Here is a 70,306-nt window from a genome sequence, read left to right as displayed (position 1 = left end):
CCTAAACTCAGTCTTGGACTTCTGATTTGGGTGTTCACCGAAATCCAGGGTTCTGCTGTTCTCTCTCCATTCTAAGCAGAAAGAATATAGAAACAAGCTGGAAAGAAAACTCAAGTGAGCATTTGACTCGGTGGATTGAGGCGGAAGGCTGGCATGAGTTTCAGGGGTTGGACACTGAGGTTTGGAGCTGATCTGAGAGGGCCCAGTTCCCTAACGACAGCTCGAGGCCCCTCTGAACACCCGGATCTGCCTGCTTGGGGACTCGGGGACCCGGCGTGTTCCATGCATTCCCTGTCCTCACAGGCATGAAGTCCCCTCCGCGCACCAGACTCCCTGTGCAAGCCACTGCAGGGAGAGGTGTCCGTTCTGCACTTACTCCTTTGCCGCTGCCCCTCTGGCTCTCTGTCCTGTCGCAGAGATGAGGAGCCAGCAGCTGGGAGCTGAAGGGCCCGGATGCTAAGCAGCCCTGGCGCCCAGCCTCGTGCTCCTCAGGGAAGTCAGAGCTGCTTGTAGGTTGGGTGTGGCAGCCTCACACCTCCAGTAAGGGTGGAGCTGGCTCCAGAGCCCAGCCCTGACTGCTGGCTGGGCAGATACTTTGTCCTGGGTGACCCCACTGATAACCCTGGAGACTGCTCAGGACTGTTCCAGGTGCTGAGATCTGGGGGTGAGCAAAATGAAGGTCTGACACCCCAGTGGCAGGCCAGGCAAGAAATAAAAGGACACCTGAAGACAAAATGCAATGTTGAAGAGCAGTGAGTGGCAACGCGAGAGCTGGGGTGATGGGCTCTTGCCTGGTCCTTCTACCTGGAGTGAGGGGGTGACAAAGACTTGAAGTTGGGTCTGTGCCCTGGCCTGGAAGTGGTGTGGAATATTCTAGAGTGAGTGAGAAGGCCTGCCTGACTGAGCACTGTGAGCAGGGTGAGTGTGGGGAGTTGGGTCATGAGGTCACAGGGCCAGACATGCAGGGCTGGGTCGGCCACCGTGTGACCCACCTGCGTCAGGAGGCCCTGCGGCCCTCTAAGACACGTGTCGTGTGGGTCGAAGCGCACCCCTGGCCACGGTATGGATGATGCCCAGGGGGAAAGGAGTGGTAGAGGTCTTCAGGGCTGTGCCCTCATCAAGCCTGGGCAGCTGAGGCCTAGTCCAGGTGCAGTGGGAACAGGTGATGAGTGGTCAGCTCGCAGGTCTGTTCGGAGAGTCAGACTGAGTGTGACACTGTCACTTTGATCCCTTCCCCCATCACACGGTGGCTGCTGTGCGCGTGAGTCGGCCCCCTGCCTTCCTGGTCTGCCGAAGAAGGTAGCAGTCCTGCCTGCCTCCTGGGTCACGTGAGCAGGCAAACCAGGTCGGGGAGCTGGATGTCAGACACCAGCTAGACATCATAGAATGCAGGTTTGCCTCTGGACTTGGGGCGGCGGTGCTCCAGCCCATCCAAGACCCTTGAGGATGGGGGGAAGCTGGACCAGCTAACCTGCTTGCTGACTCCCGTTAGGCGCCCAGACTTCCCCTGACTTACTTCAGCCTTCGCGGTACCTGGAGCCTTGGGACACCCTGCTTCCACTTGCCAGAGTCTGAGAGGTGAGACGGTTCACCCCTGGTCTGTGGTAAGTGGTGGAGCTCGGACCACTGGGCCCTGGCCAGGGAGCCAGTGGAGTGAGTGACCAAAGAGATGGTGTGAAGTGAAGGGAAATCTGAGTTTGAGCCCTGGCTCTGCTACTGCCAGCTGCGCGACCCTGGGCGTGTCCCTTCCCTCTCAGTTCTGTTGGCTATAAAGTAGGGTAACACAGGGCTCCTCGCCAGGTTGGGATGAGGAGGCAGAGGGGTGAGGGGTATGAGTGAGGGCAGGCCCTCGGTGCGCAGCAGTTGAGCCCAGCTGTGTCTCTGTGGTGCAGCTTTGCAGCTCTTCCAGCATTTTGAAGTAGCTGCCTCCTTGCCAGATGCTGTCATGGAAACCAAGAGCCGGGGGAAATGGGAGAGGCCCCGAGGTGGTGGGGGAAGGACACCCCACTGCCTAGCCCACCTGGGCCCCTCAGCCCGCTCACTGGAAGTGCTACTCAGAGTAGGGGCTGAAGGGCACACGAGGGGATATCGCTGCCAGCCCCCTGCCTGACCCCTGCCGCACCCTCAGGCCAGAGCTGGACTTGGCTCCTGCCGCTCAGCCTGCATTCTCTCTGAACAACTCTTGGGAAACCACCTAACAGCCCATCTTGGTACCCGCAAAGCCTAGAACATTCTGGCTGGTTCTTTGATGCTGTCAGGGAGTGGCTAGTGGCCTTGCTGGCAAGAACAGCTCTCCTTAAGGACCTGCTCCGCCACGCAGATGTCCTTGAGCTCCCTTTTTGACAGTCTCCCCTTCCCCAGAAAAGGTCTCCCCTGCTTTGTCACACCCTAGTGGGGCCCTGACCCACCCTCTCGTCGTCTCCTCGCCAGGGAGTGACAGCCTGCCCCTTCGGGGATGCAGACTGGAGCTTTGGAGTTCCCCCAGGTTAGCAGGGCCCCACTGGCTGTGTTGCTGAGACAGGTCAGCAGCCCCAAGTCTCAGCTTTCTTAGCTATTCTGGGGGTTGAGTGCAGGACCAGCCTCGCAGGAGTCAGGAAGTCGATAAGGTCATATATTTAGATCTGAACAGTTTATGAGCTGCCAGCTGGACTCCCAGGCTCCCTTGGGAGTCCCTTCCTAATTCTCATGCCCCTGAGGTGAACAGGAACATGATTCCTGAAGGAATCAGGAACCCCAGTGCAGCTAAGGATTGGGGTGAAGAAGGAAAAGCAGAGCCTCGGGGTCCTTTTTCGTTGCTTTCGGTGAATCCACTGGGAACAATTGAGAGCCATGTTTCTCAAAGGTGTTCATTTTGTGGAACCCCAGAGGAGAGGTGGCCCAATGGGTGAATCAGTCTGGAAAGGGTGTGACTCTTGTCTCCTTAGGGATGTTCAACAACCAGCTCAGGAGATACACTGACAACCTTGGCAGTGCAGGTGACATGCCACAGCTGTTTCAAGGATGCACAAGATAATGCAGCACCTGTCTGCACGCTAGGAGACACTTCATAAGGTTAGCGGTTAAATTATTGTTAAGTGAGTGAAGCATATTTTAAAATACAGATTATTTTATCTTTAAAAACTCTGAAACGGCAGTAAAGCTGCTTGGCTTGACTTAACCTAGTGTTTCTGAAATGGAGTCTCCTTTTTCACATAACATACAGAAATTTACTAAGAAATTCATGCTGTGAGACCCTGGGAAATACTGATTTTTGTGTTGGGGGACTAGTGTGGGGAGTTGGTATCTGAATCAGGATCCAGTCTCAGTGTGGCTCCTCCTAGTATAAAAATAGTGTCAGCCTCGTTTCTTCTCACAAAACTCACTCACGGGCCAAAGTGCCAGCTTGGTAGTGGCAGAAGCAGGGAGAGGCTTGAGAGTCTAGCCCAGGCCTTAAAAAAAAAAGGCCTGACTGCTTTTCATTCCCCTGCCAGTGCGAACTTTTCTCAAAAGCCTTCCCATCTGGCCCAGGCCAAAGCCTTAGCACCCCAAACGGGCTCTTTGTCCCTGTTCAGACGCAGGTCTCTGAGCTATGCCTGACTCTACATCCCCAGCAGCCCCCCCCCCCCCAAGAGATGCCGGTGCTGCTGGTCTTAAACCCACCCTGAACAAGTTTCTACAGCACACAACAGTCAAAGCCTTCCCCAGCACGGTCTCTTGGAGACCCTGAGACTACCCATTTTGATGACAAGATCTTAGGTTAGACCCAGGAGGGAGGGTGGCAATCCCCGATGACCCTGATTATTTCTCATTACCAGGTGGAATGAGTCACCTTCCCGCACCTCAAGAGCCCCTGACCTCAGTGCAGCCCTCCTGATTTCATGGATCACGTTGTTCGTCAGCTTTCTGTTGCAGGGCCATCTGTGCCCACAGACTGAACTTGAGAGTAGACCTCCTGGGCATGTCACCTCGGGCCTCTCAGACAGCATTTGATCAAGACCAGATTTCACTCATCGCCTTCTAGGGATTCCCCGTGATTCAGTCGGAGAGGAGGAGTGAAGGGGGAGCTGGAACTGAGGCTGGGTAGGACATCTCAGCTCCATCTCTGCTGTTCCCTTCACCCAGGGCAAAGAACCAGTTGCCTCTGATTTGCCAGGCTCAGGGCCCTTCTGGGGTCCCTGAGTGCTGAGGCCCAGGATGCAGGCTGCTGTGCCAGGGCAGAGATGGCACAAAGGGCCTGAGAGGCGAAAAGCCAGCCCCTGGTGCCCTCCGGAGCTCACGTACCATGTGCTGTAAAGTTATGGCTGGTTGAGAGTGAGGTGAGGGAGTGGAGTAGACTCCAGGGAGTGGACTCCAGGCTGTGGAATCCGAGCCTGGGAAGGAGCTGGCCGTCTCCAGTGCTCTGATGATGGGTGGTGGCCCAGTGCAGGTTCTGGCTGGTTCTTACAGCCCAGTGGCCAGAGCTGGCACCCGGGAGGTGATGGCCTAGTGATGTAGAACAGGCACGCCAAGGCCCGCAGATGGGAGAAGTGGGGGCGGGGAGCTTGATGCCAGCATGGAGGCTGTGAGCTGGCCACACCTCCCCCACCACACAGACCACATTCAAAGAAGAATGAGACCTGACTGGGGCCTGGATCCAGCAGGGCCCGGTGGGGGCATCTCTGACTTCATGGTTCATGGGGATCAGAGCTGCTCTCCTCCTGGGGTCTGGAGAGCTCCAGTGTGGAGCCACACTGGACATGGCAGGTGGGATTGGGACACCCAGGGCCGGTCATGTCTCAGGGCCCCGGCTGGGGAGGATTGGTGATCCAATAGCATCAACAACAGCAGTGTCTGTTACTCCAGAGCAATTAGTTGTGCCTTTCTACAGTTGACCTCACTTAGCCCTCGTTACTGCCCTTTCGAGGGGCATTTTCTCCCCATCTGTAGACCGGAGCTAAAGGTCAGCAAGCCTGACACAGCGCCCCAGGTTGCATGCTTCGTACGCCAGAGAGCGCCTCTCAGATCAGGACACGGGCTTCCAAGCTCTGGCTCTGGCACCCCAAGGGAAAGGCGTAGGTTCCTGCTGGCTGCACTGGTGGCGGTTCTGAATTCCCCAGGCTCTGTGCCCTCTTCCACAGCAGGTTGTGATGTCTCTTTAACATCCTGAAATACACTTCATGCCTAGATCATGTTACCTGCCAACAAACACTAAAAGTAGTAACATACACAAATCATGTCACGGGAAGAAATAAGAGGGAAATCATGTACAGTAAAATAATAACATAGCCAAGGCTTAGAAACAGTTGAGCCTGCAGCCTCACCTGGAGCCAGATAAATGAGCACATGGTCACACGTGCAGTTGGCACCAGCGTGCCAAATTGGCAGCTCGAACCCCACACATGCCTAAACCCGAGGTTAGGCATCGAACAGAACAGTGGCCCTTCACTTATACAAGATCAGTGCGGTCCTCGAATATTCAGAGCAGATTAACACTATGTACGAGTTTGTGGTTTTATATGCAAATGGAATTAAAGGTCCTGAGTTTAGATCATACCTATAGATAGTCCAGGGAACATTTGACAGGTGGGTGGGACAATGGACAATGTCCCTTAGGAGGAAGTTTACTGCCCACTGCATGAACTTCGAACAGTGTCCTCCAACTCACTGCTAACAACTCACTGTCCCCTCCATTTCCAGATGCCTTCTAGGAAGTGGCTTTGCCACCTCTGCTGAAAGCTACTCCCTTGAGGGCGCGTTGGGACAGGTGTAGAGAGGCGACCCGATTCCCACCCTCCTGTAGTGAATTCTAGTCTGACCATAGCTTCATGTGCCAGGTGCCACCTGCTGGTGAACTTGAGGTGCCCAAAGCCTCAGGTTAACTCGGGGACTGGAAAGGCTGAGCCTGGAGCTGGGGAGGGGAGCAAGAAATGATAGCATTTGAGTGTTTGCCCCCAGCTGGGCCCATGGTCGTGTGGCTAATAAATACAGTGATGCCTGCCAGGTCAGTCTCCCCTACTTGATAATGAGCAACTAGAGAGCAGAGATCTCTGGTTTCTTTGAAGACCCTTCCAGCCCCTTCCATCGACCCTTCGTGTCTGACAGTGCCAGCCTGATGCATCCCATCAACACAGATGAAGACAGGAGTCCTCCATCTCAGCAGCAGTCCAGCCCCCACTCTGAAGAGGCTTGCTTAAGAGAGTTCCCTCTGTGTAGTTTCTTTGAGACTCACCCACATCCTGCAGCCCTTCGTCTGCTCGTTCTATTGTCAGTGGCTACTACCAAACATGAGCTCAGCAGCCAAGGACAGTGGCTGGAAGGCTTTTGGACCCAGCCCAGAGGACTGGGCACTGGTCCTCTGACCCAGGCTCTGTCCTTAAGCACCCAGCCTTTCTCCCCTCACATCTCACTCGTCTGTCTTCCTTCTGTCCAAGTTCTTACCCATCTACTTGGCTCCTTGTCTCCCAATTCCAGCTTGTCATCCTCTCCCCTGGGGCCCTTCCCCAGGATCTCCATTCTCAGGACCTCCACCCTCAGTCCAGCCTAAGGGGACATCCCTCTCGAAGGAGTGACTAAGTTGAGCTGTGGTCAGGCTGGCTTCAAACCTGAGCTCCCTTATTTCCTGATTAAGTGCCTGAAATAGACAACGCCAGGGTTCTTCCCAGATCCCCTTGGCCCATTTATGGTCTCCGTGACCCTCCATCCTCTCTGTGCTCTTGCCTCCAAGGCATGAGCTTGCCACCCTTCTCTGCATGCTGCTCCTGGCTGTAAGCTGTTTTGTCCCCAAGTACGGAAATCCAGAAATGCCCAAGAATTCATACCTCCCACTTCATCCCCGTGGCCCTAGACCAAAAACAGTGAGGTCTCTGGTGATGGCTGCCACCTGTCACTCAGAAAATTTCCAGCATCCATGTTACAACAGGTGTCACTGCTTCATTCCTTTTCATGACTGAATAATATTCCCTTGTTTGGCTAGAGCCTGTTATGTCAATATGTTCATCAGTGGATAGACATATGGGTAGTTTCCACTTTGTAGCTATTTTGAATGATGTTGCGATGCCCATGTATTTGTGTAGACATTTTTTTGTTTCTCAGGTGTATATCTACTTAGAATTGAAGTCTCTGTGTCATGTGATAACTGAAGGCTTACCATCTTGCGGAATAACCTGTTTCCAAAGAGCCTGCTCCATGTTATATCTCATCCACATGGCTAAAGATTCCAATTTTGCCATGTCCTTAGTGACACCTATCATTGTCTTTTTTATTTTAATCTTGCTGGGGGTGCAGAGTGGCAGCTCATTGTGATTTCAATTTGCATTTCCCTGGTGGCTGTGGATGGTGAGCGTCTTTCATGAGTGCATTGGACACTTACAGATCTTCTTTGGAGAAATGCCCTGGCTCCTCCTTTAATTGCGTGATTTGTCTTTTTATTGTGATTAAATCAGAGACTTTCTAATAACCACAGAGAGAATCTGAAGAAAAAAGCAAATGTATTGCCTCCCGGGTCACCTCTGATTCTTGATCACCTCTGAGAGCTATGGATGTGATACTTGGAAATGCAATCCTGGCTCAGCCGCCGCTGTCAAGGGGCGCGGGGAGTGTGGCCAGGCTAAGCATCCGAGGCCCCACCTCAGCCTGGACCATGCTCATGGGGCAGAGATCCCTTGGCTGTCTCACACATTGGGTGAATCTGCTTCACTGGTGGGCAGGAAGCTCAGTTCTAACACGGGACTCCCAGGCCAGGAGACATTGGGCAACGTCTGGAGGCAGTTCTGGTGTCGCTTCTTGGGGGTGGGTGCTACTCACCTCTAGTGGTAGAGACCAGGGACACTGCACGGGGCAGCCGCAAACAAAGCATGGGCCTGCCCCAGTGTGTCAGGGTGCGAAGGCTGGGAGCCTGCTCGAGGCAGGCTGCGGCCCAGTGGGTTCTGCTCTCTGTCGGCTACGTGGAACAGGACTGAGTGTGTGCTTGGGGTGCCTCCCATTGCCAAGGAACATGCCTAGCCTGTTCCCTGGGATCCTTTCTTCTCCTGCCCCCTTTCTGTGATGTGGGCTAGAAACTGCAAGTGTGTTCGTGATGCGCCAGGCAGTGGGAGAGAGAACTGTATTGTCTTAAAGCACCTGCCTGGCAGTTCCCGCTGCTCAGAGAGGTGGGTGATGGGACTTTGCTCCATTTCTCAGGCCGGGGCCTCCTGAGGGCAGGGGCATCTCCTTCACACCTGCACCTCCAGTGCCGGCATTGCTGAATGGTAAGTCGCTCGGCAGAAATGCCTTCTGCTGGACTGAGTCTATTTAAAAAATATATATATTGTAGTAACAAGGTTTACAACATGGTGTAAGTTTTAAGTGTAGAACATTTCACTTGGCCTGTGTGTACACTGCATTATGATCGCCTTCAAGTCTGGTTTCCGCCCATCACCATACCCTGCACCCCCGTACCTGTTTTTCCTGACCCCCTTCCACCCTCCAGTCTATTTGCTGAATCTGAGTTTTTTGTTTATTTTTATGTAGTCATTATTTTCCCTCTGTAGTCTACATATGAGTATTTCTCTTTCTCCTCTGACATTTCTTTTAGCATAGTACCTTCAAGAGCCATTCAAGTTGTCATAAGCGGATGTCCTCTTCCATGCCTGAGCAGTATTCCATCATCTGTGTATGCCACATCTTCACCAGTCACTCCTCAGTGGGTGATGGCACTAGACAGTTGGAACTTTGTTATTGTAAATAGTGCAGCTGTATGATAAGTCTTAGCAATAGTCAGTCCCTGACTCTGCCTCCTGCTTGAATGTTGATATAATGAAAGCAAATGGTTACGTATCGTTTACTTTATCTGGCAGGAACTCATCCTTTACGTGCTTTTTTTTTTTTAAAGACTTTTTTATTTATGCATACAGAACTGGGGTACAGGCCAGAGGTGCAGGGGGTGAGAGGATCCACCAGAGACAGAGTGGGGAGCAGGACAGGCAGATCTACTGAAATACACTGCTGAGGGGAGCAGCAGATGGGCCGGGGTGGTCTGCCCGCCATGTGGGTCACCTCCCCGGCCGGGGTTCAAACTCATGCTGCAGTGGCTGCGGTAGCTTCATTGCGTTGCATTTTGCCTAGTTGCGCCAACAGGGAGGCCTTCACATGTTTTTTGTTTTTTTTTTTTTTTTAAAGATTTTTTTATTTATTCATACAGAACTGGGGTACAGGCCAGAGGCTCAGGGGCGGTGAGAGGCTTCACCAGAGACAGAGTGGGGAGCAGAACAGGCAGATCGACGAAGTACACTGCTGAGGGGGGGCGGCGGGCGGTCAGGAGAGGTCTGGCTCGCCATGTGGTCTCCTCCGGGGCAGGAGGCAGGCGGGAATCGAACTCATGCGCAAGTGGCTTCAGATTCTCAGTGCTGTGCTTTAACCCGCTGCGCCACCAGGGAGGGCCGGCCTTCACATGTTTTAACTCAGCTAATAAACCTATGAAATAGACGTCATGTTATTCTCATTTTAAAGATCTGGGACACAGAGAGGTTAAGTAACTTGTCAAAAGATCACCCAGCTCAGAAGTAGCAGACACAGAATCTGTACAGGCGGTCCAGCTCCAAGCTCTTCACCAGGAAAGCTTTGTTTCCTCTCTGAGCATTGCCTGCTCCCCATCCCTTGAGTCTCCAGGCATTCCCAGCACCGAGCCCTTCTCGCCATGTCAGGCATTATCAATGGGAGCAGAGGAAGCACTCCCCTAACAGGCCCAGATAATGTTTTCCAAGCACAAGAGAGAATCAGACCCATTATGATGGGCTAAATGGGCGTGGGGTTTATCCCTGGGGCTTCTGGCTTTGTTCTTCCATTGCATTTAGAATTTTCCTTAAGCTGAACAATGCATCTCAAAAAACAAACTACTTAAAAAAAAAAAAACTGCCAGTAGCTGTCCACTGGACCCCGACCTCTAAGTGCACATCCGCAGGGATCATGAACAAAACTCAAGTGTCTGGGTGCTAATGCTGTGAATGCAGGTTCAGAGGACAGTGCAGGTCCTGGTGTCCTCCCAGGCAGGATGGGGCTCTCCTGTGAAGCGTCTTTCAAGTGTGGGCTCATCCGTGGCCTCCTCTGAGATGCCCCCAACCCCATTCTGACCGCTTGTCACTCTTGCCCTGACCTCCCACATTACCTCATGAGTCCATTATGCTGACCGCACTGAATACTGTTTGTTTATTTGGTCCTTTTGAGCCAGAATTTTTCTTACCCACTTTTGTAGACCACACCCACTCCAGCACTGAGTGCAAAGTCCATGCTTAGTGGATGTTTATTGAACAAACGAGTAAACGGACAGTCTTCCTCGCGGTCGGGCCTTCAGAGTAGAGAGCTGTGTCCTAATTTGGCCACTTTTTGTCATCTCCAAGCTGCTCAGGTGCCTGGTCTGAGTCTTCGTTTGTTCATCAAGGAAAAGGTTGTAACATTGTTGTTCCCTCTGGGGGAGCTCAGACACTGCAGGCGAATGGTGGGGTGGTGTTTTGGAGATCTGGGGACCATGCTGGTGTGGGGATAGGGAGTGAGAGGAGGTTGTTCCCGTTGTGGAATGTCAGAGCCCCAAGAGTCGTATTTTTGGTGACTTCTGGCTTGGTGCCTGACTACCTGGGCTGGTAGCACTGGATGGGGACAGATGGAGATTCCAGATAGGAACGCCTCAGGGAAGCACCGAAGGGGTCATTTGGAGCTGAGTGGGCACCTCAGCCTCCCTACACCTCTCTACCTCCCCAGATTCTATCCTGCCCAGGCTCCCCTGCTTTCCCTGCCCACTGGGGCGGGCGTAGCCCCTCCAGTGTTCCCAGCCCCTCCCCAGCAGCATGTCCGCTGCCCCAGCCCAGTCAGGTGCTGTGGTTCTGAGATCAGCTTAGCACTACCACGACTGGCCCTTTGCTCTTCCAAGGAAATGGCCCCTGGGAAATTCCATGCCTTCTCATCCACCAGCAGCCAGAACTTTAGCTTCCTGAACTTCTGTCAGAAGTTACCAGAACAGAGGCGGGAGCAAGAGCTCCCCCTGAGCAAGGGAGGGAGCAGCACTCTGCCTGGGGCCCTCGGTCCCTGCAACTGTAGCCTCCACTCAATGTTGGATATCAGTGAGCCCTGGGGAGGCGACACGGGCTCTCGCGCCACTATGACAGCAGATGGGAACGCTGGGACTCCAGGAGGTGAGCTGCTCCTTCGGGCAAGCTGGCGTCCAGGCTGTGTTCTGTGCCTGGCCTTTCCCCACTCCTTGGAGGGTTAGCCCCTGGGCTCTCTGACTCCCCCACCCTGGGGTAAGCCCTGGGGTTGAGCACATCACTCCTGGCTAAGGGGAGGTGAAGCGGCAGAGGCCGGAGGTTCTCACCTCGTGGGCAGAGCTGAGTTTCGGTGGTTAACGTGACCCTGTATGGAAGTGCCTGACTCCAGAGTAAATAAGCAGACAGACACGTGGAACAGAAGAATCCAGAAATAGAACCAGATGCCCATGGGAAATCAGTGTCTGTTAAAGATGACATTGCAGATCACTGTAGAAAAGACAAATTAGTCAATCAGTGGTGTTGGAACAATTGAAAAACTTACTGGAAAGCATTAAGTTGAATCACACTCACTCCTTTTACCAGAACTAATTCCAGGTGGGTTAGAATGCAAATGAAAATAAGAAGATAAAATACAACTACTTGAAAAGGACAAAAGATTTGAAAAGTTCATCTCAGTATTAAAAATAGCATTTCTATATAATATGTATCATCAAAAATGCACCAAAATATTCAATAAATTCTGATAACTAAAATTTTAAGCATCTGAAGTATTATAAGCAAAGTCAAAAGACAAACATATCATCTGGAAAAAATACCTACAGACATACACCCAGGCTCAAACTAGTTTTCTTATTTATGAGCCCTGCTAGTCACTAAGAAAAAGATGGGCACCGCGTATGAGCACACTGGAAGGGCATATTACCTGTGAAGTGATGTTCGGCATCCCTCACCACGGGGAGTGGAAACTTAAACTATAAGGAGATCATTTTAACCTGCACTGCTAGCAAAGTTTCGAGGTAGACCAGATGTTACAAGGCTGTACCGAGACAAGACCGCCCCAGAAACTGCCAAAGCGTGCTACGGTAGCATCCTCTACAGCTAGCGCGCTGGGTCCTACAAAAGGCTAAATGCTCAAATCTTTTGATCCAGCAGTTTGACTTCTGCCTGTCCACCTCTCAGACTCTGAGGCATGTGAAGTGATGACAGAGGAGGGTCTACAGCTGGAAACCACCGTCACATCCACCTGCAGGCACTGCTGAAGTAAGTGACCTACATCCACATGTGGTGCATGATGCAGCTGTGGAGAGGAATGAGCCAGCCACGGGGCCTGATAAAGAATGCTTTTTAAGTACCATTTGTTTAAAAGGTGGGAGGGAGAAAAGGAAGTAGAAAGGGAAGATAAGGAAAAGGAGTGAAGAGTTTACCTGGACACACATGCACCTGTGCCAGAGGCTGGCTCTGAGGGGTACATGGGTAAGAGAAAATTCTGGGAAGAAGATCTTGAAGGACTGGGCCTGGGGAGTGGCTTTTCAGTCTGCTCTCCTAACTATTACCTCGTTGTCATCCTGTGCAGAAGCTTATATATCATATATCCAAACAAATCAGAGGAAAAAAGAACCCAAAACATCTGGCACACAGAGAGGCTTCATACATCAGTTTCCTTCCCCTCACTGAACCTCAGTTTCCCTTCTGCTGCACTGGGAGTTCACTTCCAGCACTGCCACTCTCTCTGGGCCTTTGTAAGTTCAAGTGCCATAGACAGAAGAGAACATACTTTGAGAGGTGTCTGGTCTGCTACTGGGAGCAGCGGTAGTAATAACAAGGCCATTATCTAAGGTTTGTGCAGGCATGGAGAGGCCCTGCCTGCTTGGCTTGGTGCCCAAAATTCTCCCTCTGTGGATCTCATCTTTGTCTGTAACATGGGCCCATCTGGGTCAAATGTGACCCCATGGAGCTGGAAGGTTCCTGCTTGTTCTAACAAGAGCTACCTGCTTCCTCTCTCCCTCCCCCTACCTCCACTCTCTCAGATTTTGTAATTTCAGACTTTTCCTCTTCTCAAAGTACTTCAAAGTAGAGTGGGGGTTCGGGGGACCCCTCAAAGCCTGAAATAACCTGACCACAAAATCATTTCTGTCACTCGTGCTGGCCACTGATGAGAAAGTTATCTTTTTCTCTACTGATTAAGAATTAGAGAATTAATCCAAAAAGTATAATGTCCTGTGACACAAACACAGATGTTTTCAAAAGGATATATAGTACCTAAGAAACTTAGATGGTCCATTTGGAAAGTGTTCTGAAAATGTGTCTTTAAAGTACTTATTATAATGACAAAGGTTATGTAACAGAATTACAGCCTATTTCGAAAAACATAAGGGAAAAAATATCTTAAGAATTCCCAGCATTCAACTTCTGGGAATGGTGTTTTCACGTGGCTCTAAACTCATAAACACACTGCACACCTCACCCTGTATCTGCTGGCTGGCCTGTGTTTTGCGCATCCAGCTGGTAGTGAGGTGCAATACCCCAGCCACAACGTGTGCCTCAGTTGCCAGGGTGTTTCCCTGCTACTGGACAAGGTCTCGTTTAGTTTTCCCCACTACAAAAATACATGATGCAAAGCTTTCCTGTGTTGTAAAGGGGTGTTGTTACTTAAGTCATGTAAGAACAAAAATGATACAAATGACCAGAAAACATTTTGGGGAAAAAAATACCCAGCTTCGCTAGTAACCAAAAATTAGGATAACTGAAATAACACTTAATGAACCTTATCAAATTAATATTTGGTGTTTTTCAATGACAGTGTCTACTGTTGATAGATGTGGTAGAACATGAAGTTGTGGGCTTTTATAAACAGCAGTGACTTGTGGAGACCTACAGCCTTCAAACACTCACGCCTTTGCCCTGTGGTTCTCATTGTGGAATTTATGCTAAAGAAGTAATCAGATGTGTGCAAAGATTTCTGTATAAAGATGATCATTGCAATCTTTCATAGATTTAAATAAATTAGAAACATTCTCAAATGTCTAAGAGTAAAAGGTTAAATAAATTTTGATAAATCTATATCATGGCATTTTATGCAGCTATTAAAAATCATGTTTTTGAAGATTATATGAAGACAGGGAAAAAAACTTAGGACATCAGGTTATATGAAAAGTAGAGTCAAAGGCAACACAGTCAATAGGGGCTCCTAATTTGAGAGGAAATTGTGTTAACGCATGTTGTATTACCTTGCATAAATAACATATGAATAAACATACACACACTTGCATGTATAATGTTATCTGTGTAACTTATACATAAAGACTAGAAGGAAACAGGCCAGAATATAGCAGTAGTGAATTGCTAACTTTGGGAATTGGAATTAAGAATACGAATATTTTAATTTTCTTGTTTTTTTCCATTTCCTACAGTGAGACTTTTCTATTGGAGTAAGTAATGCACGTCCTTTAAAAGCCTTATATGAGAAGTAATCAGGTTATCAGATCAAATAGGAGATACAGTCTTACAGTCTCATCAAGTCTTAGCAACATCCGCTGGGAGCTGCAAGTGGGTGGGCCATGGGCTCAAGCCAGACAGAGATGATCTGACTGGCCCACTCAAGTTTCACATCAAGTTTTGTGTTTCTTGCTTCTCTTGAAGAATTTGCCAGCACTGGGCTCACATCCTCCTCGGCAGACTTGGCTGGCCCGTAGGTCGTGGCACATATCACAACCCCCAAGTCCATTTTTCCGCCATCCCTGCACCTGCACCATGACTGGCCTGCACAGGTAGGTCTCAGGGCTCTGCCCTGCCTGTTCCTCTGCTCACACTCGGTCATCCCCACGTACCTAGCCCTTCCCTGGGGCTGCACCCAGTGCTTACAGGGTGACCTCACAGCTGAATCATGGGATCCCAGAGAAGAGCCACGTGTTGTCCACAGTCACCCAGTGACAAGGTGGCAAAGCCAGCACCAGAGCGCATCTTGAGTCTAAAAGGGACCGTATGACAGCAACAGGAAAGGGTCTTTTTGGAGTCTTCTTTTCTCCGCTGAGCGTAAAGGAGAACCCTCAGCTGCTCTCAGGAATTCTCTTGGATAGATGTGTTGACATGTCACAACCCACAGTTGTTTCTATGCATATTGAGCAAGAACTTTGCAGAGTGCCGAGCTTTGGGAGGAAGGGAAAGTATGGAAGGAACTTCCGTCTATCCTTGACTTGTTTGGACAAACCATACTGTCTCCCTGTGTCAAATGCCTTAGCTGTGACTATGTCACTCGCCAGTGCCAGGGGACTGCAGAGTCCAGGGAGGGGCTTGCTAGAAACACATATATCTTGTCAACTTGTCCTTGGCAGTCCTCTTTCTTCCTCTTCCATGTGTAAAGTCATGGCCTAGACATGACCTGGAGCTTTCCCTTGAGTCAAACTGATTCAGATGTCCTCAAAATGAGCATTATCTGCAAAACTGGAGAATGCTTGTTTCGATGATAAATTGCCAAACTTATCAGATGAGAATAACAAACATCTGATTAAAGGGTAAAAAGAATCTTTTTGGCTAAAAAATTAATACATCAGAGAAGCTTTCTTTTTAAGTTAGATCTTAATTTTTCCAATAGACCTGGCACAGTGCTAAGCACTATGGGAAAATCAAGAGTGGGCAAAATTTGGCTCCATGTTGCTTGAGCGTAAAGCTCACCTAAAAATCCATACATATCCCAGCCTCAGTAGCTACACTAATGACTGGTTAAAACTGATCAAGTCCACAGCACTTAATTGGCTGGAGAACCTTGGGCACTGTCTTCTCCTATTAGTCAACAGTGTTTCAGTTGATGAAGTCTCTTTGTAATGGTTCCCTGAGTGACTCCAGGGAGCCGAATCCCTTGCTGACCTGGTCTGACCATCTAACAAGAGTGAGAAATTAACCTCCACATTGTTATACCTCTTGGGATTTCGGACTTAATTTGTTTCTGCAGAAATCTTTAATATATAGTCCATAATTTCAAGATTAACAGCTTCCACTTACTGAATGCCCACTATTTGCCCAAATGTTTCCCCTGCTTAATCCCACTTAATCCTCACAGCAGCCCTATGAGAATGCTATTATTAACTCCATTCCAAGAAAGGAAACAAATTCAGAGTCTGGCCTAGTTAGTACTTCAAGGCTGGTGTTTTCCTTTAAACTAGTTTCAAGTGCCAGGGAGCTTAGAGGTAAAAATGTATTCTGCTAGGCAAAAGTCGGAGGCTGGAGAGGGAAGTGAAGGACTCCTAAGTCCTCCTCTTAGGAGGCCTCAGTGAAAAGGAATGTCCAGGCTCATGATCCCCAATAGAAAGCTAGCATTACAGAGGGACCAAAATACCATTTCAGACACATTCACGTCCTTACCACCCCCTGACTTTGCATGTCTGTAATAATTGTTAGATGGATTGCTACTTTATTCCCTTCAGCAAGAAGAATCCCTAATGTAAACTGTTTGCTGTTTGACAAATAGTTTAACCCAGACTTTAGTGGCCAAAATCATAAAACACTGGAGTAGGAGGGAACCTCCTCTGAAATGCTTTGTTTAAGGGTTGAGGGTGAAGAGTAGAGACAGGAGGCCCCTCATTTACCAGTTCACAAGGGGCCTTTCCTGCAGCCTTCTCAGCTGTTTCTCCCTTTGCAGAATTTTTGCAGAGGTCTGCAGAAGAGAACACACGTCTGGCTTGCCCTTCTTCAATATCCTCAGTGTTTTCTGAAAGCAGGATTAGCATCAGACTTAGTCATCCATCTTGTCCCTTTATAAATACATTTGCCAAGAACTAAGCATTTTCACATCAGTTAACGTTTCTGACCTCCACAGAACCTTCTGGGTAAGCAGGCGGGTCTCAGCTAGACAGAAAGTTATGCCTAAGGTCACACAGGCCCAAAGCTCTTTACACTCAGACCAGGAGCTAGCAGATGCCCTCAAGCCCACGCTACAGCCCAGCCATTGTCAGGCAAGGCTCTGTCACGCCCACCTTCCTGCAGCTATTTGCTCCTTCTGTGGCTTGGGTTCTTACTCTGTAAAATTGTGAGGAGGATAGTACCTGCCTCAAGAACTCAGTGAATGAATACGTATAAAGCTGTTGGAGTAGTGCTTCTGCCGGGGTGTGTTCTTGGTTATGATGTTGCACAGGTGAGGGAAGCTAGCTGATGTCTGTCCTTTGCTTTCTGAATTATTTCAACAGCATCATCACCTTGAGGCCCATCTCTTCTGTCGCAAAAGGCACTACTTCATCATTGTTAATAGCTGCAAGTCTTGAACTTAGTGAAAAAATGCATTTGTTACCAGAGGGAACTGGGGGCAGGGGGCGGAGGGAGAAGGGTATGGGAGAGGGAAGTAGGTGGATCTGGTGGAGGGTGAGGAGAATATAGGGAGGAAGAAAAATGTAACCCAAATTAAAATAATAAAGGAAATAAGGCTAGCGCTCCTGTGGCGTGGCTCAGCCAGTGCTCGTAACACCTGGCAGTAGGGGACGGTAGTTTGGCCCATGGGACCATGATATGTGACAGTTTGTGGTGGTGCTGAGTCTGAGGTGAACCACTTGGAAGAATAATATGACAGTTACTTTGGACACATACCTGTATGTGGAAAATGGCCTCTGAGGACAATGAAGATCCAGGCAATTGTGGGAGACGGAGGCACAACCTCTGGGGCAGGAGGCAGGAGTCGTCATGGTACCTGATGGGGCTGGGACCCAGGAGCACCCAGACCTGCACTGCAAAGCAGGGAGTAGCAGGGCCCTGTGGGTGCTCACCCACCCTCAGCTCACGTTGGTCAGGCTTTGCTTCCCGCACACACCCAACTGCTTATCACCCACTAACTTAGAAGTCAGCTCTCTTCATTTGAGCCGCCTCCTGAGCAATGGTAGTCATGAAATTCTGAATTTGATATTTTTTTTAATACATCTTCAAATGCACGCATAATTACTAAAGCAGCAGTTTTGCGTGAGACCAAAAGAAAAGCCTCCCGGGCTCACTGATGTTCACGAGCACGCCACGCTGTGAGGCGCTTCAGACACTCAGGCTGAATCCTGCAGACGCCCTGTCAGACGGGTTACCCCCTTTCCAAGAGAAAGCGGTGGGTTTCCCAGTCAACACTCAGTTGTCAGTAGTGAAATTGCGAGGTCCGTGTGAACTTCCTTGACATTTTCTTTTTAAGAGGAGTCTTTTCAATCCGAATCATCTTTGCATAACCAAAAAGAGCCAAACAGTTCCTTGGAAATCCGCGACGCTGTTTTCTTGTAAAGATTCATACTCAGCTCGGTCAGCTTGTAAATCAAGCCCAGGGCTCCGGTCTGAAGGGGATCCTCCCAGCAGGGCCGGCGGGCCAGGGCCGTCACTGCCTTGGGGTTCCTGGAGTACCCACTGCTGCCCTGTTCCGACTGCCACCTTGGCTAGATGTGTCCCCGCCGCCCAAGAGTGTGACCTGGTGTGACTTCTCCAGCTCTGAGTCTCTATGTGTCCTCAGGACCAAGTGACTTGATAGTGGCATTGCACCAGCCTGGGGACAGAGCCTGGTTTCACTGCTTGCCCCTGCTGCTTGCTGCTTGCCTGACACTTCAGAAAGGCTCAGGTTGGGTATGCTGCCAGTCCTAGAATTTTCTAGGAAGTTAGGGTTGCATGGAACAGAAACCATCTCAACCAAGGCACTCATAAGAACACAATCAGCATGAGGAAATCAAAGTGGGACTTCTGAGGAGTTTCAGGGAGGCTAGAACCAGGGTCTGAAACACAGGAGGCTTACCCTTGGTCCCTTCCCAGAAAGCCCTTCCCATGTGTCCCAGTCATTCCCCACTCTTAGCAGACGAATGTCCCTGTCCCTGCGTCCTGTGTTCCCACCATCCCAGCCCTTCCCCCAACCCCCGACCCCAAGGAAATGGACGACACTCTGGCACTTCCAGTCTATTGTCCTCCCTGCAACCAGAGCAATATTTTAAAAACCAAGTCTGATCCCAGTCGTACTCCCCTGTAAGTGCCTGCAGGGACCCCTTGGGCTCTTAGGGTGAAGACAGAGCTGCACAGGCTGTGTGGGCTGGCTCCCCACCTCATGCCGTCACTTACTTTGCCCAGCCACGCTGACCCCATGCGTCAGCCAGGTCGTTCTCCTCCCCAGGATGGCTCTTCCCTCCCCTCCAACCTCCCCCTGCTCTCGCGCCTTCCACAGATGCTCCAAAAGCTGGTCTCAGGTGCACGTTGCAAATCCTTGCTTTCCCGGCTCACGCCATCAGGACTTGCCCAAGTCTCTCTACTCCGCCGGCACAGAATAGATGCTTCCCAGTAACAACAGGGTCCATGCCTGAGCCTTCGTACCTGGGTCCTCTCAGAGTCCTCCAGACCACCAGTGTCGGGCGTGGATGCTGCCCCCTTGCCAATTGCACGATGCCGTCGTGGGGGTTAGCCCGTCTTAGGTCGCCAGCCGGCCACTCGGCGCGGTCCAGACTGCAGCACCAGCATCACTGAAGGGGGCTGAAACGTGCCCAACTCCACGCCCACCTGGCCCCGCACCAAGTGAGAGGCTCTAGGTTAGGAGGCCTTGGACCCCTGTTCCTCTGACCCCTGCCCTGTCCAGCTGCGGCGTTAGTGTTGGGCTTCCCTCCTAGACTGGGAGCGTCCTGAGGGCTGGGAGCCTGGCTGTTTCGCCATCTTTCTAACCTCAATGCCTGGCCCCGCCGGTGGAAGCAAGAGCCCTTTGCCCCTAAGATTTCCCTGGGAAGTGGTCCAGGGGCTCTCTGGCATCTTACGGGGTGCTCTGTAAATGACTTTGTTTTGAACAAAGAGTGCTGTTTCGGAGAGCACATTAACCTGAAAGTGACCTTCGTGCCAGTGTGGTGTCGACCATGGCCCACAGTGGATACAGTCAAAAGCAGGTGAAGCGGTGGGACTCAGCCCAGCCGTCATTTCCGGGAAGGACGGTTTCACGTGGTCTTCACTGGGTTTCCCTAGAACTGCGCCCTGGCAGTTGCGCTGGGAGCATCCTAGTGCACGCTTATGTTGTGGATATGCCGTTGGTCTCCAGAAATTATTTTGAAGCTGGAAGCGCTCGTCAAAGCCCCTCCTGCCTGACTTCCTGCCAGCGAAGCATTAGTACTTAGGAAGCGAGGCGGGAGCTTCCTGGTGGTGGAGGTGGGCGCCTCCCTTCCGCCTGTGGTGCTGGAGGTGGCTCCGGGGGGCCTCCTGGGACACCCCGCTGGCTGGGCACAGGCGCTGCTGCCAGGTCTTTCCAGAGCCCTCTGCAGGAAGCCTGCTCCTGCCTTGGTCCCTTTGGGCCGCATCTGTGCCTGCACCTCCCTCCGCTGCGTGTGAGCTCCCAGAGCTGGATGCTGGTGGCTTCTGTAGCCCTGTGGTCGCACCCTGTGCCTCCGTAGGGACTTGAAAGGCCATGGGGACTAAAAGGAGAAATTTAGCATCAACTTTACCACTTCCTAACTCATCAGAAAATGGGTGTTTGCCCCCAGCTTTCCGCTCTCTGGCAGAGGAGCAGTCGTGCCAGCTCTGGGCTCAGCGGTGTGATGGGCAGCCTCGAGCAGGTCTCCAGTTCAGAAGACTCAGCCTGAGTCAGGGGTGCTGTGCTTGGGGCTTGTGCCGTGAGAGAGAGGCAGACACACCCCTTCCACAGATAGCCGGGGTCTAGGTGGATGTTATTCACCTTTAAGGGGGCATTAAACCCTTTAATGGACTCCCCCAGAAAGATGGGCCTGGCCTTGAGACACTGTGGGGGCCTGGGGTGTCCTCAGAGTGCACAGCTGGAGAAAGGCGTCCAGAGCCCGCTTCAGGTTTCTCTGGAGACCCTTGGTGCAGAGAAGGGAAGCTACAAGTAAACCAACCCCCACACCCCCCAATGGTGAGGTGCTGACGGGAGCCTCAGCGACAGCTCTGGTGACACCAAGAGAGGGACTTGAGCTACCTGGGAGAGCAGGGGACGCCCTGGCTACTCGTTTGACCTGGCTGGGTGGTACAGAGGAGATGGGTGTGGAGGGGCATGGGGACAGCAGGTGCGCCCCCAGAGGTGTGTGCAGGCTCCAGGTGTTGCAGAAAGGTAGCAGGTAGTGGCTGGAACCGAGCCCAAGATGAGACCTGGAGGAGGTGGGGGGAATAGCTTTCGGGTGAGGAGCCAGGAGGAAGTGGCCAGGGCAGGCCACCCAGGGCTTTGGCAGAGCAGAGAACCTCTGCAGAGGCTCTTTGGGACCTAACACGGGGTTCCAGGAAACGGGCTGAAGAGTCAGTACAGCTCAGACGGCAGGGGGATGTGAGGGCCAAGTTCACAGCATCCCTCAGGACACTTGGGAGCTGGCGGGAGGAAAAGCAGAGGCCTCTCCCTTTTGTGTGGTCCCACAGCAGTGGCTCATGGGGTGGGCGCCACCTCCAGAGGCTGCTCTGAACACTCAGGGGAGTTAAAGGACACTTACTTGCCGCCCAGACCTGGCGCCGCCTGGCCCGGCCCTTTTGGGCAGAATTGCCGCCTCCCCACCGGGCGGAACCGGATGCCTGAGTCATTCAGAATGGGAACGTGCAGCCCCCGTCGTACCTGTAGTTTTGTGGCAGATGAAATTTGTCACGGCAGGAAAGATTAAAAGGAAGCCTCGATGGGAACCAGTTAATGAGAGTTTTTGGAGCTGGCTCTGCAAGTCTTACTGCCTGGCTTCCTACCCTCCCCCATCCCCAGGCAAGCTGCTCCTTGAGCCAGCACCCTCTGCCTCTGACCCCCATAATCAGAAGGAATGGGGGTGTCCTGGAGTACCTACTAATTGCCAAAAGCACTCATTTCTTTCATAGCCTCTGAGGCGGGGCGCTGTGAGCCACCTTTGACAGCTGCACTCACGGAGGCGCAGGGAGAGGCGCCTTCTACCCGTTACACAAACACAAGCCAAGGATTCACGGCGGGATCAGCCCTGAGACAGGAGCGGAAGGGCCAGCCAGAGCACATGGAACTTCTCTCTCACAGGAGAGGAGGGCCCTAGCTGCACAGCCTCACACTAGTGGCGTTAGAGTGGAGTCTGGGCTAGGGAAGGCTTCCTGGAAGAGGTAAGACGTGCCCTGAGTTTGGCAGTACAAGCTGGTACTATCCAGGCAGGGAGAGGGGCGCTGGGAGTTCCCAGCAGTGGGAACAGCACATGCAGGCCATTGAGATGGAAGGAACTCAGCGCTCAGGTGTGTGTGGCTGGAGCATGGAGGGGAGCGATGTAAAGGGACTTGTGGGTTCACTGAAGGATCAGGTAGGTGGGGATCAGCTCTGTGGAACCTCCTGGGCCTGGAGGGTGTAGAGGGAGGGCATGGACGAAGAGAATGCCATGCACCGTGTGGGCACCATGCCCAGAGCTGCCCTACCACTGCTGCCTCTGGCCCTGTCGCCAGCCACAGTCAGTGTTTCTACCACCGCCCCTTATGCAGGAGAACACTGAGGCTGGCGGGTGTGAGTGTGTGTGCTCGTACCTGCAGGTCACACCACTGGTCAGCGGTGTGGGCTTCCCACCCACATCTGATTCCAAAGCCAGGGCCCCCCCCACTCTGGGCCTGGGCGCGCTGCTACTGTCTCTGCAGCCTCAAGCCTTCACTTCCTTTTGCAGAAACAAGATTTCCTGTAGACAGTCCTGTCAGGCTCTCGCCAGCCCCAGGTTCTGGGCTTCTGCACTTTCTCTGTGGCATCCTTGCTTGGAATCAGAGATAGAAACTTGAGGCCTGGTAATTGCATTCCATTAAGCCTAATTAAGATGCAAATTTGCACAGTTAATGAAGGAGGCAATTTGGAGGCACTTTGGCGGCTCCATGGCTCTCGTCAGTGCCTCTCCTGGCAGGTAGGCCTGAGACTGTGGAAATGTATGCAGTGCCACCCGCGGGGCTGCCTCTGGCCTGTCTCCAGGGATGCATTCTAGCTGCAGGGACCAGCACCCAGCTGGAACACACTGTGCAGAAGCTGCTGGGTTCACCCAGTTCTGGGTTCTTGCTCCTTCCTTCCGTGGGGCACCTTGACCCCACCGCAGGCCCTGCCCTGGTCCCTTGACGTGGGTTAGGAGGACCTGGCACTGTTCTCTGGAACTCGGCTCCACCAGTCACCAGCTGTGTGTCTTTGGGCAGTCTTCTTAACCCCCCGGGCCTCTGTGGAACGAGACCCTAATAACATGACCTGATAAAGAGAAAACTAGGAAAGCCTTATCAGAGGTGCACTGTCTCGGCCTGGATACCTACCCCCCCCCCCGCACTCCCAGTAGCTGGTCCAGCTGTGACAGAGGAGCACCCCCAGCTGCTGGCCGCCTGCTGGGGCCACCCTGCATTTGCTACTTTCACATCTGGCTACAGCAGTTGTCCTCTTGCCCTGGACTTCCTTCCGGCACCTGCCTCCACTCCCTCCCTTTGTGTGCCCTCCACCTGTAGCCAGATTCATTTGTAAATTAGCAACTGGCATCATCACTACAATAATTAACTTTTGTGGAGTGTCTGCTGTGCCAAGCGCTCAGCGGATAGTGACTGGGCACCTGTTAGGAGCCCGGCATCAGAATACAGCGGTGCGCCAGACAGCGGTTCTCAAAGCACGCACCTGCCGGAGGGGTCGAGCCAGAGGATAGAGAAGCAAGCAAATAAATATTCCACAGTTCAGTAGCACAGGGTGCTATGAGGAAAAATAAAGCAAGCTAAGAAGTTAGAAGCAATGAGCAAGAGGGCTTGGGGAGAGGGGCTGGAAGGACCGAACGACGGTCTCGAGCAAAGACCTGAGCACGACAGCACACACCTGGGAAGGTTTTAATGTACAGCTTTGGTGCCAAAGCAAGCAACTCCCAGGTCTTCTTTGGCTCTTCGTACCTGGGTTGGTTATTCCTTTGGCGTGTTGAGTCCCGCCTGTTTGGTGTTTTTTAGACTAGGCGCCGCTGCTGTCTTTTGTTTCGCGCTGGTGTTTGTTAGCTCGGTGGCTGTTCAGCCTGGCCCTGCAGCTTGGGGCGGTCTTGTTTCTGGGCAGGCTTGTGGGCGCGGGCGTGTTTGGTCGCTGTCCTTAGTGTTGTATCTCTCTGCTGGGCGTCTTTGCTTGGGTTTTGCTCCTGATCCCTTGAGGTTTGTCTCTTTGGCTGCTTCTGGCGCTGTCTCTTGTGCCTTGCTTGCTTTGTGGGGCAGGTCAGGTCTGGCGCGTGGCTGGGGGTGGCTGGCGTCCTGGGTGTAGCTGTCACTGGTTGGGGTGGCCGCTGTTGGGTCTGGGGTTGCTGGTCGCTCTGGTCGGGTCATTGGAGCTCTGGTCTTTTGGGTGTTTCTGCGTGTTTTGTGGCGCGGGGCCGTCCCTGTTGTTCAGGGTCAGGCTTCCCCTGCAGGGCTGTCCGCCCCAGCAGGTGTCGTTAAAAGGGCTCTTTTTGTGTTCTTCTCTGACCTCTTGCGGCTTGTTTTCTGGCGTGTGTCTGTTCCTTCGTCACTCGTTTCTTGTGTGGGTGGGCTGCGGTGGGAGTTGCTTGCTTTGGCACCAAAGCTGTACATTAAAACCTTCCCAGGTGTGTGCTGTCGTGCTCAGGTCTTTGCTCGAGACCGTCGTTCGGTCCTTCCAGCCCCTCTCCCCAAGCCCTCTTGCTCATTGCTTCTAACTTCTTAGCTTGCTTTATTTTTCCTCATAGCACCCTGTGCTACTGAACTGTGGAATATTTATTTGCACAGGTGGTCGGTGGAGGCGCTGGTGGGAAGAATGTCTGTAGTGGGATGTCCTGGGGCCTCAGGGCACCTGCCTGTCAGGTGAGGGGCACCCCATGCCCAGGCTGGTGTCCATCCTTTGGGAGAGACACAGCGGCATTCCCAAGGCTGGCTTGCGTCCTGCCATGAGGCACTATGTGTAAGACGACTTTGCCATATTTCAGCTGAGCAGGAAAAAGAAAAAGCTCTACAGGTATATATATTCTGAAGACAAACAGGTCCCTGTGAATGGATTCTTTTTCAGCCTGGACAGTTTTCATTTCTCTCTGGTGAGTCATGGCAGAAGTGGCCACTTTCTTGTGGCCTCTCAGGAGCAAAGGACGCATTTCATGGCAGCATTGAGGCCTCCCCAGGGGTAGGCCTGGGAAAGCGACTCTGCCAAGTCCAGCGAGAGGCCCCACTGACCATACAGAACCCCACCTAGCCCAATACTGGGCTCAGAGATCCCTGACAACCCAGGGTAGGTCACCCCACTCCCCTGTGGTAACTAGCCAGCCCTGTTTTCTCATATCTTGTCCTCTCTTGAGTTGTTTCAGGCTGTCTGGCTGCCATCCTTCTGGTTTTAATGAGAAAAAGTCCCCAAGTACCTTCTGACATTCATTCATGTCTCACTCAGCAGTACTGCATAGTAATTAAGAACCAGGGGCCAGAGAGCCAGCCTAAAGCCGCTCCCCATCCTGTTCAAAATCAAAGCAAAGCTCCTAGCAGGCATGCAAGGCCCTAGGTGAGCTGACCTCAGTGACCTGTCTCGCATCATCTCTGCCTCTGTCCCCCCAGCTGCCTTGCCATCCATCAGGCATGTCAAGGGTGTGTCTACCGCCAGGACCACCCTGTGACACTGTGCCCCCCAGATCTGTGCATGGCTCACCCCTTCACTCCCTTTATGCCACAGCTCAGATGTCACCCCGTCACCCTGACTGCTTTATAAAATGGCACACACACCCAGCCGTCACTGACCCTTCGGCCCCTAGCCTCACCACCGCAGCTCCAGGGGAAGAACTTTGACTCACTGCTGCTTTCCCAGTGTCTCAGATATGTCCAGTGCATCTTAGACTTTTGTCAATAATGACTGATTCATGGAGTGAATGAGTACCTGGCTCTGTGTGCCCGTGAGCCGTAACACTCAGCCTCAGTTTCCAACTCTGGACATGGACATAGATGGTCATGGAGGTCTGCATGTTAGATGAGACAGCATGTGGAAGGGCGCTGTGTAGTGACCGGCACACTCAAAAGTTCGCAGCATATGGTGGACTTGAAACTGTGATTCTTCAGACCTAAACACGAAGCAGACTGATAGGAACATGGACAAAGTCTGCAAGGGGTGACTAGTTGGCCAAGGCTACCAGGGGTTTGGGATTAGAAAAGTCGCCCCTGTGGTGGCTGGGCCTCTGGACTGGGCAGTACCTCAGCAGGTCAGTACTGAGTTTATGGAATGAAGAGATGGGTGAAGGAACAATGTGGACAAAAGATAGTAAGTAGGGAGGAGGTTTGGTTGTTGGCCAGGTCTGCTTCCTAAATTCTACAGACAAAATGGGGGAAGAGAGCTCTTTTCTTATGTTTCGTTTTTGATTCCTGGAAGAGAGACCACCGATGCTTCCCGCAAGCTGTGCAATTGTGGAGTAAAAAGAAAGCCTGTTACAGCCCTTCTCAAGGTAGGCAGAAAGCACTGGCCTCCAGAGCGGGCGTCACATCCAGAAGTCAGCGGGCGATGATGGACTTCCTGTGCACTGCTGCCACGTAGCTTGGGAGAACATTCAGGACACAGGTGGAGAGGGAAATGAAGAACGAGGCATGAGGGAGAAAGACCGAATGGTCTTGGGAGAGCAGGAGGACATGCGTTTGTCACTCCCTGGTTCATTCAGTGAACATGGAGCACTAGCTAAGAAGGATGTTCACATCCGGGGCCAGGTGTTAGGGCTCTAGCTATTTTGTATAGGTTTAACTTTCTGATTTTTCAAAAACAATTTTTAACTTGAGGCAGTATATAATGTCAAATGTCACCTTGGTTGATCTATTGTGGCTATGTAGAGGCAGTTTCTAAGATCATAGCATGGACTCAGCAGGATAGTGTGTGGGGATTGATTAGTGATGTCTGCCTTGGGTTAGATGGGAAGAACAGGACAAATGCTATATATTTGGCATGACAAGGATGAGCTCTGTCTATACCCATAATATGCTGACCTGAAGGTTTGACACAGAATAAGGTGTGATTAGTGTGATTAGTGATTAGTGTGATTAGTGTGTTGTAGTTGATAAACTGAACATACAGAGCTGTGAACATCCAGGGCAATAGATAGGAGATGCCCCAAAAGAATAATTAAGAGGTTGGTCCCCTCAAATAGATGGTGTCCCACACTTTTACACCTGTCTCACCCACCCGTCATATGATGCATTTCGTGGTGCTTCCGTAAACATCCAGTTTTTTTCTCATAGTAGCAAGACTCTCTGCACTCACTTTTCAGTGTCTTGCCTCCATATTGCTTCATTCCTGCATAATAACCACAACCAAAATAAACTTGTCTGGAAACAGCCAACCCTTGGTCATTGTACCCTGGCTGGCTGGGAACAGACAGTGTAACATGTGGAGATGTTGGGTCACTGTGTTTTACAGTGGAACAGGAGACTGGGTAACCAGTTAAGCAGTTACCTTTACCAAAGGTCCATCAGTTAAGGCTAACAGAGAGCTCCTCCTACAAAAACAGTTATCTTTTTAAAGAAAAACAGCATTCACTCACACAGTCTATCTTGGGGGCTCCTTTTTCCCTTAATTTAGGCAAGTATTAGAGGCATGTCATCTGATTGCAGCTGCATCATAAAAGGCTCCAGAGAAGTCAGTCGTATGGTTCCACCATTCAGTTGATCCTTTGTTGTGTACATTTATGTAGAATCTATTTTAAAGCTGTTTCAGGAAACCTTGCCTTTTAGCTCCTAGTGTAAGGAGTTAAGGATCCCAGGGTGTGAGAAGTAGAGAAAGACTTCTCCACAAGGGAGCAGAGGATGGGAATGGAAAATGGCGCAGCCAGTGTGAGAAACATTTGGCTGTGCTTCAAAGAAATTAAACATAGAATTACCATCTGGTCTCACAATTCCACTCATGAGACTTGAAAGCAGGGTCTCAGAGAGACTCGAGTCTGTCCACGTTCACAGCAGTGTGATTCACGGTAGCCAAAGATGGAAACAAATGTCCATCGGCAAATGAATGGATCCACCAGATGTGGCCTGTCCGTGAGGACACATGGGTGAACCCTGAGGACACGGTACAGAGGGAAGTAAGCCAGGTCCAGAGGCCAAATGTTGTAGAACTCCACTTGTATGAGGTCCCAAGAGTGGGCAGTTCCCTAGAGACAAAAACTGGGATGGTGGTACCAGGTGCTGGTGGGAAGAGGAAATCAGGAATTGTTTAATGGATCAGAGTTTCGTTTCTGTAGGACAGAAAGTTCTGGAGGTGGTTATGTGACTTAACCTACTGGGTGGTATGCTTAAAAATGGTTATAATGCTAAGTCCTCTGTGATGTGCATTTTACCACAATTACAAAAAAATAACTTGGGGGCCTCCCTGGTGGCATAGAGGTTAAGTTGCGGCACTATCAAGCTATCACCACTGCAGCACAAGTTTGATCCCCGGCCAGGGAAGTGACCCACATGGCACACCAGACCCCTCCTGTCTCCCCACTGCTCCCCTCAGCAGTGTATTTCATGGATCTGCCAGTTCTGCTCCTCACTCTGTCTCTGGCCTACACTCCAGTTCTTCTATACAAGAAAAAAAATTTAAATCATAATTCATATACTAGTATAATTCATATACTAGATAGGTTTGTATGGTTTCCTGTATTTATATTTTACCAAAAAAAAAAAAATCCCCTGCATTTTAAAAAGGAAGGGAGGAGTTGCTGGATATGGAGAGAGAAAAATCCAGGCTCTGCCTCATGTTAGTGGTATGACCTTCGGCAGGTTGCTTAGCCTCTCTGAGCCTTAGTTTCCTCATCTGGAGGAAACTAGCATTGTGCTGGCAGTTCATAGGATGCTGCGTGTAATCCATTCGTAGCCCTGCTGTGGCCAAATAAGTGCTGTGGGTGCTGCTTGTGGACCCTGTGAAGAGGTGGGCCTGCGTGGGGGGTCCTGAGTGCTTTCTGCTCCACTGCCCTGACCTGCTGTTGAGCTGGGGAAAGCTGCTTCCTTGGGACATGCAGATGCCTCCTGCACTTCTGAGGTCTCGCCCCTTGTAAGAAGAACTGAGGACCGGTGGTGCTTGCTGGCACCAGTGGCGTCAGGGCTGAGCCTGTCTGTGCTTGTGGCTCCAACAACTGTCGAATCTCCAGGCACCCCGGGAAGCAGCCGGCAAGCTGAGGCGCGGCGTCGCCACCACTTCCCGAGCATGCCGGCAGGTGAAAATGTGCCCCGACACATGACAGAGACAGTAAATTGCTTTCTGTCACGCTATGCCAGGAAAACAATGCTGCTTTTGCTCCTCTGGTCTGGGGCTGCTCCTGTAAGCCTGGCTTGCCCTCTGCTGCCTTTCCCAGGCTCTGTGAACTTGAAGACCAGTGGGGAGGGTGAAGAGCACCCTCCAGAGGGTTACCCGTCAGAGTCATTTGTGACAGGTTTCATTCACAGCCCTGCCCTCCCTGGAGCATGAAAGAGACGCCGGATGCTCCCAAATCCCTAAGGAGCCAGGAGGAGAAAACAAGCCAGAGTGACTGAAGTCGCTGCTCCCTGAAGTACCTCGCAGGGATGAGAATTTCTGAGAAAATCTAATTTGGTGAATAACAGTGTGGTCAGCGCACTGGTATCCACCAGACTCTCCCCTTCAGTCAGCCCCGAGTTCCCAGGAAGTCACTGCTGAAGACTCCCTTGATAAACAAGTCCTTTCATTTTAAGACCTTCATATGCTGGAAGAACTTCGCTTGGCTGGTGGCTTGACTCTTCATTATGGCCTAAGACACATGGCCAGATTTGCCACTTCCGCCATTTTTAGATGTGCAGTTCCTTGTCAAATACCTTCACAGGGTGTGCCCCTCCCCGCCACCACCCCAGAAGTCCCATCTTCCACACCCGTCCCCAGCACTGCCGTCCCTTCCGCTTTCTGCCTCTGCTCACTGCACCTCCCACCACGTCTTCGAGGCGCCTCTGTGATGAAGCCCTGACGGGACTCCCTCCCTCCTCAGGCAGGCCGTGCTCCCTTGGGGCAGGCCACTTGCCCATGGAGCGTGTGGTGCTCGGCCTTTGGATGTTGACCTTAGGCCCTCTGGACTGCTTTATCAGCTCTGACCCACGGGATTGCCCCCGGCCCTTCCCTCCAGGTGCTGGGCAGTTGTTCTGATTGTTCAGGGAGCTTCATAGGTGGCCGCCGACTGCTGCCGCCTCTCCCAAACACCTGGCCCTGGCCCCAGGAGCCAGGAGGAGAAACAGCAGTGCAGGAGGCTGGGCACAGGGGCGGGGTGAGGCGCTGTCAGGGCTGAGAAGCACCCAGAACATGCTGTGGATGCAGCTGTGACTTCTCTGGAGTGGGAGGTTCTCCTGGTGACTGTTGGAGAAAACTATGGTTATTTTCCTTTTCCTGGTCACCGTGATTGTTTTCATAAGCTCGGTAGCTCCTTTGTGATTATAGGTCCCCCGTGTTGTGTGAAATTTTAACACAAATACTGAGAGCTATGGCCGTTTGCCAATCACTCATCCATTTGTTCGACTTCCTCCCAGTTCACAGACTGTTTCAATTGCTTATAACCAGCGGCGGGAGTTCTGGGAAGTGGGAGGTGGGGACGGTGAATAGGCTGAGGCAGAGGCTTCCACTTAGGGAACACACAGCCAGGCTGGCCAAGGACCGGCGTCTGAGCTGGGGGCCGCGCAGGGTGGTTTCAAGGCTGCACCCCACACAGCCATCGCCCCCCAGGCAGGTGCCCTGCACCCTGCCCTTCAGGCACATTGGCTACTCAAGCACGTTGTGCCAGGAAGAGTTTTGCCTTTTCAGAGTCGTTCTCTTAAAAAGGCATCTGGGTTTTTGAACGATGGGCCTGTTAGGGCCCATCTAGCTTGAGTTTATGAAACTGTGCCAGGAACTCTGAGACCAAGTGAGAAAGGAAGAGCCACACAGACGAGGCTCTAGGTCTCCTCCTCTCCAAACGGCGCAATCTGCTTTTATCTGTTGATAAATGTTTTACATGGTTCAGTAGTTGCATCACCAAGACAAGTGGGGAGGGGAAATCTGAAAACCTCTGATCTAGCACAACCCCCTTGATGGAGAGGGGTCCAGGGAAGTAAAGAGAAGCGTTAAAAGTCACACAGCAGATAGACACCACAGATGTTCCCTGCGGACCCACTATGGGCCTGATGCCCAGTAAACAGAGGCAGAGCACAGGTCTGGTGCTGGGGTGGGCTCCCCTCCCCAGGGTGCTCTCTGCGCCTTGTTCTGTGTGTGTGTCTGGGGGGCTCTGGGAACATGGGGAGCTGTCAGCGAGGAGAGGTGGCCTTCCGCCGCCCACAATGTATTCCAGCCAGATCAGCCTCACACCCTGCTTGTGAGTGAGGCGGCTCTCCCGAGACTGCAGAAGGGAGCAGACGTGCCTTCTCCCTGGCGCAGGGTTCCTCCCGCTCCTCCTCACAGCCTTGCCAAGGCCCAGGATGTGTGTGCTGTTAAGCAAAAACTAGCCAAGGACGTTGCTGGAGATGGTCAGGCAGACCTTACCCAGGACCTTCGTGGTCAGTACAGGGTGTGGCGGGAGGGGGTGCAACTCGGAATGCAGCGTGGAAGTGGGAATCCAGAGCCAGGGAGCAGGGTGGAGCCATGGATGGAAAATTACTGAGAGGAAATCTCCGGGAGAAAGATCCTTACTGAGGGCAGGCCTGGGGTCAGAGAGCACCCAGGACCTAGGGGACGGCGAGGGAGGGGGAATCAGGAACCACATCAGATGAGGAGGATGAGCAGATGGGGCAGGTGTGTGTGTTTTTTGGGGGGGGGAGGGGGTGCATTCTGGTTAAACTGAGTCACGGGGACCTTACTAAAACTAGATTTTATAAAGAACCTGGGAGAAGGTTCTGAGGCTGGTGAAAAGTCTGGTCAAGCGAAGCACCTTCTGTGTAGAGTAAGGGCTAACACGCGCAGCTACACAGTACATTACGGCTTAATTAACTCGGCTCCTCTTCCCTAGAGGGGCCAGGGAGGGAGTACGGAGAGCTCTACGTAAGTAGCCACAGTACAGCCATCGCCAAATGCTGTAAGGGACTGGTGACGTCACGGCGTGGCATTTAGGTTGGGTCAGGGAGGCAGGAGGCACATCTAGCCTGGGAGATGGCACTGGAATTGGACCTCTCCTACCTTCCAACTTTTCTGTGAGGGTTTTGGATGTTGGCAGCCAGCAGCCTAGCTGGGCTGTGAAATCTTGTGAGCGTGGGCACAGGATGGGGACGTCTCCCCTCAAAAATATGGGTGATGGTAATAGTTACTCCTTCAGGGAGGGTGGCTAAATGAGATGACGCATGTCCAGCTCTCACCCTCAACAAGCACAGCTCTTATTTCTGGAGTTTATAGGTGAAGCAAGACAGGAGAGAAGCCAGCCAAGCCAGGCACCATCCAGCTCAGGGAAGCGGGGACAGTGGACAGCACTGAGTAGGACATTCCATCTGCTGTTGCTCAGAGCCTTTGAGAGTGGTGTGTGCTGAGAAAGATGGGTCCAGGCAGTGGGGGTGGGGGTTCCTCTGATTCCAAACCAAGGACCTTGGCCCCCTAAACTCATCCATTAGCTCTCAGGGTTTTCTTGTAGAGAGCTTTGGGTTTCCTACATACAGAGTCATCTGAATTAGAGTTCCGCTCCTTCCTGCCACCTTTATTTTACTTTCTTGTGTAACTGCTGGGCTGCATTTAACTCCTTTTATTTTAACAAGGCGAGAACCTGGCCTGGCTGGAGTTACAGGAGGGCACACCACCTTTGAAGGCCTGCGCAGGGCAGGGTGGGCGGGCGGCCTCACCAGGTGAACGCTGCACACTCGCTGAAGCTCCAACAGGAACTCAGTCCCAGGTGGCCCCGGCTGAGCAGGAAGGGAAGCACAGGGAATGCCTTCCTGCAGCTCTCAGAGATGGAGCTTATTTCTGGAGCATTCAGTCACTTCCATTGAGCATCTTCCTGGTTCTTGGAACTGAGGACACAGAGATGACTCAGACTTAAATTTGGCACCCACCGTCTCATGAAAGAGTCTGATTGGTAATTAAGCAATTGCAACCCAGCCTGGGAAGAGGTATAATAGAGATCTGTACAAAGTTCAGAAAAACCCTGGAGAAGGAAACAAATTAACCCTGTCTGGTGGATTTGCGAAAAGCCTTAAAGGAGGTGACATCAGTGTTGGATGTGAAGAATTAATTGAATGTCCTGTGGGCAAGAGCAAAGGAAGCAGCATCCCTGGCAGAGAGAGCAGTGCACGCGAAGGGGAAGGAGCCGGGTTCGCTGGGGAAAGTGGAGCGTCACAGGTGAGCCTGCGGGTAGGGCCACGGGTGTGTCGCCATGGGGTCAAGGGTGCTAACATTTAACTCGAAGCTGCCTGGCCCCTCCCTCAGGTTCCGGGGTTTGGAAGGCTTGTCTCTCGGGTCTTTCGAAAGCTAAGTGGCGTGTAGGGAGGTGCTCGGGGCTCTTCAGCAGGTCTGGGAGGTTGGCAAGTGGGTAGAAGGAAAAAGGAGGACCAAACCAGGTGCCACTCTCGCCAAAGTTTTGATAGATGGGGAAGGGAGATTTGAGGTGAGCAGCTGACAAAGGAAGGGGCGCTATGGGAGATGGGAGAAGAAGTTCTTCGGGGTGTTCTTGGTTTTGTTACTTTAAGAGTCTTCAGCAAAGGTTTAAGTTATTTCCCATCGTTTTTTCATGCAATGCTGGACGTGATTTTTTCTGGATGTAATGTGCGGCTAGACTGGACAAAAACAGCCTGGGTTATTTGGGTTCCACTTGCATTGTACCTAGGGGTTCCTCAGCTGCCGACAGCCATCTGAAGCCGTTAAAGAGATCCCAGCCGGGGAAGGAGGCAATGTGATTCATGGTTTTAGGAAGACCATCTGGTTTCTCTGAGTAGGAGTTGAAGGGGCCAGACCTGGGTCAGGAGGCCCATGAGGAGCTGCTGAGAGAGCCCCAGGTGCTGTATGCACATCAGGGAGGAGCAAGGGTGCCCCAGGCCGTTAGCCAGGAGGAAATTCCCTCTGCCTGTGGAGTAATCAAGACCTTCGTCACATCATAAGACCTTTGATAGTCTTTGTGTAAATACACACCCAGAGTGGAGCTTACTTGAGGTGCACAGGATTTTGGCGCTGAGAGAGCACTTTTGCTGCTGTGAGGCTTAGGGAGTCGGTGTGGGGCCATTTGATTTTTGGTCTCTTAATTCACACACACCCCCCCCCCCCCCCCAAGGACTTTCCCTCTGGCACTGAATAGAGTCTGTCTGTCCTTTCATTTGCTGGAAGTAAAGTATGCTGTCAGACATTAGGGAGGTGATTGCTGGTGGGAGAAGCAAAGTTCTTGAATGAAGCAGGATGCAGCCCTGGCCTCCCTAACACACAGTGGAACAAGGAGACAGTCACTTATGTTTCCATCACCAGTAGTTTGGCCTCGCTTAACACCTAGTACCACATTATGGTTTAATTAACAGTTCCTGAATATTAATAAATTAGCATAAACTGAAACCCTGGAAGTGGTCATGTCAGGTCAGAACTATGATGTGTGAAATGCAGGATTCATCCGTTCATTCATTAATCATTTACTGAGCTCCTTCTACCACTCACCTCCGAGTTAGGATGGTGGTTCATTATTTTGGCTGCATCTGGAGAATTTTCAAGAATCCTGGAACCTAGAGCTCACTTCACAACAGTTGGGGTGGGGGGTAGTTCATGTTTCGGTAATGCTCTTTTCATGAGTCCAGTTTGCAGCAAAGTTGAGAGCCTCTGAGCTCGGTCCTGGAATTATAGGCAAAATAATAATATTCCTGCCTTTGTGCAGATCAATGTCTAATGAAGTGAAGGGCACCTGAATTCATTCAGTCATTCCATAATTCAGTAGAAAAAGAATATTAAATGTGTCACTAGAGATACATAAACAATATGTGGGAACCTGGAGGGAGAAATGCTTAGATGTGCCTAAAGGATAAAGGAAAGCTTTTAAGAAGGAACTTTTAGGGTGGGTTTTGTAGGATGAATAGAAGTTCAACAATATCCTCCTTCTCTCCCTTTCTTTTTTCTTTTCAACTTTCTCATCAACCTTTCCATTCCCCCTTTCTCCACTTTCACCCTTCTCATTTTGTTCCAAGCAGGCTCAGTGGTAGGCCCCAAAATAAACAACAGTCAAGATAAATGCAGTCCTGTCACTTAAGGTAGATCCTCTACCAGGAGGAAGAAATAACATGAGCAGAGCCCCAAAGGCTAAAAGAAACTATACAGGGATGATGATTTCATTTTTACTGGTGTCTAGTAAATCAAACCATGAAGGAAAGGTCATCCAGCAGTCTAAAGAGTTTGAACTTTTCCTTAAAGGCACTCAGGAGCATGGCGATTGTCTGATGAGATTTGAAGCAGTGCTCAAATCCAGGGTGCTCCCTGGAGTGTCATTAATGGCTGCTGACTATACTGGTCTTCGCTGCACTCAGCCCTGCTGCTCACCTACTCAGGGGAGTATCAGCTTGCTTCTGCTGCTGGGGGTGCAGGGGGTGCGGGCGGGGGAAGGGCAGAAGTCTTTACTACCCATCTTACACTTGCACATATTTCCTTTTAAATAAGCAGCACCTTCCTCTTAATGTCTAGTAGAATTTAATCACATTGTTTTTGTTGTCATCCTGTTTACTTTTATGGAAACTCCTATAAATGACCAAAAAAAAGGTTTTTATATGTCGTGCCAACATAAATGCAAACTTCCAAATAGCATGTCCATTTTAATAAATGGAAAAGGTTGGTGTACAGATAGAGTCCAGTGACGATTCTAATAAAGGTGAATAAACGACTGAAGGAGAGAAGTATGATCTAGAACATCACTCGCGTGTTGATGTAAGCAGGGGCTTGAGGGAGTAAGATGGAAAGCAGACGTTGACAGAGACGCTGAGCCTGGACCAAGGCAGCCTCCAAAGTGGTGGACATGAGTAGAACACTTGTATCCAGATGGCCCGTGATGTGCAGCAGACGCCAGGGCAGGCATAAGCGAGTTGGGCAGGCCGCTCTTCCTTGGGGACACCTAGAAGCAGGTGGAGAGGCTGACCCCAGGCCTTGGACAGCGAAGGTGATGGGTGTGAAGACAAGTGTTTCGGATTAGTCATGGCCTGGGGGCAAGAACAGCTGTTCACAGAGGAATCTGGTAGCTAGAGGTAGTTTACCACAGGATCCCAAACCTGCCGGGGCCTCAGATTCATCACGAGAGCTATAAAAGCACACAGAGTCCAAGGCGTTAGCTCAGACCTACTGAATGAGATTCTCTAATCCAGGGCTAAGTGTGCTATATTGTTCAGGGTTGGTCATTTTTTTGAACCCAGCCTGGAGGCAGTGACTGTCTAGAGAGCCTTGCTACTCCGAGTCTCAGGCCTACTGGGCCATTTCACCAAGATCCATGGGCTGAGGGACATCGCAATGGTTTTGACCACTGGTGGCACATGGAGTCACCTGTGGACCTTTCGTCTGGAATGATGAGGGCCCAGGTGCCAGTGGGGTCTTTTTTTTATGTAACTCTTCAGGCATATATGGTTCTGAGAAATAATACAGAGTGAACCCATGTGCTCTTAATTTCCCCCAGTGGTGACATCTTGACAGACTAGGACACAGCGTCACAAGGACATGGATACTGTGAAAATCTAGAACATTCATGATCACAAGGATCCTCCAGATGCCTTGTGGGGTCACCCCCATTTTCCTCCTCACTCCTCCCACTCTTAACCCTAGCGAATGCCGGCCCGCTCACCACTGCCATAGCACTGTCATTTCAAGAGTGGTCTGTCGGTGGAATCACGTGCAGAGTAAGCTTTGGGAGGTGACCTTGTTCTGTGGAGGTGAGGCTAGGTGAGGTTGTGTGTATCAATAGCCTGTCGCTTTGATCGCCAAGGAGCGTTCTGCGGGGTGGGGGACCATGGCTGCTAGTTATTCACCCAACCAAGGACAGCTGGATGTTTCCAGGTCTCAGTTACTGTGACTAAATGGCTATAAACATGAGTATACAGTTTTTCTCAGGGAAATAAATTCTCTGGGATAATGCCCAGGAGTGCCATTACTGAGTCATGGAAGTTTCATGTTCAGTATGTTAAGAAACCACCATGTGCTTTCCCAGAGTGTCTGCACCATGGGAGTTCGCGCTGAGCCTGTATGAGTGCCCAGTGTCTGCATCCTCGTGGTGGTGGACATTCTGCTGCTTTTATTTGGTAAGCTGTCGAGACATAGTGCTATCTCAGTGTGGTTTAGCTTGCATTTCCTAGTGGCCAGTCATGGGGCTGTGCTCCATGTATAATAAGCTCTGGTGAAATGTCTCTTCAGGTCTTTTTTCCACATGTGAATTGGATTATTTGGATTTTACTATTTAGTTTATAGATTTCTTTATGTATTTTAAATGTTTGTCCCTTGTTGGATATGTGGCTTGCACATATTTTCTCCTTGTCTTCTCATCTTTAACACTCAAAAATCTAATTTCTGAAATCAAAACTCAATGGATGCATCTTTCATAGAAGCAGAGTTTTTAATTTTGATAAGATCAATTCATCAGTTTGTCTTTAGAAGTGGATGTCAAGTCTAAGAACTCTTGTCTGACCCTGGATCTCGGGCCTACATTTTCTTCAGAGTGTTTTTTAAACATTTGAACATTTTAAGTCTGTGAATCTTTTTGAGTTAGCTTTTTAATGAGATAAGAGGTTTCAATTGAGGTGACGTTTTCTGCCAGTAAATGACCAGTTACTGCAGCTCCACTTGTTGGAAAAGCCTCTCCTTGGTTAAAGTGATTTTGAACCTCTGTCAAATCCTCCTGGGTACATCTATCTGGGACTATTTCTTGACTCTCCTGGCCCATCAGTCTGTGTCTGCCTTTCTGCTAATAACGATTTCTCATAGTTTGTGCTTTTTCAAAATGATTTTGGTTATTTTCATTCCTTTTCTTTTCCGTATAGATTTTAGAATAGTTGTGTCCACACCTGCTAGAGGCCTGGCTGAGTTTGGATGGGAACTGCATTAAATCTGCTCACCGATTTGAGGAGAATTGATGTATTTTCTATGCTGAGTCTTCTAATCCATGAAAACACCATCTAGCTCTTTATTTATTTAAATCTTTTGGTTCTTTTGTCAACATTTTGTAGTTTTTAGCATACAAATCCTGTACAAGTCCTTCATCTAAGGCTGTATTTTATTTCTCTTCATTCCTTAAGAATTTGTTTACTGAGTACAAGATCTGTACTGCCAGTGTTTTCTTTCAGCATCTGAAAAATATATCATGTCACTTCTCTCAGCCCAATGGTTTCTGATGAGAAATCCATGATCCTTCTCATTCTGGTAAGGTGTTTTCCTCTGCTTGCTTTCAAAACATTTTTCTTTGTCATTAGTTTTCAGAAATCTAACTATGATATATCTTAGTGTGTGTGTTTTGGAAGATCTATCCAGTGTAAGGTTCACCCAGCTTCTTGATTTTATAAGTTTATGTCTCTTGCAAAATTAATGAAGTCTTCAGCCATCATTATTTCTTTATCTCTATGTTCTTTCCTGTCACCTTCCAGGGCTCTGACTACATGACTGTTACTTCTTTTGTTATAGTATCTCAAGTCTCTGGGAGATCTCTGCCTTTTTCACTGTATTTTCTCTCTGATGTTGATACTGTATATTTCTACTGTTATGTCTTCCTGTTCACTGATTTTTTTCTTTCTTTCTTTCCACCATGCTGTTGAGCCCATTTCAAGTATGTTCAATTTGCACAGCGAAGCCTCTGATGATGACTACTTTTAAATATTTGTTGGGTTACCCTAACATTTCTGTTATCCTGACCATTACTTTTTTAAAATTCCTTATGAAATTTTCTCATACTTAAGTATGATAACTGAATGTACACATTTTGAGTGTATGTTATGAGACTCTGTTCACATGTAAGTCATCTGTTTTATCTGGCTTTACGTGACACTGCAGGAGAAGCAGAGGGGAGTTGGGTGTCTTGTTACTCCTAGGTGGAAGTAGCAGTCTGGGTTTCCTGCTCAGCTTCTGTGACATGTGAAATGATAGAGGTCTTCCACAAAAACACTAATTCAAAAAGACACCTCCATCCCCATGTTTATTGCTGCTTTATTTACAATAAGAAAGACATGGAATCAACCAAATGCCCAAAAGTAGATGGCTTGATGCAAAAGATGTGGTACATATACACAATGGAATATTACTCAGCAACCAAAAGGATAAACACATGCCTTTTGCAGCAATATGGATGGAGTTGGAAGGGATCATGCTTAGTGAGGTAAGCCAGAAAGAAAAGGAAAAATACTGGATGTTTTCACTCATAGCAGGAGTACAAAGGGACAGGGAAGAAAATAATAATGATGAACAACTATATACCAGAGATATTTTACAGGGGTGGAGTGAGGAATGGGATCAAAAACGGGGTGGGGGAGGGAAGTACACTGGACTATGGTAATGGCACATGGGTCATTTGATGATGGGAAGCCCACGGGGATTACAGCTGAGATAGAAAAAGGCACAAAATGATGTAAAATAAACCATTGTATTATTTTTTTAAAAAGATAAGGGTCTTCTTGGCTGTGGAACAGGATGGGGAGGCATTTGGCTGCCCATGAAGCCTCCAGGGGCATCTCCCAGGCTAGGAGAGATAGGTGTGCTGACTGCCCCCTTCCGCTGACATAGGACTGTCTCCACTCAACGGGGAAGAAAGTTCTAGCTTCCTACTAAGGACCTGGGCATCACCTCTGCAGGGAGTTGGGATACCTCATCGCCTGACAGGGTAATGCCTTAGCTCCCTACTCAGCGTTTGCTAACTGGGATGGGAACAAGGCACTAGTGTTTTATGTGGTGGTTGGCTACAGTGGAGCAGTTATTGTCAAAGTTTTCTATTTTGCTGGTATGGAAATGACTGTGTTGTATGGAATGTCCCTTCTGGCCGTTTGGTTGACACTGCGGGCTTTTGTCTGTGCCCTGTGGTGTTTCTGCGTTGCTGACTTCTTCAGCTCAAAATCTCAGATTTCTGTGGCCATATGAAAACTTAGACACTTGTCGTGGTATCACTCTTTGGGTTCCAGCTCCCTAGCGAGTCTACCTTTGCCGCTCTACCTTTCAGGGTCATATTTGTTTAAACTGGAATGTCTAGGGTTTTAAATTGTATTTAGCAGAAGAATAAGGAAAAACTTCTACTGAGAAGCAAAAATCTCAGTATGCTTCACAATACCCCCTCAACCAGAGCTGAGAACCTCTGGTATAGACTGTCAGCTTCATGAGGGCAGGGATTGTGTCTGTCCTTTGCTTATTATCACATCTGTGTCTGACTCCTTAGTAAGGATTTGTGGGGCAGTGAATGATGGTGAAGATGAAAGGAAGGCAAAGTGAGTGAATAGAGAGATGGCCGGCTGGCTGGCTGGCAAATGAATAAATATTGGAATGAAAGCAGCCGCCAGACTGGTTCACACCCATCCATACCCCCTGTTTACACACAAGCCTGGGTCCTGAACCAGCAGGAGGACTTGCTAACAGGTGGCACCACAGACCCCAAGGTGTGGGATTCACCTAGCCCCTGTGCAAACAGGTACCAGGGCGCCTGACTGAAGGAGAGAGACAAAAATTAAAGGAACTCCCAATTACCTGGGAGCACCGCTTGCGCACATCCCACCTGCCTGTCCTTCCCCTTCTGCCGGCTCTTTTATTTGCTTTGGTATCATAAACAGTATTTTTTTCCTCAAGAAGATAATAGACCTTTGAAAGTTATCCAAAGATAACTTTCACAATGCTTAATATCCAGGGATCTGGAACAATAAGAAAGATCCTTCTCTGCGTCCCAAGATGCCGGGTGCCGGGCCAAGCATGTGTTTGTTCCCTGAGTCCTCATGTAATGTCCAGGGGCGCTCACATTTGTGACCGTGAACTCTGGATTGGAAGTGTTTGTTGACATCCTTTATTCTTGCCATGGTGAGAAGGAGGGTGAGGGAGTGCAGGATGGGAGGAATGAAGTTCAAAGTAAAAGGTGGGTGTCATGGTACATCAGTACCATGAACTCATGTTGGCTAATATAGTTACAGATGATGACAACAAGAAACAGCTATAGATATGCACAAACACACAGATTAGAACCCTTATACCTACCCCCGTTACTCCATCAGTTGAGAGGACACAAAAGCAGTGACACTCCAGCAGCAATGAACATTCCTAGCTCCAATTCCCGGTTTCTAATGCCATTTTCCATAAAAAAAGGAAAAAAAAAAAAAAAAGGTGGGTGTCACTTGTGTGTTTTTTATTTAAAGATTTATTTTTGTTTATTTTTACATAGAAAAACTGGGGTGTAGGCCGAGGTGTGGGACTTGGGGGTGAGAGGATTCAGCAGAGATAGAGTAGGAAGCATGTGGATCTACTGAAATCCACTGCTGAGGGGAGCAGCGGATGAGACAGGAGAGGTCTGGCTGTGTGGCTCAGCTCCCGGCCAGGATCAAACTCAGGCCTCAGAGTCTAGAGATGCCTTGATAGCGCTGAGCCACCAGGGAGGCCCACTTGAGTCTTTAAATAAAACTTCACCACTGGCTTTTTGCCCGTGGACCCCAGAATCAGAAGAGATGTCTCTTTTTGATAATAAAACACGTGCTTATTTTTTTCTTTTAAAAAAATGTGCTTTTTCTCAGTGCCCCTCTAAAGGTTTTTAAAATTGTTTCATAGCTGGTTCAGAACCTCATTTTAAAATCTGTAATCAAATTTTGCAACTTTAGGGAAAAAAGCCAACCACTGCAAGTCCCTGTTAATAATCTCTTGAATAATTAAAAATAAGCAAGTAAATGAATGAAATTTGCTCTTCAACCACCCTTGGGTCTTAGTCCAGGACACCAAGCCCTGTAAACTCCAGAAGCCTCTGCTTCCAAGCTTTTGAAATGGGGACAAAAATAATTCCTTTATTGTGAAGTCAGCAGCCCTCTGAGGATTCCTTGAAGTGACATGCTGGAAATGTCCCAGCCCAAGGGTGGTATGCAGAAGGTCAGAAAACTGATTTTCTTTTTCCTTTATAGTTTCTCAAGGCCATAGAATAAAATGTAATGGAGCTAACTTTCATATTTCTTTTGTTTGCCAGTTAGTGATAATTACTCTTCAGCTTCCTTTTCCTATGCCACATTTAAAAAATACAAGGCGGTCACACCAGAAGTGGGGGTTGAAAAGAGCAAAGAAACCTTCCAAATTTCACGTCAATTTAAGAAAAAAGAGCCATCCCAGAGGCACAAGAGAAAAGGTGTGACATAGCCAGGCTTTGTCCACCCTCCCACTCCTGATGGGCAAGTCAGAAGGCGTGTGGGGGTCTCACGGTGCCTCCTTTATGGGAACTGTGCGCTGCATTTCGTCTAAAACCTCACCAGCTCAAGCTGCCTTCTGCTAAGCTAAGTTTGCCTTCGCTTAAATAACAACAGGATTCTGGAACTGAACTGTTTCCCTCTTTGTTCTGGCTCCTGGAAACTCGGTTATAGTTAATGACCCAATTTTAGTGGTTCTTTGTTTTTTGTTTTTTTTTTTTTAAGATTTATTTATACATACAGAACTGGGGTACAGGCCAGAGGAGCAGGGGCCATGAGAGGATTCACCAGAGACAGAGTGGGGCAGAACAGGCAGATGGATGAAGTACACTACTGAGGGGAGCAGTGGGCGGGTCAGGAGAGGTCTGCTGCTCCCTGTGGGTCACCTCCGGGGCGGGGATCAAACTTGCACTGAGGGGGGCTGCTGCTGGCTTATGGTGCTGCACTTTACTTGTTGTGCCACCAGGGAGGGCCTGTTCTTTAGGACACTTCCTTATTTTCTTTTCAAAGTATCAGTGCCTGGTAGATACATTGGGAAGCAATTTTACATACCTAAATATTTGTTAAAAACAGAGAAATCGGGCTTTCTCTGGTAGCAGAGCTGGTTAAAACAGAGCTCTATAAAGCTCTCTGAAGCTACTACAGCATGAGTTCGATCCCTGGCCAGGGAGCTGACCCACATGGCAGGGCAGACCTCTCCTGACACGCCCAGTGCTCCCCTCAGGTGTGCGTTTCAGTACATCTGCCTGTTCTGGTCCCCACTGTCTCTGGTGAATCTTCTCACTGCTCCTCTGTCCTGTACCCCAATTCTGTATGCATAAATAAATAAATTTTTTTTTTAAATTCTTCTTCAGGCCAATGAATTTTGTTTTCAAAACACCTTTACTGAGGAATCATTCACAGGACATGAAACTCACCCATTTTAAGTGAATAATGCAATTCATTATTGCTAGTGAATTTACAGAGTCATACACTGGTAGTCAGAATCCAATTTCAGGACATTGTCATTCTTCCCACAAGCACCAGGCAACCATTAATCTCCTTTGGGATTCTATGGCCGTTTCTGTTCTAGACTTTTCATATAACTGGAATCACACAATGTGCTGACTTTGCTGTCTGGTTTCCTCCACTACTTAGTGTTGATGGGCTTGCATTTGATCAACATTAGAGCATACATCGGGACTTTGTCCCTTTGTATTGATAAATAATCTTCCATTGCACAAATATACCATACCCTAGGTTTTGATTACACACCATTTGAGGTACATTTCAGTCATGTTCACTTTGGGGCTGGGGTGCATAATGCTCATATAGACAGATCTGTGCATGGACATGTGTTTTCCATGCTCTTGAGTAAACATCAGTGCATCCTGTGGAAACCTTGTTTAATCTCCAGCCTTTCCCACTGATTCACCATTTTACATTCCTCCCAGCGGCTTGTGAGTACCGTAATTCTCCATAGCCTCTTCAACACTTATTATTGTCTCTCTTTTTTAAAGATTTATTTATTTATGCATACAGAGCTGGGGTACAGGCCAGAGACAGAGTGGGGAGCAGAACAGGCTGACTGATGAAGTCCACTGCTGAGGGGAGCAGCGGGTGGGTCAGGAGAGGTCTGTGCCACGTGGGTCACCTCCGGGGTGGGGGATCTAAATCATGCTGGAGTGGCTTTAGCTTCTTAGTGCTGCGCTTTAACCCACTGCACCACCAGGGAGGGCCCTATTACTGTCTTTATATATATATATATATATATACATATATATATATATGTATATATATATATACACACATATATATATATGTATATATATATATATATATATAAAGGAGACTCACCAGAGTGGGGATGAGGGGACTCACCAGAGTGGGGAACAGACCAGGCAGATTGCCTGAAACACACTGCTGAGAGGAGCAGTGCATGAGGCTGCCGGACCCTGTGGGTCACTCCCTGGCTGGGATTGAGCTCATGCTGCAGGGGCTGCAGACAGCTTCACAGAGCTGAGACTTAACCCCTTGTACCACCAGGAGGGCCCCTATTGTCTGTGTTTATAAGATTATAATCATCCTAGCCGGTGTTAAGTAGATTTGATTTTCATTTTGCTGATGAGTAAGTCCATCTTTTCATGGACTTTTGAGTCATTCCTATATCTTCTTTGCTGAACTGTCTTTTCTAATCCTTTATCCATTTTAAAATTAGGGTTATTCATCTTCTTACTGACTTTGAAGAATTCTGTGTTCTGGATATATCACATCTAGTTCAAATAAATGACATACAAACATTTTCTTCCATTCTGTAGCTTTTCCCTCTCTTCACGGTGCCTTTTGAAGCAATTTTTTTCTTGATTGATTGTGTTGGACCAAGAAATCTTTGGCTAATTCAAGGTTACAAAACTTTTCTCCTATAATTTCCTCTAAGAGTTTAACGAAGGTTAGTGTAGTGCTTACATTTAGGACTATTGTCAATTTGTAGTATTTGGTATAAGAGAAAGGTCTGAATTCATCATTGTACACAGATAGTAATTGCTCCAGCTAGTGAATTTTTGGAGTTATCTATTGCCTTCTAGAAGAACCCCTTCCCCCCAGCTCTCTCCAAGCTGGAGATGAACAACAGCGCCCCTAGTGGCAGCCTCCTCTACGCGTTCCTATCACAGTTTTGCGTTTCCGAGGCCATTATACTGTCCTGAAGCTGCTTGCACAGCTTCAGTTCCAGTTTTCCAGAAGCGAGACATGAACTGACAGGCCGGAGGCAGCCTCTGGTCCAATCACATGCACCCAGCGGAAGGGGCTCCATGCTTTAACTAACTGCTATGGACGACCAACATATGGGGGTTTTCAGAGGTTTATTGTGAGACAGACAAGCAGCCCAACAGCTTCTACTCCAGAGTCATCATCTCATAATCAGTAGTCTGGACCCGGTGAACTAACCAGACACTCCTGCTGCAAGGTTTACAGGTCACATCCACCAAATTTGTTTTTGCTTTACTCACGTCCACATGTTCATGGAAACAAATGAAACTATTGAATGATTGACAACACTTGAAAATAAACAAACTTCACATACAAGTCCAGTTTTTGTGACTTGTTTTTTTTTAAAAAGCAGAGCTGGCCCTGTGGCAGTTGGTGGCATCTGAGTGCCAGCTGTCCTCTGCAGATAGAGAACATACTCCCAAAGTTGCCCCAGTCCGCACCACTCCCTCTTACGCCCCACACAGTCACCTTTTGCTCCCTGACCTTGGAGGCGTTTGATATGTACCTCCCCCTGCCTTGGAAAAATCTCGGGGGCTACTGCCTACCCACAAAGGCATCGCCTCCTGCATCTCCGTTGGAGACTGACTCTTCACTGAGTGCCGCCCTAGATTCTAAGTCACCATGTTCCTGCAGCACTGGACTGCTAACAAGATTTTGTAATTTGCAGTCTGCTCTCTGCCCTGCAGCCAGGAGCACTGATAAGCCTGGGTGTTTGATGGAAATAATGCCCAGAGCAGATTCTTAATGAGAAGAGGCAGAACTGGAAGGTAGGGATGCTCTCTCATGCTGACTACCTCTAAATGAGAGCACAGAAATGAATGTTCAGACTGATTTCACCAGAACAGCCAGCCAAGGCAAACAAGGGGAAGGTAGAGTGGTTTGGAATGGGGAGGGATGGGGGAGGCATTTTATAATGTCTCAGAAGGAATCCCAGATGCTAAAACTTTGGACTAAAGAAAACAGATGTGATGAGAATGTGGGAAACATTTTATACATTTTCTTAGTGAAATAAATCTTGGCTTTGCTTTTAAAAATAAGTACAGTTAGTCATTTTTCCCCTCTTGTAAAACTAAAACATCCTCATTAATGGGATCGATGGAAATACCAAAGCTAGGAAACACTGACCAGTACCCAGAGGAACTCATTGTTAATAGACTGTAACAGAGAATCCCCCTTGCGGTCAGCCTGTTAGGTAATAAATAGAGTGACGTCACCCTGCACAGACAATGTCTGTAAATGTAATTTTGTCAAGGAACATTTTTCCATATCATCATTGGAGCTTCGCAAATGTGATTATCAATGGTCACATGATTGTTCTGTAGCTAACCCATTAGATGTTTTACTTCCCAAATGTTAGATTATTTCCTATCATAAATCATGTTTGCAGGGAACTGCTTTATGTTCTCACAGGAGTCTTTCTTTATGTTTTGGGTGACCAGGAATGACATTCTAACAGTTGCCAAGGAAAAGTGGAAAAGTTAGTAGAAAACTATCGTTATTCACAAGTAAAGCAAATCTTGTCTGCTGCTGGGCGCGTCTCTGGTGCCTTCTGTCCCCGCCCTGTCTGTGCCCCATTTCTCGAGGGCTCACCCAGTAAGCCTCTGTGGACTTTATCAGTGCCAGCCTGGGGCCAGCCCTGGAGACTGGCAGTGAGTGAAAAGGGTGGGAGCGCCGTCACCAAGGGCTTCCCCTCGTCGCTCGCCAGTCCTGTCCCCTTTGAAACGGAAGGAGCAGGTGCACCCCAGGCCCTGGAGTGCTCCCCATTTAGTGGGGAGGATCAGCCACAGTGAATGACTGTGCTGGGAGTGTCAGACACTGTGGACACACCAGAGGAGCAACTGAAAACTGCCAGTCTGAAGGACATGCGGGCAGGGGAGCAACGCAGGCCAGGCCTAGTCGAGTGTGGAAGCTTCCAGAGAGGCCTCGATCTGTCCTGTCCTGCCCCTCCCGGTTCCCTGTACCCAGCTTTGCCCTTTCATCCTTTCCTTTCCTCAGCCTTAGCATCCTGCTTCCTTCTGGTGAACTTCATCCTTCCCAGGCCAGCTCGCACAGCCCCTCCCTGCGCCCCGCGGCTCCCACCATTGCCTCAGGGTCATCCCCCTTCTTCCTCCCCTGTCTGCCACCTGGGTGGTCTTACCTCAGTGGTTGTACTGTCCCAGTTGTGTTCTAGAGTTTTAAATTTAATTTTCTTTGATTTGTGTATGCGCTGCTACTTACCATTTGTGTTTCTTCCTTTGTTAACTGCCAGCTCCTCAACCTTGGGGGCAGCAGTCAGTGAGGAATCTGGCTGTGCGTGACAGAGAGCCCCGGAGCCAGCATTTCTGCCTGGTGTCAGGGCTCTGCCATCATCGGGAATGTCAGCTCCTGTTTCTCCCACCGTGAGGCTTTGTAGCTGTCATCATCGTGTCCCAAGATGGCTGTGGAAGCACATTCCACAGTGAGCCCCCCAGAAGAACTGAAGGCCAAAGAATAGCGCACGCCTTCCCCTCGGGGATGCTTTCTGAACATTTCCGCTTCCCTGAGATGGAGCCCCAGGGCCCCCCAGCTACAGGAGCTTGGGTGTGTAACCCCATCCCAGGCAGCCAAAAGGCAGAAGTCTGCTCCTCGATAGAGGGAAGCCAATACTGGAAGACCAAGAGCGCACCTTTGGGAGACTTAGCAGTTTCTGCCATGTAAAAGTGGGAGGTGAAGGGTGATTCCTCCTCGCCAGCTGTGGGATCTTTGTGTCACTGAGAAATGGATGGAAACTGTCCCTGCTATTAACCACGTACTTCCAGAAGCCGGGCCCCGTCCTGGGCTTTGTCCTGGATTTAGCCACCATGCAGAACACCGAGGCCTGGTGGAGAGAAGCATCTTGCCAGCTTGTTAGCATCAGAAATGGCCTTTGCTGCTGCCCAGAAGGGCCCAGGCCACCTTGGACCAGCCCTGCTGAACGGGAGCGTAAGAGGGGGTGTGGGCCTGGAGCCTCATTCAGCATCAGCTTCTCCCCTCACCTCCTCACTTCCCTCCTGCCCTCCGCTGAGGCCCTGCCTGCTGGCCTCATTGGTGACTTTATCCACCAGCACTGCCAGTGCTACTTAGTAAATCATGGCCCCGGACAAGCAAGACTATTCCTTATTTGGAATCAGATCCAGCCCGCTGCGTGCACGTCTTCCATGGCATGGCACTCACTGAGCACCCAGGCACTTCCCAGCAGTGCAGTGCGTAGCTGCTCTTAGCCATCCTGCCTTACCTTGCTGAAGGCTGCTTTCCCTGGCGGCAGGGAGTGGAGTCACTCAGAGCGGGCACTTCTCAGACCAGTGCTTTCCACCGAGGAACTTTGGCCGCAGGGGATATCTGGCCATGGCTGGAGATATTTTTGATGGTCATACCTGGAAGTGAGATGGGGCACCATTGGCATCTAGTGGGTAGAGGCCAGGAATGCAAAATAGCCAATACCGCATAGGACAGCTCCTTGTGGCAGAGGATTCTCGAACTCCCAAGTGGCAAAAGAAGGAGAGTAAGAATTCCTGAGTTAGATAAATCAGGTCTGGATCTTGTCTTAGCTGTGTGGCCTTGAGTAAGTGGCTTCCCCCCTCTGAGCCTGAACTGGTTGTTTCCTCAACTCCACGTTGGGGATTGTCAGGAGGCCTCTCTCTGGGCTTGTGGCATTTAGTAAGTGGCAGACGAGACGCCGCCCAGCCTGGGCTCCTCGCTGTCACAGGTGCTGGCACAGCTTCCTGGCGTGTGGCAGGGCTGTGGCTGTCTTGGCTCATTCGCGGGTGCATGGACCTGATTAGATCAGACTGTGATCACTCTAGGAAGAGCCCCGACTGCAGTTAATGGTTTTGGAATGGAGCCACTGCCTTAATTCAAAAAGGATGGCTCGCATGCTCATCAGCCCCTTAGGGGAGATGGGCCCCTTTGTGCCTGTCACCAAGTCATCACCTTGCAGGACTTTCTGGCCCCATCCTCCCCTCGGCCAGGCCGGCAGGTAGAAGTAGCTCCTCTGCTTTGCAGGTGAGGACGCTGGAGAGCAGCTGTGTACTCAGGCCCCACTCAGCCCAGCGAGGGCAGAGCCCAGATGGCAAGCAGGCTCCTGCCTCCAGAGCATGCTTCTCCCTTGAGAGTGTCCCCAGGACATGGGTGGTGGCGCCCTGCTGGGTCCACCCACCTGCTGCTCCAGTGCTGCCTCCAGCTGCCACTCCCTCCCCAGGCTTGGTCTCGAACCCAGAGTGGGCACATCAGGACCTGGTGGGTGTGGCCAGCCTGAGGGGAGTGTGGCCTCCTGTGTGGGGTGAGGGGAGAGGAGGATCCTTGTCTCCAGATGCCTCCTGCACTGCCAGGTGCCTGAGGTTCCTTTGGCATCTGGCACAGAGGGGAGACTGCTCACAAATCTTTCAAAATGCAGATCCCCAAGGGGGAAAGGCCTCATAAGAGTTGTGTCACTAGAAGGGCCTGTCTGGGGACTGAGTGAGAGGAAGGGGGGCCAGGAGAAGCGTGATGGGCCTGCAACCCAGGCACCCACAGTGCCACCACCCTCTCCCCATAGTGGTCTTGGATGGAGGGGGGGTTTAGCCACCAAGGGGGTCCCTGTGCAGCAAGGGTGCATATGCAGTAGGGGGTCAGTATGGCCCCTGTGTGGCATGGAATGGGGGGCAGCCACCTTTCCAGGAATCACCCTAATTATGACTTCAGAGGATGAATGTGAGGTTTCTTATCCCTGAAACCGAGCTGAAGAAGAGAACTTTCACAGCAAATACGTGTTGAATGAATCCGCACTGAACTGAGAAACTTCATGGCCCTCTGCCTCTCACGAAATGTTCGTTGTCCTTTGCCTTTTGAAAGGCAGCATACCCAAGCCGCGAGGAAAACTGATAAAGAATTGAGCTTTGGGGGAGTTAGGTGGAGAAGAGGAACTAGGCTGTGTTAATTTTCCCCAATATTTTCTTATAAAACGTATCAACCAAGTAGAAAAGCAAGGCCAGGAGAGGGCCACCACCTTGGTTCCAAGCCAACATTTTGCTCTTTCCGCTTCCTCGTGTGTCGACTCACTTACCCGTTGGAACCAGCCAGCCGGCCAACTGCTTTTGACTCACTTCAGAACATGTTGCAGATGTCAGCCGCTTTCTCCCCTGACGCTCAGTACATGACACTGGCTTTTTGTTCTGCTATCTCAATCAGCCAAGCAACTTTTCTTTTTTCTGTCAAATATAATTATCGCCTGGTAAATAGTATATGTACCATAGGGGAGGGGGACGGGAAGATTTTTTCCCTCCTGTGTGCAATTAAGCAAAAAGATTCTTCCTCCAGGCAATGAGGAAGAGAAATGAGAAACTTCCAGAGGAGTGGGAGGAGAGGGCCAGGCTGTGCGGGAGTCTTCCGGAACTGCCTCCCACTTCCTGCCTCCCAACCTGATGGCCAAAACTAAATGACCCTCAGATGAGGCTTCCTCTGCTATCTTCCCACCTCCCCGAGGTGACTGGACAAATCTGGGGACTCGGCTCAGCCGGGGCCAAGCCGAAGCTGTAGGGTGTCGGTAGCAGGTGTGGGAGGCAGGAAGGACCGGACACAGCAGACACTGTAGTCTTGGGGGCTGACCTCACAGAGGAAATGCCCGGTGTGTCAGGAGGGTGCCTGGGAAAGGCCCCTGAGCACCAGGTGGGGGGCAGGCGGGCTCGCAGAGTTGCGCTGCTGAGCAGCCTGAGGTTGTGGGGCTGTGGCGCCGCAGAGCAGGAGGTACCCACATTGTGTGCTGCCCCCAGCAGCACGAGGTAGAGGTGCTGAGAGGCCCTGCTGACGCGTAATCCTTGTTTCTTTCCTCGCAGGGAGTGAGCTCGAGCTGGAGGCTGCTCTGTGCCAATGAACCTTCTCAACTCCTCCTGCATCGAAGGCAAGATGTGTGAGGGGAACAAGACCACCGTGGCCAACCCGCAGCTGATGCCGCTGGTGGTGGTCCTGAGCACCATCTCCTTGGTCACCGTGGGGCTCAACCTGCTGGTGCTGTACGCCGTGCGCAGCGAGCGCAAGCTGCACACCGTGGGGAACCTGTACATCGTCAGCCTCTCGGTGGCAGACCTGATCGTCGGGGCCGTGGTCATGCCCATGAACATCCTCTACCTCCTCATGTCCAAGTGGTCCCTGGGCCGGCCACTCTGTCTCTTCTGGCTTTCCATGGACTATGTGGCTAGCACGGCGTCCATTTTCAGTGTCTTCATCCTGTGCATCGATCGCTACCGTTCGGTCCAGCAGCCTCTCAGGTACCTGAAGTATCGCACCAAGACCCAAGCCTCGGCCACCATCCTGGGTGCCTGGTTCCTCTCCTTCCTGTGGGTCATTCCCATTCTGAGCTGGCCTCCTGAGTCCCAGAACTCAACGCACCTGGAGGACAAGTGCGAGACCAACTTCTACAACGTGACCTGGTTCAAGGTCATGACTGCAATCATCAACTTCTACCTGCCCACCTTGCTGATGCTCTGGTTCTATGCCAGGATCTACAAGGCCGTGCGACTACACTGCCAGCACCGGGAGCTCGTCAGTGGGTCCCTCCCTTTCTTCTCTGAAATCAAAATGAGGTCAGGGAGCTGTAAGGTGGGCGCCAGGAAACCGGGGAAGGAGTCTCCCTGGGAGCTTCTGAAGAGGAAGTCAAACAATGTCAGCAACAGACCTGCCTCGAAGCCAGAGTCCCAAGACCCTGAGGAGACGAAGTGCCCTGGCATGGTCGGACAGGATGAGGATGGGGACGTGAGCAGACGCCACTGCTTCCCACTCACTATGGGGCAGAGGCAGGCGGAGGCGGGGGGCCAGGACAGGGAGTATGACGCCACCCACCAGAGTCAGGGGGAGCGCGAGACGGATGAGCAGGGCCTGAGCACACACAGGGCCAGTGATGTGTCAGAGGACCAGGCCCTGGGTGACAGCCAGTCCTTCTCCAGGACAGACTCGGACACCCTCACAGAGCCAGCCCCAGGGAAAGACAAGCCGAGAAAAGGGTCTAGCACAGGCCTAGATTACCTCAAGTTCACCTGGAAGAGGCTGCGCTCACATTCGCGACAGTACATGTCTGGCTTGCACCTGAACCGAGAACGGAAGGCCGCCAAACAGTTGGGGTTTATCATGGCGGCCTTCATCCTCTGCTGGATTCCTTACTTCATCTTCTTCATGGTCATCGCCTTCTGCAAGAGCTGCTGCAACGAGCACGTGCACATGTTCACCATCTGGCTGGGCTACATCAACTCCACCCTGAACCCCCTCATCTACCCCTTGTGCAACGAGAACTTCAGGAAGACATTCAAGAAAATTCTGCGCATTCCTTCCTAAAGGAAGCTCTGAGGGGGTGTGACGAAGTGACACTTGCTGTGTTGATGAAGGAGATGGGGGAGAGCCGGGCGCGGGGCTTTGTGGAGTAGTAGTGTAGGGGCTGGGTAATTGGCGGAGTCCTCGGTGCCCTTGGCGGGCAGGAGGCAGTGGTCAGCAGAGTGTCTGAGCAGAGGGCTGAATATCCAGAGGAACTAGGTCTGGGTGAGCGCTCCAGATTCTCAGGAAATGTGGAAGCTTCAGACTCATTGTCATTCAAGCTTCCACTACAAATTAATCCGCAACTGAAGGGACGCGTGGGTGGAGTTTACTGGAGAATGACCCTGAGGGGCCTCACTTGCACAGACAGCTGCGACCTTGCGGGGCTGCCTGGAGAGAAGACCGGCAGCAATTCTGCTGTGACTGCCGCTTCGCAGCCCCCCTCTCCGACTTCGAGTCTTACAGCTCTCGTCAGCACTCGTGTCTGAACCAGCCTGAAACTTCTGCCTTAGTCCCACTCACGCATGTCTTAGTGTAGAGAGGCAAATTTTGCAGCCTGCATGTCCATCATTTCAACCCTGTTCCTTTGGACTGTTAAAAAGAGGCTGTTACCCTTGAAAGAAGGAAGGCAGGTGTATTTGTTGATAGTTGCACATTAAAAACAAACGAACACAAAACGAAATGGAGAGAAGAAAGCCATATTTCTTGAGGGTGGTGCCAGGTGTGTCTCAAGAAATCCCCATGACACTCCACAGCAAGAGGCTGGTGTTTCTCAAAGGGAGAGTCGCAGGAGAAGCAAGTCACCCGAGGTCACGAGGCTGGTGGTGTGCCCGCTGGGATGCAGACCCGGGGCCCAGCTCTTCTAGCCTGTGCTCTCTGACAGGCGCACGTTTGTCCTGCTCAGCACACGCTCACACAGGCACCCACGCACACCCCACGGCGCACTCACCAACACGCACTTTATCTCTCTCACATACACACAATTCCCCGAGTAGTGGAAATTCTCGAGAGGCTCTGTTGAGAGCAGGAACAGTTGACACAGAGGTGTCTCTGGCCACACCAGTGACACTTTGAAGCTCCAGTGTTCTTTTTCATCAGTGTTCGTTTTCATCAGTGAGTTCTGCTGTGTTTGTCAAGAAGTCTCATGTTCCTTTATAATCACAACTCTTAAGTAAACCCTAGCAAAGGTGTGAGAACCTGGAGTTTACTTGGTGTTTATGTTTTGATCTGGTTTTTTTGTTTAAACAAACAAACAAACTGTTTGTTTGTGATTTGTATGTTTAAAACCTGATGCTTAAGTGTAGTATCTGTGGCAAATGGGAATGCCTATGTCAGCCCGTATTCTTGTGTCTGTGTTCTCGTTTGCATGATCTGTTCAAATGAGGTCTTTTTACTTATCTAAATGATATTTGAAACTATACTGTCAGAAGTTTGATTGATTTATTCCTGTCTTTCTGAGTTTCTTGGACTGAGGGGATATACTGACGTATACTGTGAACTATGACCAGATCTGATTAGGAGTTCGCCTTCGTTCCTTGTTACATGTGTAAATATTTTTAGAAAAGAACTTACTTTTTATAACAAGCTTCGTTCTTGCTCTGTTTTGCATCCCCAAATGTTCTTGTTAAAAACTGAGGGGAACTAAAGGAATTTTGATCCTGGTTTTAGAAGCTGCAGCTGGTCTGTTTTCCAGTTAGAAACAGTTCTTTTTTATTTTTAGAAGACCTGTGATCACTTTGCTCCCTGAGGTCCCTCAGGACCAAGGAACACCAGTGAAGACCACCCTACACAGAGGTGGCTATGTGCCCATTGTTGGTGTTGATGAAGAGTTGAGGCAGCTAGTGAAGAGAAATGCTGCTAAATTCTGACTCGGGGTCAGAAGAAATCTGGATCTGAGGCTGAGAGGACTAAGAAATGGCCACTGTAAATTGTCAGAGCATAACGAACAAGGCCCCTGATGACTGTGGATGGGTTTATGTTGCTTACACCATGGCTGGTACTCAGCGGGGATTCACATGTTGTTTTCAAAGACAGTGCGCATGCACCAGTGAGCTTTGCTTTGTACAACTATTGCATTGAACCTTTACCACAACCTCATGAGAGTGAGATCTGTTTCTATGAGTAGGCAAGGCTTTAGCTGAGTGCTCCAAGAATTGATTCTGGAATGCACTTCCTTCCTAAGCTGTCAGCCTGAATACTTCCCACTTCCCTCTGAATCACTGAATTCATTTTTGAATTTAGGGAAGGCAGTGGATTAGGGTGCAAAGATAACCCAATCCCTGCCAACTTGAGAAAGAATTACCAGCCTGTGGAACACAAAATCCAGTTGAAAGCAAGTTTTCTGCCCAAAATATTGAATACCTCCTGGAGAAGGCTGCCCGCAAGGCTTTGATCTAGGTGCAGAAGTTGCAGATTCACAGACACCCCCAGGTTTCTCTTGATGGGCTTGAAGGAGACAAATTTAAAGCCAGTCGCTTGAATTCTCAAATTTACTAAACATTGGCTTCTTCAGCTGTTTGTACGGTTAACACCGGTGCACGTTGGATGAACTTTTCCAGCATGGTTTTCTACAATTGTAAAGTTCAGGTAACCGATTTCCACTGTCTTCACTACGCCATTTCCAGGAAGATTCCGTGTGCTCTAATCCCAGCTTGCTGCTCTAGTAGCAGAGATGGCTGCAGAGAGAGGAAAGATGGAGGACTGAGGGTGTGAGAAAGGAAGAAGAAGGGGTGGAAATACGAGGAGATGAGGGGAAGTGGGTGGGGGAAGACAGCTTTGGTGAGAAGGAGCTGAAGAAGAGCCCAGGAAGGAGAGGAAGGTGGATGAGCATAAGGAAGAAACAGAGAGAGAGGAAGGGGGAGACGTTTGGGGGAGACAAAGGGAGAAGGGAGACAAAAGTGGAAAGTGGTGGGAAGCAGACCCAGTAGCACAGTATTAACTCATCCAAGAAAAATCTCCATTCAAGAACATCATCTTGTTAACTACTCACAAGTCAAATAGATGCTTTTGAGAAAAGAAAGATTCCTTCAAATGCTTCTCTAAACAGGTGAAAGCCAGTTAGCTAATGCACCACATGAACCTTTGAGAGCCCATGAAGTCATTCCAGCCCATGGGACTTGCTGCAGACCCAAGAAGTTGGTGACTTTAGCAAAATGTTCAGAGTTCATGGCACTGTAGCTTGGCAGTTGATGAGTCGGTCATTTAGCTAGTTGGCTTCCAGGAAATCGTTGCTCTCGCTTTCGAAGGAGGACCTTCCCGGAGGTAGACCCAAGTCTAATGCCGGGTGGAAGCAATACTGGGGCGCTGCTGGCTGTGTCCCGCTCTGTGCTCAGTGAAGAGCGAAGTGGTTAAGACTCATCTGCCACCGCTGCCATTCCACAGTGCCCTGGCTTTCTGAAGCCTGGGGGGTGTGGCACGAAGGGGCTCCCTTTGCGGAGTGTGTGCGCCCCTCGACTGCGCTGCAAGGGGTGAAGGTGGATGGACTCGAATCACGCACGTCTTGGGTGAGCTCCTGCCCTTGCATCTTTCTTGATGTACCATCATCCTGGCCTGTCCCACCCGGGGGCATTGGGGCAGGGTGTGTGCTCTGAGCCTCACCGAGCTCCCTGCTAACCCAGAGGCTACATTCGTGACCTCAGCAGCCCTCTGTTTTGGATGCCTAGACCTCATCTGTTGGTTTAACAAATACTTTTTAAACCCTCCACAGCCTGGTGAATCAGGTATTACGAGAGAGTAGAGAACAAGACGTGATTTCAGCACCACGGAGCTGCTTCAGGGTTGGAAGAATGTGAGTGGCTACTGGGGTGTTTGTGGGATCCAGGAATGCGGTGGATGACCTGCCATGGAGCACCACAGGAAGGACTTGTGCCAAGTCCTTAACAGCCAGAATTTGAGGACCTTCCCTCTAGAATACTGCCACTGACCTGTGTGAATCAGTCTGTTCCCACCCTGAACATCAGTTCTGGGGAGAGAATCATCCTGAGTTGTGGAAACAAATGTGCCATCTGATTCTGCACCCGAAATTTATGTAATGTTATAAACCAATGTTACTTCAATAAAAATAGTTTGAAGAATTGCTCTGTCTTCCCCTCTGCTGCAGTCAGCGCTGAAGGGAGATGGGGGGCACTGGCATATGCTGTGGCAGTTCCAGAGAAGCAGGAACCACTGTGTGCCAGGCACACATGGCCACAGGTGCTCATCAGAAGGCTCTAGAGTCTAGCAGGGAAGCCAGCTTGAAAGAGCTAACTTCAACTCAGCCGTAAGCTGGAGTCAAGCCTCAAGCCCAGAGGAGCATGGGGGTCAGGCCTTCACCGAGGAGCAGGTGACTTCCCCACTGCAGTTTTTAAAATCAAGTTTATTACACACAACAAATAAACATTCAAATGTACCTGTTTTAATTGCAGAGTTTGATGAATTTTGCAAACAGATACACCCAGGTCATCCCCATTTCAATCATGATAGACGAGAATTTGTACCATCTCAGAAAATTCCTCACACCCCTTTCCAAACAAACCCCCTTCTGTACCCAGGTAAACACTGGGTATTTACATATAAATTCATTTTGCTAACTCTGTAACTGTTTATAAGTGGAATCCCATGGGGGGGAGGTAAGGTTTTTTAAAATTGTCTAAAAACTAAAGTTACTATGTTACTACCTCAATTCTTACATTAATTTATTTGCAAAGCTATAGTTTCAAACATTTGTTGAAAGTAAGGGCACAACAAATTCCAAAGGAGCAGGCATGTTGCTTGAAATCTGTCAGTCAGCTCATGTTGTGACCACTGTCCTAGGCAAAATTTGACACAATCAGCATTCTCGAGAGAACAAGAAAAGTGCCTGGAGAAGGTTGCCCACTATTAGTAATCTAGCTTAAAGCTCTGGACCATTCACTCCACCCCCATAAAAATTCACTGTTTACCTGGAAGCTAACCTCATGATAGCAATGAATTGTCTACCCTTAAGAACAATTTTAAAATGAGAAAAGTATCAGAGAAACGTCATTAACAGTATTTTTTAAGACAATGTCTTTTATTTTAAATATCTGGTGACTATTTAAATATTATCCTAAGCCATGGGGCGGGCACTGTGACAGTAAGTTATAAATAGTCTGAATTTAATAACAACTGTGATGGGGTAATATAATACATGCTGTGTGAGTATCTCAACTAGGTTTTTTCCAGGTACGGTTATAATGAAAAGGTTTACATTTATAGTTTTAATTTCTGCTCAGCAGAGTGATGTCAGTGTTTCTGCCATAGTAATGACATCCCAGCACTGCAGATATGCTAATGGGAGTATTACCTTGAATTAGACTTGATTGAATTCTATGTACACGTGGTTTCATATTCCAAGTGCAAATTTTCAGTGGCACGGGTTTTTAATCAAAGCTGGCTTTAACAAACACTTTCTGACTTCTGAAAGCTAATGAGGAAAGCTCTTCCTAAAGTGAATAAACTGATGTTTCAAGCGATGGCTCATTCTTTCTTCCCTTTGTGTCCTCCGAACCTCATGTAGCATTCATTCTGAGGCATGTTTGTATGTAGACCAACAGTGCGCTCGCTCTGCGTTACAACTTCATCTAGCTAACAGCGTGGGAAGCTGGGAGCGCAGGAGTGAGCCAAATGGGAAAGAAATGGAAACATCCAAGCCACAAATCCCTGGAAGATCTGGATTAAAAGGCCTAATAATCTCCATGTAATTGAAAAGTCTCCCATCACTCCAGGTTGCCTTTACCAATGTGGTTTCCCCACTGTCACGGTGACAGCTGATGAGTATGTTCCAGTCAGGTGGCAACGCAATCTCTGGGTTTTGCAATACCCGTGGTAGTTTCATATTACATCTGATTTTTTTTTTAAGCTCAAGGAACAAAATGCTTGCTCCAGTCCTGATACTACATCACACATTTCCTGCATAAAATACTTAGTAATTCTCTCTGAATATTTTTTGCTTTTGTTTATTAACGGTTTAGCAATTTTGGAGAAAGTTTTTATCTCCTTAGGCAAAATTGAGGTGTACAGTGGAAGAGCTGTGCTTAGTAATACATGGCAGAGAGTGAAATCAAAATCCCTGTCAGTCTGCGTAGGTTTCTGGGTAGGAGAGGGGCTCCAGCTGCTGCTGCCCAGGTCAGGCCGCTTCCCATGACCACCCTACGGGCGTGTGGCTAGTCTAGCTGCCGTGACAGCCTCTCAGCTGGATTTTGAAGACAGAGAAAGCTACGCAAGCAAAATACAGAGAGTTGCAGGGCTAGAGCAGAGTGTGCCCGAAGCACCAGGAATAGTTCAGCGTGCCCCAAACATGGGGTCTGCACAGCAGTGTCAGGAGAGGAGCCTGGTACAGTGCGCAGACCTGACAGTGAGCCCATGCTCCTGCATTACAGCGGTGCTATGTATTTCTGCTCCTGTGTTCTGGAAACAGTTTACTGCAAGAAAACATCCATTCCCAGACTCACGGATGCCTCCCTTGGTTACCTGTGGCAAGGCCAGAAACCATCTTTCTGAACCATCTTTGTGTCTTTGCCTTTACATGATAAGCCAAACCTTTGTCTCTACTGATCACTTGGAACTGCAGACTCCTAACCAAAGTAAGTTAAGGTTCTGTCATTTCCCCAGGATCCTGCCCAAAGTGGAGCCCTCAGACAGCCCCTCCTGACAGTGTGCTGAGTTCAAGGTAAAATTTTCTCTGTTCTGCTATTATCAATCAAGCCACCCTTTTTTCCTTCTTTGCCTACATCTGGTTCTTTCTAAGCTCACTCTTCCCTACAAGAGAAAAAACCCTCTTTGCCTAACTTTGGAGACACTTGCAGGTCTTTTGGCTAAAGTCGTGACCCTATTACAAGAATCCTCCTCTATGTCTCCCACCCTTCCTGTAATCCTCTCAAATAAATTACGTCCACGCTAAGTCTGCATTTGTTTTCTTATTTGGCAGAATCCAAGGCTTTGGTCAGAATTCTGGCCAAAGGCTCTTCAGTGATCCACTTATCATTACTCAGCCTCTGGTCTTTCCCATGTGAGTGGGAATGATAGAACATCCACTTGCAGGACTTTTGGGATAACTGTTGATGTGGACCCTGGAAGCCGTGGCGGATAATCATACATCACAGCCATTACTCCGTTTATTGTGAGTCCCAAGAATTCAATCAGGACCACTTTGTGAAGGACCTTATAGACCAGATGTGTTCAGACTATTGTGTCTTCAGCACACACCTGTGCAATGCTCGGCACCGTTCCATAAGTAACTGATCACAAATAATGACCCACTGACAGCAGGAGCTGTGAGAAGAATACTTGGCTTAGTCAGTCCCTGTCGATTTTTATTGGCTTTTACCTACTAAAAAGCTCCTCTCTCTCACTCCACCTGCCTCCCTCAAGGTCCCTGTGATATGTTGGGTGCTGCCAGTCCTGAAAATGGAAAATGACAATTCCCGTCAAGCCTGCCGAGCCCACCAGAGGCGCTCGCCCGCCCTAGGGGACTGCCTACCGAGGGGTCGCCCACCTCCAGTGTCCCGCCCTTCGCACACCCAGGTCCCTCCCACTCTGCCCGGTGCTAGGGGCTCTTCCAGCCGGCCGGTCCGCGGTGCCCCGCGCGCATGCGGGGGGCGGGGCCACGTTGCGTCATCGGGGCGCGCGCGGTGTACGCCGCTGTGGTTGCCGGAAGTTGAGTGGCGGTAAGTGAGCCGCGCTGCTGAGGGAGAAGTGGGGTCCGGCGGGGTGGGTGCTGGCGCCCGGGCGGGGAGGGGCGAGCTCGGCGACGCGGGCGAGGGCAACGGTGGCGCTGGCTGCTCGTCCGCCCGCCCCCGCGAGGGCCTGCCGCCCTGGGGAGCCCCTGACTCGCGCTCTCGCGCTCCTTGCCCATCCTGGTCCCCTCAGACTGGTCCAGCCCGGGGTCTTCTGACAGAAAAGTGCTGCTTCCCTGCTGGGTCCCTGCCGTCCTCTGGCCGGGAGTGCCCAGGAGCAACGGTGTTGCAGCGCGGGAGTTGGGACGCCCGGGTTCGCGTCCCGGCATCGCCTGTCTCACTGAGCCTGAGCCTGTCTCACTGCCTCTGTGCAGCGCGAGTCGTAATACTCGTTTGTGCAGCTAGGAGTAACCTGGCTACTAGTGAACACCGACGTCCGTTCTAAGGGCTTTTAATACGCGAAGGTTCTCGATTCCTTGGCTTGGTCCAGGGGTTGCGAACTTGAATGCTTCACCTGTCAGGGAGGCAGGCGTGGGAAGATGCCTTCTCGGGGTGCCCCTGCGCGCACACAAACGCCGCCGCCTGCTCTGAAGCACTGGCGACCGACAACAGCAATACCACAGTGCCAACGAATTTTTTAAAATATCAAACTGCAGCTGAAACCAGGCATAGCCGCCGGTTTGAGACCCCTGCGTCCCGGGCCCCCTTTGCATCGGGTACGTGGATTTCTTCTCTGACGCCCCAGCTCGCTGGTTACGTCTCTCAAATGACAGAAAGTTCACTGCTTCTGATGATTCCGTTCGCTCTTCTCCCAGGTCTGACTCTGGGGCTACCCAGTCCTGCAGCTCTTTGGGCCCTGGGGATCCCCCCTTTATTGCCCACACATCTGTGGAAGCTGCTAGTTTGTTGTCTTACTACTTTTTCTTTTCTGTGCTATGCACATTTATTGACCCACAGTAATCACCATAGTGACCAAGAGTCTTGACTTGAGGTGATCTGCGATAAACAGTAATTTTACTAGGCGGGAGGTGTTTCGGGTCCGGACGGACAGATACTACTACAACAAACAAGGTCATGGAATAAAGAGTGATTGGGGTTGGGAAGGAAGCAGAGGGGTATTTTAAAGGCTGGCGGGTCAGGGCTGGCTTCTCGGAGGCTGTGATGTTTGTACTAACACCTGAATGAAGAAAGGCTGGACTTGAGAGGCTCATCCCGCTGAATGCTTCCTCCAGCCCCCACCTCTGCCTCAGTTCTGTTAAGCTACTTACAGGTCGCTCCCCCTCATAACCTGTTCCTGCTCCCTGAGCATCTCTTTTCCTCCATTTTCTTGACCAACTCCTCCCTGGCCCTCGTGGTATGATTTGAAATCCTTCACAGAGCTGAGTACAGGACTCTCATTCAACCACAAGTTCCTTTTTCTCTTCCCAGCTAGCTTTTCTCAATAGAGAACAAGCCTGAATGTTTATTGAGCTTCTGCTGGGTGCTTGAGACTATTTTGCAAGCTGGAAATACAGAAGTTTGTAAGCTGCCCCTCCCTCTCCTCAAAGAATTGTCCACTGTCTTACAAGTCAGGGAGACAGACAGCAGCACTCTGATGGATTTGCTAGAGGAGGACCTGGTGTGCTTGTAAATCAGGCTGAGCCATCAGAGGAAGCTACTGTGAGGGGCTGTTGCTTTATCCAAGTCTGAATGATGAGCAGGAGAAGGAGGTGCAGAGGGGTGGCTGGTGGGTGACACAGCAAACACCACCCACAAAGGGCTGTATGTGAGATCACACAGCCTGCAGCAGCTCACCGGAACTTTCGTGTGGAGCTGTATGCTAAGAGGTACAGTTCAGCAGGAGGCAGACTGAGAAGGACCTGTGGGCAACAGCACAGCTTTGGAATCTAAGAGCTGTGAACCAGCACTGGCCTTGCCACTGAGCTGAGTCTGTGATCTTGGGCAAGTCGTTTCCTTTCTAGGCTGCAGTTTCCTCATCTGCAGTAAGAGGAAATATGAGCCTGCCTCCCAGGTCACAGTGAGAATGCAGTGAGTGCGACATGTTACCCCCTTGGTGGTGGCAGCCAGGAAACAAGCTGTTAACAACCATGTTAAGACGTTTGGGCTTTATTTTGAATTGTGGGGCGCTGACCTTTTTTTTTTTTTTTAAGATTTATTTATGCATACAAAACTGGGGTACAAGACAGAGGTGCAGAGCGGTGAGAGGATTCACCAGAGACAGAGTGGGGAGTGGAACAGGCTGATGGATGAAGTCCACTGCTGAGGGAAGCAGCGGGGGGACAGGAGAGGTCTGCTGTGCCCTGTGGGTCACCTCTAGGGTGGGGCATCAAACTTGCACTGAAGGGGCTGTGGCCAGCTTGCAGTGCTGTGTCCTTACCCGTTGCGCCACCAGGGAGGGCCCATGCTGACCAGTTTTAAGCGCGGGTGTGGCATGGCCTTATCTTTTAAATTACCCAGGCAGTGCTGTGGTGTAACTAGACAAGGCAGCACCAGAGGGAGACCAGGCAGGGCACTGGTGTCCAAGGAGGGAGGCCTGGCTGTGGGGAGGAAGAAGGGTGGGTCAGCTGGAGAGAGGAAGGATGTGGGATTTGCTGGACTGGTGACTGACTGGGTGACCCTGCAGTGAGGTGGAGGGTGGGAGGGAGTGGGCAGGAATCTAGAAAAGGGGTGGGCGTAGGGAGGAGGACACGAATCTCTCTGGCAGTAGAGTTCCTTGGTGATCCCTGATTGCTCATCCCAAGGGCTGAGTTTGTTTGGAATTCCAGGTGGCCTGGACAGTTTCACCTGGAGGTGAAGCTCAGGTATGCCTTCCTCTTCTCATTTCCGGTCCTCCCCCTTCTCCCTTGTAAGTAAAGCCCAATTGCGCATTCAAGGGAGAGTAAGTAAGTGCTGCTTTGTCACCTGGTAGAGACAGAGCCTGCGAGTTCACGACCCATCTCAGCCCGCCCCCTACCTCCTTTGGATGTCCTCCCTCCTGTTTCATTTGGCGCTCCGAACGCATTCTTCTCTGTGGTGTAGGAAGGGTCCTCTCTTCTCTAGGGATCTGACCTTACAGAGCAGGGCCGTATTTTTCTTGCCATCAGTCACCTGGCCCACCCTGTCGCACTGCCACTGCCGCTTGGCTCCAAACAGGTGCAGCTCCCCTGCGCCTGGGCGCCCTCCAGTCACCCCTTCCTTGTCTTCTGTTTTTTCATCCTGCCACTCAGTCTCAACCCTTGTCCAGGGATTGCAGTCTTCGCCTTCCTCTTCTGTCATTTCCAAACACCAGCTGATCGTAGCACTTTGCCTTTTATCCCAGTTCTGTGAAAGGACTGGTTGGCGAAGGCCGATTCCTCTGCAGGGTGCCTGAGTGTCCATCTTGCCTTCATTTCCTCAGGACATGATTCCATTTATTCTGTTTGTTTCCTGTTAGTCCTCTCATTTAAATATCCTGCATTTATCCCCATTTTGAAAAAAACAAAGCGCCCTCCCACTGACTTCAGCCATTGCCCCTCCTCTTTCCAGCCACATTGCTTTTTCCTGAAGTCATCGTATTTTTTTGGAAATCTGCTTCCAAAACTGCCCTCCCCAAAGTCATCAGACCTAGACCACTTGCCAGAACTGAACACGCCTTATCTTTTGAATCTGCTGTGCATCTGACGTTGCTGATGTTCTTTCACTTATGAAAACTCCTGCAGTACAATATCTCTGGCTCTCCCCCCTCAATTCTCCTGTGGGCTCTTTCCCTTTGCCAAAAGGTAAGTTGGGGTATAGTACCGATTTTAAGTTTACTTAAGCAAAAGTCAATTCAAATCAGCCAATAACCTTGCAGGCAAGACAGAGCTCCCAGAAGCTGTGCTAGGTGAGGGACTCTTAGAAGCAGAGGGTGTTACAGGGTTGCCCAGAGTGGACTGGGCCGCCTGTCTGTGGGGCCTCACCTGCGCACTCACAACTCAGCTACACTGCAGGGACACAGAAAAGGGTCAGTAATGGGTTTATTTACAAAAGGGGAAAGGAATAGGAAACTACCCAGGGGGAGAGAGCGGGATGCAAAGTCACTGGAACACCTTACGGCTAGGCTGACTGAACACACCCAGTCACGCGGTCAGGAGAGCTGCTTCCCCAGCTCTCGCTGGAGAGATGCAATCGCACCCTATTTATCCCCCAAATGTCCCAGAATTCATTCCTGTTAGCTCTGCCCTTGGGTCCTCACAGTTCTCTCCCTGGTACTGCTGGGAGTTGTAGTTTCCAATCTCTGGAGTAGGGGGTAGAGTCCAGAAAGCTGGAGTAGGAGGTGGAGTCCATAAGACTCTGCACAGTTCCTTTAGGACAGCCTTCCAATTAGCGATTGGACAGAGCAGTTTTCCTGTGGGGGAGGATGGCCAGGGCTTTGTTTGGCAGGCGGCCTCGCTCATGCTAATCAGGGCATTCCTGAGTGGTGGGTTTAAGATTCCATCTCTGGGAGACTAAAACTAGTAAGTCGGGTTGGTGACATGGCGTTTAGGATATACGGCTCCATTTTGAGCCTGTTTTTAACACCTCCTTTGTCCCTAATGTTCGTTTTCTCAAAGGCTCGGCTCTGCTCACCCACAGCCTCAACTCCCATTTATGTGCCTGTGTCTGGAGCCCAGCTTTCTCCCCAGTACTGTGTCTCAAAGTCAGCACGTCCAAAACTAAACTCATCTTCCCTCCAAACCTGCAGCTCCTTAACATCAGCACATTCCTCTTCCTTCACGTAGCCAACCAGAACAGAACCTGAGAGACACCTGGAACTTTCTCTTCTCACATCCCTCCTTCTCCAGCCCAGCCCGGGGTGGTCAGCAGCGCTCCACAGCTTCTGCTTTGGTGACCTCCCCACTCTCTTTCTTGCCCACTCCCACCCCCACTCACTGCCTTGCTGCAGACCTCCTGGCTCAGTTCCTGTGCAGCCTCTGGTGCCTCTCACTGGGGAGAGCTCCCTCTAAAATGCAGATCTTTCCTGAAATATGAAGCCGTTGCTTTTTTAGGATGCCTTTCATGATTTGGCTTTTGCCTACTTCTCTGGCGTGGTTTCCCACTCCACCATGTGTACCTTTCATCCAGTCCTATGGAACTGATGTTGTTTTTTGAGTTCGGGGTCCTTGGGTTCACTCTGGGAAAGGTTTCACCAGAGCTCCCCTTTCAGCGGCACACGGCGAGAGTCTTCACGGGGCAGACTCCGTTATATTTACAAAGTAAGTTTATTAGAAACAGACAGGAGAGGAAAAGACACTTGCATAAGTACAAGTGGGCAGGAAGAGCTGCCCCAAAGAGACAGGCTTGCAGAGGGAGCGGCTTGCATGGTTGCAGGCAGAAGCCTGAGGAGAGAGCGGCCTCCCCCAGGGGAAGTGAGTGCAGAGAGGGCCCTGATATAGGCAGCTCCTCCATGGGAGGGGCTCGCTCCTGTGAGCCTGGGTTGAACTTGAGAGGACTGGAGATTTCCTGATGAGCTTAGTCTCCATGTCCTTATCTTTTACCTTTTGGGTCTGAGCTTCAGGCACAGCCCCCAACAGTCTGTTATCTGCTGGGACCGCCTGGAGACATTGAGGCATCCGGGGCATCCCAGACATCCCAGACATCCTGGACACTGGGCTTTGGTGCCTGAGGACCTTGATGTTATGGCCGTGTCAGTTGCTGCACTTGCCCCTTCTAGCTCTCCCCTTTGTGCGACCAGTCTTGTGATGCCTTCCCTGCATTCCTTCCTCCATCAGAACTGCTTGTGTGTCTCAGGCACACCGTGCCCTTTCGTTTGAGTCACATGCTGGAAAAACATTGATGAACAGAGGTTAATGGAAAATAAACCAGTCCTTTCTCAGAGAGCTTTTCTTCTAGTCGGGAAGACTGATGTGCACAGGTACATGTAAAAGGACTACAGGTGTACTGGCAGGAAGGGTTTGCGGCACCCTGTGACGGCACAGCCAACCACGCAGGGGACTCTTGGGATGTACGGAGCCATTTTATTCTGTGACAGTGAGCAGAGGGCATAACTGGGCGCAGAAGGAGCTGGGTTCTGAAATGTGCAGGTATTGCACTAAGTGAATTGTCCCAGCTACTTTTGTGATCGGCTGGGGCCACAGAAGTCACTTGACAGCACAGCCACCAGAAGACGCCATCTCGGTGGGCTGGTGTCTTGTGGAGACATCCGTTTGGCTCAGGGACATCTTGACTCATATGCAGTTTCTAAAGGGAACAGAGGCTGCACCCAGCTGGCTCCCCTACAGGAGCCCTGAGCTGGCAGCTCCCAGTGAGGCTTCATCTTTCATCTAAGTTTAGAACTCTCCCTCCTTTTGCAAGGGAAGACTTTGAACCCCCTCTGGCACCTTGCAGATTATCCCTGAACTCATGAAGTGGCTGAAACATGCTTCGGCTCCATGTGCCAAGGGGGCTTCTCCTCAGCCCGGCCATCTCGACCTCCTTCTCCCCACCAGCAGCTAAGAGCATGTTCTGTTGTCAGCGGGATGTAGGCATGACCGCCAGAGCTCGTGGTCCTGCAGCTGAGAAAATGAGGGCGCAGTCTGCTCTCTGCTCCAATTTGGCCCCAAGAAGATACTTCAGGGCCTAATTGCTGTTATTCTGGCCCTTCTGCTAAGTAAATGGCCCTGCATGGCCTCAAGAAATTGGACAGAGTGCTTCTAGCCCCTCCGGACTCGGACTCCCCCCAACCTGTATGGGGCGGGAGACCATCTGTTTCGTTGTAATTAAACCTCTGCTGGCAGCAGTTCTGTGCTCAGGGAGGGGGCGCCTAAATGGGGCGCCACGGAAGCAGAGCAGGTTTTCCTTGTGCGCTTGGGGAATGGCAGCCCTGTGGAGGGTACTGTTGGCCAAGGGGGGTGGGAGCAGAGGGATGAGAAAACCACCCACAGCCCCTGCTCTCCACTGGCAGTTGCCCGTGGCCAGGTGCGCCCCACACACCAGCCTGGCACTCTTAGCTGCCTCCTGTCTGGGTTGGGTATAATCAATTATCCTTATTTTACAAAAAAGGAACTGGGGCGCAGGGGGGAAAGTGACCTGACCAAGGCTACTCAGCCAGGGAGGGGGGGAGCCGGCTCTCAGCCAAGAAAATGGGCTGGTAACCACTCATTCTGTTCTGAGCAGTTCTCTGCACCCCACCCACCCGAGGGAACACCAGCACCACAGGGACCCATCAGCCAGGGGCTGTTAAGTGGTTGGGCCCCTTTGTTTTTCTGCCCTCCTTCCAGGACCTGGTTTCCCTAGAGACAGCTTTGTTTGCATTTCTCTTTGTGGTGGTGGTTTATTTTTTTACCAGTTTTACTTTTCACCTCCAAAAATCCTACCCCGGCTGCCCCCGCCCCTTGCTCCCCCACAGGGGGCCTGCGCCAGGGCAGGAAGCACTTCTGCTCCAATTAATTTTGTGAGCAGCAAAGCCAAATGCTTCCATCTTCAGCATCTTCACTAACAAAATGCCAGAAACGTGTATGGAAATGTTATTTCATTTCAGCTTATTTCGAGCAATGGATCTCTCTCCACCAAAGCTTGATTTAAGTAGGTCATCTGTTAACTGCTGAAGGAGTGCAGGAGGGTTCTTTTTAGGAGTGATGTAACTTGCCTTCTGTATTCAGGTGCAGCATGTACAGTGAAGTGCTCACACTACATGCATCCACACAGGTTCCCTGCCTGTAACCCCTGCCCAGCTGACGGTACCGCCACAATTCCCAGCTCCCCTGAAGGCTCCCGCTGGCCCCTGCCTGGTACTCCCAGGTCCCTCGGCCCAGTGCTCGCTCTTCTGACTTTCATGGGTTTGCTGTGACTTTAGCATAGGCTGCGTGTGTACAGACGCTAAAATCAGCTTCACACTTGGAACAGCTTCAAGCTTCCAGAACCCTGACAGGAATATGATGGAGACTCCCCAGAGAAAGTGTGCAGATTTTGTGTCAGTAACAGCCTTTGTGGGAGACGGCCACCTCCGGGTCACAGGTTACCCCCAGTCCTGTCTTTCTAGTCTCTTTCAACCTGGCATGTTTTTGAGTCCTCCCTTGACTTTTACAACTTGACACTAGAAGTCGAGGCATTTTGTGGGGAGAGTTCAGTGTCTCTTTCCTCCCAGTGAGGCCCAGCTTACTTACTTTGGCAGAGCACGCAGGTGCTGTCGCCCTGCATTCTGTCGGGGAGCACTCGGGGAGCACTTGGCGTCTCCCCCACTGCTGCCGGTGAGCTCAGTCGCCTTCCTGAAGATGAGCCGGCCTCTGCCGCTGCGGAGCCCATTGTCCGTCGTAATTGATGATTCTTTTTTTGTGGAGAGAGACGCTGAGCCTAAGAGCAGGCTTTTAACTTATATAACCAGAGAGTACTCTTAGGGAGGAAGATTTATTTTCCATTTATTTATTCTTTACTACCTTTTGAGTTTGGTTGAGTAAAGTTTTGTGTAAATTGATTTGTGTATTTTCTGTCCTCTAAGACCTCTGTGCAGAAAAGCCATTAATAGGCCCAACTGTGCGGTCTTGATGATTTCCTGTCCCATCTCCAAAGCCCTTGGTAATAAGCGATGTGGAGTTTATCCTAACAGAAGCCTGAGCTATTTCTTACTTTTTTTCCCCTTGGGGAAGATACCCATAAAAGGCTTCTAGAATTCTTCTCAGTAACATTTGAGAGCCACTCTCCAAGGAGCTAGAGTATGTCAAGAGGAATATGAGCCAGGGGCTGAGTTGGTGGAATTACAGTCAGATAGCTGTAGGCAGAGAAGCAGAGTCCAACATAGCATTAAATGGAGGAGCCAGGACACAGAAGCCCCTGAAGCCGAGGAGGAGGAAGAAGAGGGCTTTGGGGACTGGGCAGGACACCGTTAAGAACACAAGGTCGGTCTCCAACCTGTTACTGGATTTTTTTTAGCACTAGGGTCTTAGGGGACAGCAAATACATAGATGCAGGAGTGAAGGGCAAGAGGCCTCTCTGAGAAGGTTTCCAGGGGAGGTTACCTCTGAAATGATTTTGAAAAGGGAGGAGTCATGTTTCAGATGGTTGGGGGGGTTCTGAGCACCAGGCAGCTCAGTTTCCGCTGGCCCAGAGGCTGGGGAGGCCATGTTAGGGAGCTTGTCAGGAGGAGTGTGAAGGGAGCCACCAGCAGTCTGACCACATGCCTGTCGAGGGTGTAGGGAGCTTCCCACAAGTTCGGCACCGGCACCCCAATAAATACTAAATGAGTTCTGTCCTGGCCTGATGATGCCGTGTGTGGGATCTGTCTGCGTGGACCTTGCTTACCTGCTCATAAAAGTGCTTTGAAGAATTACAAGGTGCTGCTCCAGCCAGTGTGGGCTTGGAACCCTGTGTTGGCCTCTGCTTTCCCCTGAGCAGCCCTCCACTGCCCTCTAAGCAGCTCCTGCCCCAGAATGTCAGTCTGTCTGAAAATCAAATCCACCTTCACAGTGGCATCTCCAAAGAATCAAGAAATAACGGTGGAAGCCCATCCAGCCCTGTGGGTTATGTCCTCACAGCTCCTTTCATCATACAGCCCGTGAGCTAAAATGTCTTTCACATTTTCCAAGAGTTGCAAAAAATATGACAGAAATTGTTTTGGCCTGGAGTGCCTAAAATATTTGCTGTCTGGCCCTTTTCAGAAAAAAGCTTGCCAACCCCTGTCTTGTCTGACGGATACAGTAATCTTTTGTGCAGTACTACTTGGCAAATAATCATTTGAAATATGCTTGAACCCTTCCACTGATGGAAAATTCATTATCTCTTTGGTCCATCTATGTTGTTTGGACTATTCAGGTATTAATACATTTTAAGCTTTGTTGAAATTTACCTTGACCATCACACCCATCCATTGGCCCATTTTTTGAAGGAAGAGAGCTATTAGTTCATGTCAACATTTGCTGAGCTAATATATTCCGGGCGCTGACTGAGGCTGCAGAGAGATGACAGGACAGCACCAGGTGCTTCAGATGTTTTTCTTGGAGCTGGAGCTAAAGCTGGTGGTCCTGTGTCTCTGAGTCTCCATCCTCTTGCCATCGGGTTCAGGCTTTTTCTTTAATTACTGGACTTATCTCTGTATTGTGACTCTGTTCACAAAATTCAAAAGGCATAAAGGTTAGCCAGTGAAAATTAGTCTCTTCGCACCCGTCTTCTCTCTCTGTTGTGGCTTTCTTAGGAAGCGATTGCTGTCACACATTTCCTGTGGAGATGTGACTTTCAAAAACAGCACTCACACAAAGTGAAGGGCCATTCCCACAGAAACTTTTGAAAAGTACTCAGCCAGCAGTATTTTCTGAGCTCCTAATTGAGTGGCTGAGCATGACTTGGTTTTCATGAGTCTGAAGTTTGCACCACATTTGGGTGGCAGACAGCTCCAGAAGTTTCCCGTTGCTTAGCCACCCACCTGCTATTTCAATCCATCTTGCCTGCATGTTTGGTTACTGTCAGGATTCTTACTCATCGCAGCAAACCCATTCCATCTTCCCTTAGAAGTGACACAGTCCCATCTAGTGTACTCCTGCCTTTTACATGTTGAATATGATAGAAATAGTTTGAAACAAAACTCAGTCATGCTTATATTGATGTATAGAAGTCATCTTTTAG

The 70,306-nt window shown here is 50.1% G+C and overlaps 2 protein-coding genes across 5 annotated transcripts in view; both read left to right on the top strand.

Moving 5' to 3' along the window:
* Positions 1 to 12,138: 12,138 nt before the first annotated feature.
* On the top strand, positions 12,139 to 52,496 carry HRH1 (histamine receptor H1). 2 transcript variants are annotated; one of them, XM_012732130.1, is made up of 3 exons: positions 12,139 to 12,233; positions 14,613 to 14,740; positions 50,636 to 52,496. In XM_012732130.1, exon 3 carries the CDS (start codon positions 50,670 to 50,672, stop codon positions 52,125 to 52,127), a length of 1,458 nt encoding a protein of 485 aa, XP_012587584.1. In that variant the 5' UTR covers positions 12,139 to 12,233; positions 14,613 to 14,740; positions 50,636 to 50,669; the 3' UTR covers positions 52,128 to 52,496. The 2 variants fall into 2 exon arrangements, with proteins under 2 accessions (XP_012587584.1, XP_004692283.1); XM_004692226.2 differs by lacking the exons at positions 12,139 to 12,233; positions 14,613 to 14,740 and adding an exon at positions 33,066 to 33,084.
* A 7,250-nt stretch (positions 52,497 to 59,746) lies between these two features.
* ATG7 (autophagy related 7) overlaps positions 59,747 to 70,306 on the top strand; it is a 164,069-nt gene continuing 153,509 nt past the window's right edge. Inside the window, exon 1 of one of the 3 annotated variants that reach the window (XM_012732129.1) lies at positions 59,747 to 59,767. The gene's annotated coding sequence lies outside the window, so the exon portion shown is untranslated. Of the gene's footprint in view, positions 59,768 to 60,446; positions 60,493 to 70,306 lie in introns of those variants that run through there. The other 2 variants (XM_012732128.1, XM_012732127.1) reach the window with 2 other exon arrangements.

Source organism: Condylura cristata, unplaced genomic scaffold, assembly GCF_000260355.1.
Source record: "Condylura cristata isolate star-nosed mole 26May11 unplaced genomic scaffold, ConCri1.0 scaffold00033, whole genome shotgun sequence".
Lineage (NCBI taxonomy): Eukaryota > Metazoa > Chordata > Mammalia > Eulipotyphla > Talpidae > Condylura > Condylura cristata.
The sequence above is the reverse complement of the archived record's forward strand: the minus strand, read 5'-3'. Positions and strand labels throughout refer to the sequence as shown.

Excerpts from the sequence above, each read along its gene's own strand:
- HRH1 (XM_012732130.1), top strand. The coding sequence starts at position 50,670 with ATGAACCTTCTCAACTCCTCCTGCATCGAAGGCAAGATGTGTGAGGGG.